The sequence below is a fragment of the Sciurus carolinensis genome, chromosome 13 (genome assembly GCF_902686445.1).
Source record: "Sciurus carolinensis chromosome 13, mSciCar1.2, whole genome shotgun sequence".
NCBI lineage: Eukaryota > Metazoa > Chordata > Mammalia > Rodentia > Sciuridae > Sciurus > Sciurus carolinensis.
In genome coordinates this window covers 63,294,540-63,366,628 of record NC_062225.1, presented here as the reverse complement: position 1 = coordinate 63,366,628, position 72,089 = coordinate 63,294,540, and the positions used below count along the sequence as shown (strand labels likewise).

Genomic DNA, 72,089 nt, shown 5'->3' with positions numbered 1-72,089 from the left:
CAACCCACTTTTAAAATTTTTACTTTGAGTCAGGGTCTCACTAAACTTCCCAGGCTGGCCTTGAACATGCCATCCTTCTGCCTCAGGATCCTAATTAGCTGGGATTACAGGTGACCCCATCATGCTTGACTGGGTTAGGATTCTTCCTAAAATGCCCACTCCTTGGGCCACTTCTCTCTCAGGCATCTACTGGAGTTGTCTATTGCTTACTGGAAAAGAAAGTATCAACTCTCCTATGTACCAGGGAGTGCTGGTACATATTCAAGCTCTATTCAAGACTGTGAGCTAAGTGATGTTATCTCCATTCCTCAAATGCTGATTCTGCAGTTGAGAGAGGTTAAGAAACTTGTTTCAGGTCATACACCTAAGCAGAAGAGTGAGGACAGATCCTAAAGTCCACAGTTTCCTCACACCAAGTGTGTACAGGATGAAATACAGACTGGTAAACCATTCTGGAATTCAAACATTTCCTTATTCATCATCACTTCCCCAACATGCCCTTGCCCTCATACATTTTCCAAAGAAATGCTCTGCCACAGTCAGATCATTCCTGCGAGGTGCTTGCATACCTTTCTCACTCTGGCAATGAAGAAATCCATATTTGCTATCGAGTTCAAAAGGTGCAAATATATAAATGACTGTTTCACGACAACTGGGAAGTAAATGGCAGGTGAGGTCTCCTGCCTTCAAACCCCCTCCACCCAACCACCTCAGTGTCTGCCTCTTGTCAGTACCCTTCAGCCAAAACCCACCAGGAACACACCTGTGGTCCGACAAAGTTTGGTTTATTAATGACCTTTTGTAATGAGGAAGTTGCAGGCACTCAGTAAGAGGGTGATGAAAAGGGCCCTCAACATTTGTTAGCTTACTCTAGGGAAGGTTTAAGGACGTGGGACTTTGCTCTGGATTGAATATTGTCAGGAAGCAGGGATAATTCTGATCGGTACCTTAATTCTTATCTAGAAGGCAGGAGGAAGGAAGCAAGTTCACAGGTATAATTTGGAAACCAGTAGCAGTCACTCCTATTATCCAGGATGTGGAATTTTGGGGGGTCATTTTTGTGGTTAGGACAATTTCTTAGTTTTGGTCATGGTCCTACATGATTATAGAGTGATCTTGTTTCTGTCTTAATCCATCATGTCAGAGTGGTCCTGTCTGGTGTTGATATTCTGTGAAATTATATTTAACAAGAGTATGTAACAAAAACACAACCATACTCTTCCTATTATGGCTCATTTTCATTTAACAATATATCATCTACACTTTTCCAAGTTAATACATATAAATGCATTCTGTTTTATGGCTGCAAAAATTTTCCATAGAATAGATGAACTTTATGAAATCAGTTCATCATTAATCATGAATTATGGTTTTATCTTATCAGCTTTGTTTTGCTAATTGTTTCATCTGGGCCACCCCTGTTTTAGGTGTAATCTCCTAAATAACAAAGACCACATCTTAAACACTAATTTCCTTCCTAAAACCTAACACATCACAGTCTATTCATGTCATGCATTTAACATGACATAAAAATTCTTTTAATTTTGGAAATGCTCATAATGTTTTCTGATTTGCTAAAAGGAAGGCTTATTTTTGGCATACTTACTGAACAGGAGGAGATAATTTTAAAATTTCCTAATCCCATGTAGTCCAATTTTTCTCCATATACTCAATCTCCCTCCCAATCCATGCATCATATTATCCTACAATACCCTTATAGCACTACAAAAATCATTTAAATTCTATCTCTGTAACAAGAATTATTTTCAAATTAATTTCACAGTAAGGCTGCCTAATCCAACACCCTCATTTTATAGATGAACAAAGTGAAGTCTGGAGGGATTAATAACGTGGCCAAAGTCACACAGCTACTGAACAGAGGAGCTGGAGCTAGGAACAGTCCAGGGCTACTACCTGACATATCCCCTCCGGGGACTGGGATTGACTGGGGCACAGCACCTTGGCAATGGTGTTTTTATTTAAGAAGGATTTAAATTTTTTCAGACTTTTATGGGTAACTTATTAGTGCCACTTGCTACTCACCACGCTAAAGAAGGAACCCTCTGCCAGACCCCAAGTCTATGACCTGCTTTCCTCCCGAGGTGTGCTCTTGCCCCAGCATGCCATTTACTCTGCATCTGGAGCTAATTGAGTCGTGAACACTCCTCTTTCCTTGCACTCCCACTCCATTCTTGGCATTCCAGTGTGCCCTGGCTTGAAGTTGAGGCTGCTGGTTGTATAAAGGTGAAATCCATTAGTCTCTGCCAGAGAGGAAGTCCTTGTCAGGAATTGGCCCAGATTTGTAGGGCATAAAACCTATAAATTTTTTGAGACCATTTTAAATGGAAAATAATACAAAAATATCTTCTTTTTTTCCATTTATACAAAAGTATACAAACATATTACATGGTTCCCCTCCCTGGATCTTAAAAAGGGCCAGGCCCTGAAAAGGTCTAAAGCTTAATTTTCTTTAGAGTAAAATTGCCCCTGGAACTTGGGTAGACACACTTGGCTCACCCTTTCTGAATCCTTACATGTAGATGAACAAAGCTGGTCAGACCCCTCCATGAGGTCTACAGCAATTAGAAGTTCCAGAACAATCAGGACAGATCCTATTTGGATATATTATATCATGTATTAAATGATGCATCTTTTTAAAAAAAATTTTTTAGTTGTTGATGGACCTTTTTTTTTTTTTCAATGAGGTGCTGAGAATCGAACCCAGTGCCTCACACATGCTAGGTGACTGTTCCACCACTAAGCCACAACCCCAGCCCCTAAATGATGCATCTTTTTAAAAAATATCATATTATATATATAAATATTATATAATATATATAAATAAGTTGTAGATGGATACAATACCTCTGTTTTATTTATTTATTTTTATGTGGTGCTGAGGATTGAACCCAGTGCTTCACACATGCTAGGTGAGCACTCTACTGCTGAGCCACAACCCCAGCCCTGATGCATATTGACTATTCAAAAAATTAGGTAATTATGTTAAAAGACTGGAAATACAAAAAGTGGTGGCGGGGGGGCGGGGACAAAGGAAACCAAATAAATAAATAAATAAATACCAACCCCCAATATAAGCATAAATAACAATAGAGCTACCAATTTTTCCTTCTGTCCCTCTGGATGTTTTGTTTTCTATCTCAGAATGGAAAGAGCAAACCCAGGAAGGATGATAAGAGCAACCAGCAGCTGCAAAGCACAGAAGTTTTCACCTGCTAAGAAAACAATAGGAATCTTTAGAAGGAAGTTATTTTCCCTTATTGGGTAGCAATAATTATGCTGCCAAGCAAATCTTATCTTCTAAGACTTACGTTAGATAAGAAATAAAATTTAACTGGTAATTCTGTCACAATTTAAAATGTGAATACTTTATGACTGAGAAATTCCAGTTCAGGGAGTATTATGAACATATAATGGATGTTTGAGAAATTATATGCAAAAACCCACAACCTGGGATTAATTAAATAAGCTACCATTCCTTCTCACAATGGGATGTTGTACTATAATGAAAAACAATAGAAAAAAAGAGATTTTTTTTCCTTTTCGAGTGCATCTTTTATAATAAGCATGTTTTTTATAATCAGAAAAATTAAGGAAGCCATTTTCATTTTACTCATTAAATGCAATTTGGAATAGCAGTAAACAATATGACCTTGGGAACCCAATTGGCTGAGTTCAAGTCCCAGCACCATCCCCTTGTTCAACCTCCAGCAAGTTGCTTGATGCCTCTGTGCCTCTCATTTTCATTTTACTCATTAAATGCAATTTGGAATAGCAGTAAACAATATGACCTTGGGAACCCAATTGGCTGAGTTCAAGTCCCAGCACCATCCCCTTGTTCAACCTCCAGCAAGTTGCTTGATGCCTCTGTGCCTCAGGTTCTTCATCATTAAAAGGAATTCAATAACAATATCTATCACATAAGATTGCTGTAAGGATTAAATAAATCAATATATGTAAAATGCTTAGCTGAGCATGGTGGCATATGTTTAAGGAAGGCTCATGTAGGAGGATCACAAGTTCAAGATCAGCAATTTAGCAAGGCTCTCAGCAACTTACAGAGACCCTGTCTCAAAATAAAAATAAGAAAGTGCTGGGGATGTAGCTCAGTACCCTTAGTTTCAATTTCCAGTACCTTAATAAATAAATAATGCTTAGACTCTACCTCACACACAACAGTTAATTGATATGTATTAGATATTATTTCATTTTGGAAACACAAAGATTATTTAGTGATTTGTATTCAGACTGTCAAAATGTCAAAACAACTGATTAAAATGTCAATAGTCAAAGGAAAAAGACAAAAACAAAGTGGCAGTTTTAAATACTGTGAAGGAAGAGATAACATAGAATTATTTGCAGATGATAGAATTGCATACCTAAGAAACTTCAAGAGTTTCTGAAAAATTATCAGGACTTTGGCCAGGCATGGTGGAGTACACCTGTAATTCCAGTGACTTGGGAGACTGAGGCAGGAGGATTGTAAGTTATATTGCAAGGCTCTGACTCAAAAAATAAAAAGAACTGGGAATGTAACTCAGTGGTAAAGTGTTCCTGGGTTCAATCCCCAGTATGAAATTAAATATATATATATATATATATATTATAAAAATATACCAGGACTAATAAGAATACACACACACACACACACACACACACACACACACCAGGACTAATAGGAAAATTTAGTGGAATAGAGGAATAAAAAAAATTCTGAATTCAATAGTCATATACAATACTAGCAATAACTAGCTAAGAAAATATAATAAAAAATGAAGTTACAAATATATATAATGTATGCATATATTATATAGATATGTAATCCAAGAATAATAAATTTCACAAGAAACAAATTCTACATAAATAAAACCACAAAACTATGCTGAAAGACTTAAAAGACTTGAATCTCCTGGATAGAATAATTAAAACTATAAAAAGATAAATTTACCTCATATTAATCTATTAACCTAATGTATTTGTCAGAAAGTTCTAAAAGGGCTTCTTTTTTCATATACTTGTCAAGTTGATACTTAAATTATCTAAAAGAATAAGTACTTAAGGATAGACAAACTAGGCACGGTGGTGCATGCCTATAATCCCAGTGACTCTGGAGGCTGAGGCGGGAGGATCAAGTTCAAAGCCAGCCTTAGCAATTTAACGAGGTCCTAAGCAACTCAGTGAGACCTTGTCTCTAATAAAATTTAAAAAGGCGGTAGAGGGCTGGGGATGTAGCTCAGTGGTTAAGTGCCCCTGGGTTCAATTTGGATAGCAAAAAAAAAAAAAAAAAAAAGTGAAAAAAAAAAAAAAAAGATGAATGAGAGTATCTTATGCTGCCAGATATCAAATTAAAAGATAACTGCAGGGGCTGGGGCGATAGCTCAGTTGGTAGAGTTCTTGCCTTGTAAGTACAAGGCCCTGGGTTCGATCCCCAGCACTCAAAAAAGAAAAAAAAAAGATAACTACAGAGATAACCAATAAAACATATGAGAATACAATGTAGATCCAAGCATTATGGGCAGGGTTATTCAGGAAACTGTTAAGACAATTAGTTATACACACATAAAAATTTTAACTTAGATTTCAATGTTACACAGTACATAAAAATAAATATCAAAGTTGATCAAAATATCTGATATCTCAAAAAAGAAATTATTAAGCATAGGAAAATATTCATAGAAACTTGGAATAAGTTTTGCCTTTCTAGTCAAGAGTTATAATTTGTAAGCCTTATGATCTGTTTTTTTTAAATAAAGTTTTTTAATACCTTTATTTTATTCTTTTTTTTTTTTTTGCAGTGCTGGGGATCGAACCCAGGGCCCTGTGCTTATAAGGCAAGCTCTTCACCAACCGAGCTATATCCCCAGCCCTTTATTCATTTCTTATGTGGTACTGAGGATTGAACCCAGTGCCTCATACGTGCTCGACCACTGAGCCACAATCCCAGCCCTATGATCTGTTTTTAAAACACTCATACACACATATAGATAGGCATATGGGAGTTGGGGTTATAGTGAACTTTAATCATCTGTTTGGATTTTGGAGATTTAAGAATTTTGTATGATTACCTTTGAAATAAAAAACAAGCAAACAAAAGCTAGTGCTATAGTTTGGATCTGTAATGACTGCAAAAGTCCTGTGTGTTAAAGGCGTGGTCCCCAGAGTGGTGAAATTGGGAGGTGGAGGAAACTTTAACAGGTAGGTGTAGTGGGGAGTCTTCAGGTCATTGTGGGGCACGCCCCTTCTTCCTCTCTTTCTCTTCAGGCCCATGAGATGAGCAGCTTTGCTCTGCCACACACTCCCCACCAGTTCATACCGCCTTGCCACAGACCCAAAAGTAATAAGCCATGGACTGAATTGCCAAAACTGTAGGACAAAACAAACCTTTTCTCTTTATAAGTTGATCATCTTAGCTATTTCTGTTAGTGATGGGAAGTTGACTAATACAAAAGGCAAACAAAAAAGTCTATATCATGTAGCCTGGTGAAATACATCAAAATATTCTCAGAAGATACTGAAACAGGCAAAGGTAGGTATATAAAATGCACAAAGTGGATTTTACTCAACCTTAAAGAAGAATGAAATTATGGCATTTGCAGGTAAATGGATGGAACTAGAGAATATCATGCTAAGTGAAATAAGCCAGTTCCAAAAAACCAAAGCGGAATGTTTTCTCTGATAAGCAGATGCTGATCCATAGTGGGGGGTGAATAGGGAAGAATGAAGGAACTTTGGATTATGCAGAGGGGAGTGAAGGAAGGTGTGGGGTGGTGGAGATGGGAAGGACAGTAGAATCAGACAATACCCTTTATACATGTATGAAAAAAAAATTTTTAAAGCTATTGCATGTTAGATCCAAGATGGTGGACTAGAGAGAGGTTACATTCCTTGTTGCTCTGAAACTTGGGTTTGAAGCAAAGGAAATCTGTTTCTCTGAGGCAGTCTTTGCTGCTTATTGATCCCCTGCTATTTACCCCTTTGTCCACCTTGATCACCTGCAGTCTGCCAGCATATCAATTTTTTTTTTTTTTTTTTTTTTTCTGTACTGGGGATCGAACTCAGGGCCTTGTGCTTGCGAGGCAAGCACTCTACCAGCTGAGCTATCTCCCCAGCCCTCGATTACTCTTTGAGTGCAGATTGCTCACTGACTGCCACCTATCATCCACCATTTGGCCATTTGCCTGCCTCTTGCCTGCCCATCACCTGCCTTTCACCTACCCATCACCCACCACACAAGGTCCACCTGCCAATCATCTGCCAGTAACATGCAGACCGCCTGGCAGACCACCAGGGGATTGCCAGCTGCCTGATGTTGCCTGGATGTCCACTGTCACAGTACCTGTGGGTTTGGTTACACGTGGCTGCTGTCATTTTGAGACAACAGCCAGGACCTGCAGGACCCCCAGCCCTACTGACTGTGCCTCACTCCAGGACTCCTCAACCAGACTGACCACATGCCACCTCCAGGACCCCCGGCCCAACCATGCCCATGCCCATGCAGCTCCCCATTTGCCAACATTTGGAAGCCAGTGCAGCCATCTTGGATTATCCTGGAAGTAGAAGCACCCATCTTTAGGTGCTTTAGGCATCTCAGGATGGGCAAATCCCATCCTGAGATCCTGAGACACCTGCTGGAGACTGGAAGCTCATTGTCAGGTGCACTCTCATGCATCAGGCTACTGAAGACTGGTAAGTTTGAATAGTATATGACTGTTATAGTATAAATTTTTTTTTCTCCTTTTTGAAAATTTTTAACTTTTTATTTCTTTATTTTTCTTCTCTCTCTATTTTCCTTCTGTTTACTGGTTTCCTCAGAGTCTCTTTCTCCCTTTTCACATGCTAACAACAAACTTCTTTTGATTATACTTTCACTCTTTCTATGATCTAGAACTTCTATATACTCTTTTCTTATTCCATTAACAGTTACATCCTACATCCCTCCCCATCCTCTTTGTCCTCCATTAGAAACTGCAGATCTTATTGCAAACCTATTTGTTATACTGTAGGTAATAACTGAACTCATCCTCTCTGTTTATTATGACAATATTGTTAACATCTTCATAGGGGCCATTTGGGTTAGGGCTGCATATTATCTGTACTGGGTGCTGCTAATATTGACCTGCCCCCTTAAAGAAGAGGTTTTGGAAACCTGTAGGGTCACTATAAGCCTGTAGCGGGGAAATTGCAATACCCCAGATTGGCACTGCTAGAGGGGAAGATACATGAACAACATGAAAAAACAAGGGAAGAAAATGTTCCAAACAAACCTAGATTCTATATTAATAGAATCCAGTGACAGCATGGTAGAAGAAATGTCACAAAAGGAATTCAGAATATACATAATTAAAATGATTCATGAAGCAAAGGATGAGATAAGAGAGCAAATGCAGGCAATAAATGATCACTCCAACAAGCACTTGAAAGAGCAACTGCAGGAAGCAAAAAATCATTTCAACAAAGATATAGAGATTCTCAAAAAAACAAAACAAAACAAAACAAAACAAAAATAAAAACAAATGGAAATCCTTGAAATGAAGGAAACAATAAATCAAATAAAAAATTCAATGGAAAACATCACCAACAGACTAGATCACTTGGAAGACAACCTCAAACACTGAAGACAAAATATTTAATCTTGAAAATAAAGTTTAAAAAATGAAAAAAAAGAAAAAAGAAAGTTGACAAACAGAGAAGATGGTAAGAAATCATGAATGAAACCTCAGAGAACTATGGGACATCATGAAAAGACCAAATTTAAGAATTATCAGGGGCTGAGGATATGGCTCAGTTGGTAGAGTGCTTGCCTTGCAAGCATCAAGGCCCTGGGTTCAAACCCCAGCACTGCCAAAAAAAAAAAAAAAAAGAATTATCAGGATTGAGGAAGGCACAGATGCAAACCAAAGGAATGAACAACTTAGTCAATGAAATAATATCAGAAAATTTCCAAAACCTGAAGAATGAAATGGAAAATCAAATACAAGAGGCTTACAGAACACCAAATGCACAAAATCACAACAGATACACACCAAGGCACATTATAATGAAAATGCCTAACATACAAAATAAAGATAGGATTTTGAAGGCTGCGAGAGAAAAGCATCAGATTACATATAGGGGAAACCAATATGGATAGCAGCAGATTTCTCAGCCCAGACTCTAAAAGCTAGAAGGGCCTGGAACAACATATTTCAAGCTCTGAAAGAACATGGTTGCCAACCAAGAATCCTATACCCAGCAAAACTAACCTTCAGATTTGAAGATGAAATAAAATCCTTCCATGATAAACAAAAGTTAAAAGAATTTACAAATAGAAAGCCTGTGCTACAGAATATTCTCAACAAAATATTCCATGAGGAGGAAATGAAAAATAACAATGTAGGTCAGCAAAGGAAGGAACTAATTTAAAGGAAAATCCATTCAAAGGAGAAACCAAGTCAAGTTAAAAAAACAAAAATAAGCCCAAATGACTGGGAATACAAATCATATCTCAATAATAACCCCGAGTGTTAATGGCCTAAACTCATCAATCAAAAGACATAGACTGGCAGACTGGATTAAAAACAAAGACCCCATTGGGCTGGGGATATAGCTCAGTTGGTAGAGTGCTTGCCTTGTAAGCACAAAGCCCTGGGTTCAATCCCCAGAACTGCAAAAAAAGGGAAAAAAAAAAAAAGAAAAAAAAAGAAAGACCCAACAATATGCTGCCTTCAAGAAACTCATCTTATAGAAAAGGACATCCACAGACTAAAAGTGAAAGGATGGGGAAAAAAATCTACCATGCACATGGACTCAGTAAAAAAGCAGGGATTTCCATCCTTATAGCAGATAAAGTGGACTTCAAACCAAAGGTAGTCAGAAGGGATAAAGGAGGACATTTCATACTGTTTAAGGGAACCATAAATCAGGAAGACATAACGATTGTAAATATTTTGTGCCCCAAACAACATACATCAAACAAATACTTCTCAATTCCAGGAATCAAAGAGACTACAACACAATAATTCTGGGTGACTTTAATACACTGCTGTCACCACTGGATAGATCTTCCAAACAAAAACTAAACAAAGAAATTATAGAACTCAATAACACAATCAATAACTTAGACTTAACAGACATATGTAGAACATTCTATACATCAACAAGCAAATACACTTTCTTCTCAGCAGCACATGGATCTGTCTCTAAAATAGACCGTATGTTATGCCACAAAACAGCCCTTAGGAAATGCAAAAAAATAGAGGTAGTACCTTGTGTTCTATCAGATAATAATGGAATGAAATTGAAATCAATGACAAAATAAAAAAGAGAAACTAAGTACTCCAACACCTGGAGACTAAATAATTTGCTATTGAATGAAACATGGATAACAGAAAACATCAGGGAGGAGATAAAAAAATTCTTAGAGATAAATGAGAATGACAATACAACATATAAAAATCTCTGGGACACTATGAAAGCAGTTCTAAGAGGAAAATTCATTACATGGAGCATATTCAAGAAAAGAATAGAAAGTCAACAACTAAATGACCTAACATTACAGCTCAAAGCCCTAGAAAAAGAACAGAACACACCAAAAGTAGTAGAAGACAGGAAATAATTAAAATCAGAGCCAAAATCAATGAAATTGAAACAAAAGAAACAATTCAAAAAACTGACAAAACAAAAAGTTGGTTCTTTGAAAAAAGTAAACAAAATAGATAAACCCTTAGCCACACTAACAAAGAGGAGAGAGAAAACTCAAATTACTAAAATTCATGATGAAAAAGGAAATATCACAACAGACACCACTGAAATATATAACATAATTAGAAGCTACTTTGAGAATCTATACTCCAACAAAATAGAAAATCTCAAAGACATTGACAAATTTCTAGAGACATATGATCTTCCCAAACTGAACCAGGAGGACATACACAATTTAAACAGATCAATTTCAAGCAATGAAATAGAAGAGGACATTAAAAGCCTACCAATCAAGAAAAATCTGGGACCAGACGGATTGTCAGACGAGTTCTACAAGACCTTCAAAGAAGAACTTATACCAGTAGAAAAGGAGGGAACCCTTCCAAATTCATTCTATGAAGCTAGTATCACTCTGATACCAAAACCAGACAAAGACACAGCAAAGAAAGAAAACTTTAGACCAATATCTCTAATGAATATAGACACAAAAATACTTAACAAAATTCTGGCAAGTCATATCAAAAACATATTAAGAAGATAGTGCACCATGATCAAGTGGGTTTCAGCCCTGGGATGCAAGGTTGATTCAACATTCAGAAGTCAATTAAATGTAATTCATCACATCAATAGACTTAAGTTTAAGAATATTATTATTTCAATAGATGCAGAGAAGGCATTTCACAAAATACAACACCACTTCATGCTCAAAACACTAGAAAAAATAGGGATAGTAGAAACATACCTCAATATTGTAAAGGTTATTTATGCTAAGCCCAAGGCCAACATCATTTGTGTGTGTGTGTGTGTGTGTGTGTGTGTGTGTGTGTGGTGCTGGGGATTTGAACTCAGGGTCTTGTGCTTGTGAGGCAAGCACTCTACCAACCAAGCTATATCCCCAGCCCCCAACATCATTCTTAATGGAGAAAAACTGAAAGCATTCCCTTTAAAAGCTGGAACAAGACAGGAATGCCCTCTTTCACCACTTCTATTCAACATTGTGCTTGAAATACTAGCCAGAGCAATTAGACAGACCAAAGAAATTAAAGGAATACAAATAGAAAAAGAACTCAAATTGTCACTATTTGCTGATGACATGATTCTATATTCAGAGGATCCGAAAAACTCCACAGAAAATTTCTAGACCTCATAAATGAATTCAGAAAAATAGCAGGATATAAAATCAACACACAAAAATCTAAGGCATTTTTTATTCATAAGCAATGAATCATCTGAAAGGGAAATGAGGAAAACAACTCCATTCACAATAGCCTCAAAAATTAAAATTAAATACTTGGGAATCAATCTAACCAAAGAGGTGAACAATCTCTACAATGAAAACTACAGAACATTAAAGAAAGAAATTTAAGAAGACCTTAGAAGATGGAAAGATCTCCTGTATTCTTAGACAGGCAGAATTAATATTATCAAAATGGCCATACTTCCAAAGGTACTATAAAGATTTAACACAATTCCACTTAAAATTCCAATGACATTCCTCATAGAAATAGAGAAAGCAATCATGAAATTCCTCTGGAAGAACAAAAGACCCAGAATAGCCAAAGCAGTCCTGGGCAGGAAGAGTGATGCAGGAGGTATCACAATACCAGAACTTAAACTCTACCATAGAGCAATAGTAACAAAAACAGCATGGTACTGGCACCAAAATAGACAGGTAGACCAACGGTACAGGATAGAAGGCACAGAGACATACCCACATAAGTACAGTTATCTCATACTAGATGAAGGTGCCAAAAACATATAATGGAGAAAAGATAGCCTCTTCAACAAATGGTGCTGGGAAAACTGGAAATCCATATGCAGTAAAATGAAACTAAACCCCTATCTCTCACCCTGCACAAAACTCAACTCAAAATGGATCAAGGATCTAGGAATTAGACCTGAGACCCTACACCAAATAGAAGAAAAAGTAGGCCCGAATCTTCATCATGTCAGTTTAGGATCAGACTTCCTTAACAAGACCCCAATAATGCAAGAAATAGAAGCAAGAATCAATAAATGGGATAGATTCAAACTAAAAAGCTTTTTCTCAGCACAGGAAATAATCAATAATGTGAAAAGAGGGCTGGGGATATAGCTCAGTTGGTAGAGTGCTTGCCTCATAAGCACAAGGCCCTGGGTTCAAATCTCCAGCACCACAAAAAAAAAAAATAATAATAATAATGTGAAAAGAGAGCCTACAGAGTGGGAGAAAATCTTTTTCACACACACTTCAGACAGAGCACTCATCTCCAAAGTTTATCAAGAACTTAAAAAACTTTACACCCAAAATACAAAGAACCCATTCAATAAATGGGCTAAGGAACTGGGCAGACACTTCACAGAGATATACAAGTAATCAACAAATATATGAAAAAGTGATCATCATTTCTAGTAATTAGAGATATGCAAATTAAAACCACCCTAAGATTTCATCTAACTCCAATTAGAATGTCTATTATCAAGAACACAAGCAATAATATGTGTTGGCGTGAACATGGAGAAAAATGCACAATCATACATTGCTGGTGGGGTTACACATTGGTACAGCCACTCTGGAAAGCAGTATGGAGATTCCTCAAAAAACTTAAAATGGACCCACCATTTGACCCAGCTATCCCACTCCTCGGTTTACACCCAAAGGACTTAATATCAGCATACTACAGTGACGCAGCATTATCAATGTTCATAGCTGCTCAATTCACAATTGCTAGATTGTGAAACCAACCTACATGCCCTTCAATTGATGAATGGATAAAAAAAAAGCTGTGGTATATATACATAATGGAATATTACTCAGCCATAGAGAATAAAATTAAGGCATTTACTGGTAAATTGAAGTTGGAGAATATCGTGCTAAGTGAAATAGGTCAAGTCCAAAAAAACCAATGGCCAAATGTTTTCTCTGATAAGTGGATGACAATAAATAAAGAGGAGTGCTGCAGGGGAAGAGAAGAATGAAGGAATTTTGGATGGTGTAGAGGAAAATGGGGTGGGAGTGGGTGGGGGAAGGAAAGATAGTAGAATGAGACCAAAAGTATTACCCTATGTATATGTATGATTACATGAATGGTGTGAATCTACATTGTGTACAACCATAGAAATGAAAAACTGTACCCCATTTGTGTACAATGAATCAAAATAGTCTGTAAAAATAAAAATTTAAATAAAAAAGTTAAGCACTTTATGCAATAAAAGTTATTGCATAAATTGCTAATTAAATAAATGTATTTCCACCTACAAAAATTTCCACCTGCAAAAAAAATCAAAAAAACAGGGAATCTTTTTCACAGTGAAATACTGGGAATTTTTAATCTTGTCCTTAGCTCATAGTATTCTAGTTGCTAATTACTAAATAGGTTATAATCGCAGATTTGATTTTCTCAATGACACAAGAATTGTTCATAATTATTTTCTAATTTCTGTAGATATTACATTTTAATCAGAAACATTGGTTACATATTTGCTTATATGAACAGTTCTTTTTATCTTTATTCAATTGGTAAAATTCTATGGACATGGTCAAAGGTAGTATATACACATTGTTGAATTTTTTAAAATGTATTACTCAGATTCATTCTTTCTTTCCCTGAAGAATGTGCATATGCACCTATGTGTGCATCATGTTTGTTCACTGGATCTGTTCTCCTATTACATGAAATTTTATCAGGAAGACCTGGCAGGATGCCTTACTGATAACTCAGTGGTCTCTAACCATACTATTCCACTCAAGCTGCTTTACTTTTCCTTAGCATTCATCTCAAATGATATTAAAATACTTAATATTAATACTTATATTCTATGTTTTGTTCTAAGAATGAACATAGGAGCTTGATTTTCTTCTTTGTTTCCATAACTGCTAGTAGCATTTAGTAGGTCTCAAATGTATTCATTTTGTTCTGTTTTATTGTTTTTTGTATTGTTCATTGTTAAATGAGAGAATGTGAGCCACTCAATATTCAACCCATAAATTTTGGTTGTTTATATAAGAGAATTCAGGTAATAGTCATATAAATTCTTCTTGTAAGAGGAATTGTTTAGCCTAAATCTTCTATTAAACATTCTCATGTGTTTGACTTGAAGAAACAAAACAAAAAACAAAAAAACAGGGACTCTAGAGGGAAAAAATGTTATTTCAGTAGAAAACTACATGCAACTCTTTGCTGAAAATAAACTCTAAATACCTGTTAGTTTTTTTTTGTTGTTGTTGTTGTTTTTTGGTTTTTTTTTGGCAGTGCTAGGGATTGAACCCAGGGCCTTGTGCTTGACAGGCAAGCACTCTACCAACTGAGCTCTATCCCTAGCCCCTGTTAGATTTTTTTTTTTAAATGAATCAAAATTTCTGGCGTATCAAAATTTTGTCAGTCTTAAAGTTGTCACTACATGGATCTAATTCTTGATGCACTTTAGATTGTGGGTGGGTTCTCTAAAAATGGCATTCAGAATTGGTCCAACATTCCAGAAACAAATTGGACCAAACTACAGAACAGTGAGATATGATCTGAAAACTAGGGTTTCCCAATCCTTAATTTTTTTAGTACCATGACAATGTGGTTTCATATTTAAATTGTGGTCAATTAAAGCCCTCAGTTGTCCAATGAGACTTCTGCTGGAAACTGAAGCAACGGTATTACTTTTCTATTCTTGCCACAACAAATTACCAGAAACACAATGGCTTAACACAAATCATTGCCCTGTAGTTAAGAGATCAGAAGTCTGATCTCGTATCACTTGGCTAAAATCAAGGTGTTTACTCCTTCCTGAAGGTTGTAGAGAAGAGTCTATTTCTTTGCTCATTCTGTTTGTTGGCAGAATTCAGTTCCTTGAAGTTGTAGGACTGAGATTCCCATTTCCTTGTTAGCTCTCAGCTTGGGTGATGCTGCTTTCTAGAAGATACTCTCTTTTATGGTTTACAGTCCCCTTCCTCCATCTTCAAAGCCAACAGCTCCAGGTCAAGTTCTCCTCACACGTCAAAAGTTTTCTTCTTTTGTCTGCTCTCTTCTCTCACCAAAGATTGGAAAGGTTCTCACTTTTAAGGACCATACAATTAGATTGGATCCAATCTGGATAACCCAAGACACTCTCCCCATCTAACAGTCTGCAACCCTACTCACATCTACAAAGTCCCTTTTGCCATGAAAGGTAATATAATTACAGGTTCTAAGCATTAGCATGTGAATATATGTGGTTGGAGGGGACAATATTCTAGTATTGTCCATAGTAGAGTATGTGCTTTGGAACCAAACCTCAGAATTTAGAATTCTGGTTTTACCACTTAATGACTGATCAATCTTTATAATAATGACCTTGACCTCATCTGTGTTAGCTTCCCATTGCTATGACAAAATACCTGAGATAATCATCTCATAAGGAAGAAAGGCTTATTTTTTGGCTCATGGTTTCAGAGGTTTCAGTCCATGGTCAGTTGCCTCTGCTGCCTTTGGACCTGTGGTGAAGCAGAGCATCATAGCAGGAAGTGTGTGGTAGAACAAAGCCACTTTCATCACAGCAGCCAGGAAGGAAAGAGAAAAACCAGGAGGGAGCCAAGGTCCCAATATCCCTACCTCCTAAAAGTTCCATGACCTCCCAATAGCACCACAGACTAGGGATTAACCCTTCAATGTCCTTCAATCCTTTGGAGGACATTCAAGATCCAAACTAGGGTTGGGGATGCAACTCAGTGGTACAGTGCTTGCCTAGCATGTGCAAGGCCTTGGGTTCAATCCCCAGCACCCCAACTCCAACACACAATTCAAACTATAGCATCATCCAACTGTCTTAAGAATTATACAACAAGAATATTTAGCAGGCTGCCTAACATGTAATTGCTCAATGAATTAACTATCATTAATATTAAACTTAAATGAGGAAACTTTCCTTATCTCAGTTAGGTTTCATCTTACTATTTGCAACCCAGGGCTGCTCTCTATTAAGATAGTGTTTAATCTTGATTCTGTGGTCTTCAGTATGATAACTTCCTTTAGATTTGTGTTATCTTCCTCTTGATAAACATGCTTGTTCTTTCATCTTAGTCATAAAGTTAAGCAAAGTCAAGCTGTGGTTTCAATATCAGTGGAGACAGCTTCCATCTGTGAAACCAACTTCATGGAGGAGACCCTGACTTACATGGATGAGGTGCTGAGAAAAAGGGGGAAAGAAATATGAAGTTTCTTGCTTCTGTGGAGTTTGTAGTCTAACAGCCATTTCACAAATGAGAAAAAAAAATAAGTTCACTGTGATGATCCCTAAGCCTACTCTAGGTCACTCATTGTTTTAAATGGATAAACAAGATAAATAAGGGAAATATTAACAACCCTATTTTATAAATGAACAAACAACTGATGTTCAGACCTTTTTAAAGGACTTACTCAGGTTCATATTGCTAACAAAGCAGAGCAAGGACACAAATCTAGGGTTTCTGAGTCCAAGTCCAATGCTCCTTCCTCTTCAGTACTCTTTCTTCTGAGGATATGAAAACCAATATGGAAAATACCTTCCTATGCATATCTAAAACTGGAGTGGGGTCTGCAATTGCAAACAGTTCTGTTCGCCACATCTCAGACCCTGAAAAGCACCAGAGGGTAGGTGATTAAATGATGTAAGAGGATCTACTTAATTATAATAAATAAGAAGAGGTGGAGGAGGAAGGGGAGAAGGAAGAATGAAGGAGGTAGGCAGGCGGGCGGGGGAGGAGGAAGAGATGGAAGGGAGGAAAGGAAAGGGAATTGAGACTCTTCAGCCCAGAAATGTTACAGTTGAGGGAGGGGGAAAAAATCTAACAAATCCAGATTGACAGAACTGATTAACAGGGACTATAAGCTTTCAAATTTCTGTTAAAGAACTTCTTCACAGAACAAAAAACACACTGGCCAGAAATATCCAGGTAGGCAGTGAATTCCTAGGAGGAAAAAATAATAAATTGAATCTTTAGGAATTAAATTTGTTTTTCCACGTGAACAGTAGTCTGAGAAAGGGTTATGACCAAGGGAATATCATGTCAAACAAGCCACAGATGTGGCCTACATAATGTTAAAATCTAACATCATGACTGGAAAACTCTATATTCATTAAAAATAAAAGAATCTCTCAATATAATCTGGTCATGTAAGGAATCAACATTTACTACTGCCTTGACCTACATGGTGGTTAATTCAGGAAAATGGAGGAAAGATGATGGGGGGATTAGAAAAAACAGACAGACACACACTCAGAGAAAAAGATGGGGCTTTTGCACTCTGTTCCAGTGCAATGACCAGCTCAGAAGGTTTGTTATGTAAGTTTTATCATTAAAAGGATTATTGTTTTTTTTTGTTTTTTTGGGTGCTGGGGATCGAACCCAGGGCCTTGTGCTTGCAAGGCAAGCACTCTACCATCTGAGCTATCTCCCCAGCCCCTAAAAGGATTATTGTGAGAAAATTTATTCAAAGCAAGCAACATCAAGGTCGTAAGTATAAGCAGTCCAATTATGATTATCAGTTTGCACCCATAACTTTCTATAACCACCCCCGACCCCAGCAGCTGTTGTCTGAACCTCAAGGTCAAGAACTGAATAGCTGTGTGGCTGGCACAAAACCTCCTATTGAACGGGACTGTCTCCACCAGTGGGTAGCACAGAGAGTTCCCAGGAAAGGCATTGCCTGTCACAGGACAGTTCAAGAATCGTAATTTAGTCCCCACTCCCGACATACTACAAGCTATGTATATGTAATTTTAATAAAAGTTCTATCATAAATTTCCCTTAAACCTACTAGTTAAAATGAATATTACTTTTGCCTGCCTTTAAAATTTAAGAGGAAAGAAAGAAAAAAAGAAAGGGGAGAGGGAGAAATAAAGAAGAAAAATAATTTAGGTACTTTTAGTGATTATATGAATGAGGCTTTAAAGAAAAACTGCAGGTAAATTGTAATAATTGGAATCTTGTTATTTTTTAGTCCCTAAGCTATGCTAGTTTTTATCTGTAAAATATATTTGTATTGCTGAAAAAAATCTCAGCTGACCATGAGTTTCCAATGGCAATGAATTGGTTGAAGCAGCTGACATTCTTTCCAAATATCAATCCCAGGGTTATTATGCTCTCTGGAATGGAAGCTCACTTAACCCTTCTGGAATCTGTATTGAGTATCATCTAACGTACTTTTCTACATAATTTCACTGTGAGATACCTAAGTAAGGTATTATTATAGTTCTTATTTCACACAAAAGTAATGTAAGGCTTCGAAGTTACCTTAACTTTTAAGTTAAGGTGGATGAGGACAGGATGTAGATTGGGTTGCTGCAAAGGGGTAGGCAATCATAGTGCTGAAACTCTAGTGCTAACAGTTTCTTCATGGCAGAGTTTTAAACCAGGTCATATATAAGTCCTAATTACACAACGCTCTACTATCTAAGTTATTGGGAATTAATTTTTATTCATTCCAAACATACAGAATATAATGAGTTGTTTCTGTCCCTTCTGATCTCTAGCTTATTATCTTGGGATACATGTAAACTGTGCTTTAACCTATTAAGTCCCAAGTTTTCAATTCTGTATTTGAATGAAAACTGGCACAGGTACATTAAAATAGGCTAGAAATTATAATCTAGAGTTTATATATATTATAAACTCTAATATATATTAATATATTCCTATATTAAATAAATTAATACACTATTATTTAATAATATATATTTAAGTTTTTATACATTGGGGCAAAAATATGGGACACTGGAACAAAAATGTGTCAACTGAAGACCATTCTGCAGTATATCCAGTCACCTGTCTACCAACACAGAACTATTTCTTCCACAAATCTTCCAGAGCTGGCAAGACATATACATGACCAAAATAGGAATTTCAGTTGCTATAGTATTATTACAGTACAGAGAGCATACTGCACCTAGGAAGTTCTCTATTTAAGGGAGTCTTTTAATACCTACAATCACTCCTTGTCATCACCTAATGACCAATGTCAATGAGATTTTCCTGTGACCACTAATTCTCAATTGAGATTTTTCTCAAAGCCACATAACTGGGGGTGGGGGATAGAATCAAGTTCTAACCACTGTGGTTCTTTTCCCAAGACTGAGTTAGCATCTGGAATACCTTAGACATTTCTTCGAGCTCTGAAAGGCTCATCCTTAAAAAAATCAGTTTTTTAAGAAATCCAAATTCAACACCCTAGAGTTCAAGCACTAAGGTTTCCCCCTTCGCAGGAACCCAACCTACATTCTGTCCCCATCTACCTTACCCAAATCCTGAATATGAAGGGTGGTGTCATTTAGGACACGGGAAAAAACACTGCTGCTTAACAAACATCAGCATGCTTCTCACATGCTGGGATAAAGTTCCCCTCTGGATCTATCCCAGCTTTAAGGATCCTCACATGAGCAGTTTTCATGATGCAAGGAACTGGCAGCCTTATCTTTTATTTACTATTACTATGAAAGGAAATTAGTTGCAAAAACAATAATTAAATTAACTTGATCAACTTAAGAAAACTATCTAGATAATTCAGGAAGAATAAAAAGTTTACTCAGGTGTTTTACCTATTTTATCTAAATACTTTCAATAGCCCCTTTCCACATAACTGTTGAACCAGAAAATATCATCATCAAACAGAATCGAATTCTAGAACCAATCGTGCTATTTAACCTAAACCCTACATCATACAGACGGGGAACTAGACCTAGGAACTGAGTTGCCTGTGGTCCAATGGAGTTAGTGACTGAGATGACTATAATCATAGTCTCACAAACTCTGCCCTTTCCCCTAGTCACACCTTCAGGGAAGCATTGTGACCCCTCACAACCTCTGGGTTACAGCTCCATCCAATGTGTCAAAACCGTTGACAAGTAGGTTGAAGACTGAACTCCAAGGTATTTTCCCTATGCATTTTCAGTGTCTTGCTCCACAATTTATAAACCACGTGGTCTTCAGTCACACGTAGTGGCAGTAATTCTCCAAAGCAGACCTAACTTCCTCAGAAATAAACAAAAATAACAGATTTTATTCATCCTGAGACTAGCATTTGGAGGAAACACTATAGAGGACCAAAAGTTATTACACAGGAGGTACAATTAGTATGGAACTACTTTAGTTTTTTTGGTCAACTGGTAGAAGTTTTGGCCCAAATCAATGATCACATTAGGCTTTGGAGAACAAGCTTGGATGTTTTGATGAAAGTTCTGTAAACATTACTTATTCTTATAATAGTCCAGCAAAAAAGTTCTGCTAAGATTGAGGCCACTGATAATTCATATAAATTCTCTCAAATATCTTCTATTAGAAAAAAAAAAAAAAAACTCAGGCTTTAGCAAATATTATACAGGCACATAGAACAAATACACTAGCCATCTCACTTTAGATTTTAAAAGTACTCCTAAAGGCTTCTGAAGGATTTGTAAATGCATTACACACATAAACATGTTTTTATGCAGTTGTGCACATAAACCAGGCTCTCTTACTGAATCCCTCTTTAAGATTTTAAAGCACTATGTATATTGGAATATGAGTCAAAGTCTACATGAAACTGAGTAGTTTGGATAAAATAGTCCCTGTATTTTTCAAGAAACATTGAATTCATGATTCAATGATTATGATGATGGCGTTCATGATTATGGCCTCCCACAGCCTGAGGCCCAATGCTGACAGTAGCTCAGAAGTTATCAGAGTCCCAGCAGAACCTAAACTGAGCAGCCAAAGCATTGCTGTGGTCTGGGAATGCTGAGAACTATAGTTTCTGCTCATGAATCATTCCCTCACCCTCAAATTTTCTCTCCTAACTGCTCATTGTACACAAGACCCTATCTTCCCTAGCTCCAATTCTTTTGTTCCTCAACCTAGGGTGACAGGAGTAGTCAACCATCACCGTAATACAACCATAAAATGGACTTAGAATCACATCTGTAGGTATGGAAGTGAACTAACAGATTCACCCTATACATCTTCCTCAATGTTTCTCATCAACTACATTAAAGCCCTGAAGCACTGTATGGCCCATTTTAAATTGATGGATTGCTGAGTTAGACTGTTATTTTAAAAATTATTATTGTAGGAAAACATACAAAATTACCATTTTAAAGCATACAATTCAACAGCATTTAGTACATTCGCAGTGTGTACTAAACAAGTACAAAAACACAAAGATGTCTCAGGTTTAAAATAGGATCCTGTCAATTCTCACTTCTTTCTTGCATTAGTGTTGTTTATAGAATTAGCTGCTAGTTAAAGGTGGTATTTAGGCAACTGGTATTAAAATATACTCACAATCAAACTAGCTTATGCTCAAAGTGGTTTCCACATGCTGAAGTCTCATTCTCTTTAGTTCTACTCTGTGTATGTTCTTCTCCACTGCAATTGTGATTCCTCAAGATAGCAAAATGGCTATAGCAATCTCAGACCTCCTCACCTTACCGATCTCTCCCTTAGGGAAAGCATCTCCTCATCCAGGATTATCATTTTGTTCGTGTGTGGGGCAGATCAAACCCAGGGCAACCTGCATTTGTCAAGGACTTTATCACTGAACTACACCCCAAACCCCACCCCATCCACTCTTCGACAAACCCAAGGTGACCAGTTCAACACACAGTCAGATTACACTGTTTAAGGCAATGGTTCCCAGCCCAATCTGATATTTGTTTTATGCTCAAATAAAATTCCTAGAGAATTTAACTACAGACACAGAGGGAATTTGAAAAAAAATCTTAGTTGATATTAGGGAGAAATAAACTTTACTATAAAAATATAAGCTGTGATATGTGGGCATGGCTACAATAGAAGACACAGATGTGATAACTACAAATGAAAATTGACCCTGTTTATTTTAATAGCAACTCTAAACCACTTCAATATTTTCCAAAATGGTGAACCTTGAAACGTTCCAAACAAAACAATCCTTTTTACTTGATTTCAATGTACTACATGTTAAAATCATACAAAAAGCCTGGGAGTACAGCTGTGGTACAGCATATGTCTAGCATGCATGAGGCGCTGGATTCTACCTTTAACACCACAAGCAACAAAAAATTCAAAAACATTTTGTTTGTATATACAAAACAGGTTCTAGGATCAGATCATTAATAAATAGGTTCTTTACTTATATGAATGTCTGATGGGATACTTCTTCCTGGTCTTTGCCCACCAAATGTTGAGTGCCTTTTCAATATTGAAAAGAAAAAAAAATCCCTACAAACTATCAAAATGAATTCCTCCACCCCCAGGGGGAGCACCTCCCTTTGGAGGTACTTGGCGGGTTGGGATTGTGGTTCAGTGGTAGAGCGCTTATCTGGCAAGTGTGAGGCACTGGGTTCAATCCTCAGCATCACATAAAAATAAATAAAGGTATTGTGTCCATCTACAACTAAAAAAAAAAAAAAAAAAAAAAAAAAAAGTACTTGTCCAGAGGCAACAGGACCAAATCAATCAGGCTCTCAAATCTTGATTTCTGCTACAGAATGGGAGAAGAGAATTAGAGATGAAGTGCTAACAATATCTACCACTACCAACTTCCTCATTTTTAAATTAAAATTAAGAATTTCAAGTGTTCCTTCATACTAGGGGCTTTATGTTGAAGCCCTTTTGCTGTGAGGTACATTATATTGTTCAAAACTTGTTTAATTTAATGTAATTTACATTTTTAAGAAGGTCACTTATAAAATATACTGGTTTGTTTTTTGTACTGAGGATTTAACACAGGGGTGCTTTACCACTGAGCTACATCTCCAGCCCCGCTTTTTTTTTTTTTTTTTTTTGAGACAGGTTCTTGCTAAGTTGCTGAGGCTGGCCTCAAACTTGAGATCCTCTGGCCTCAGTCTCCCTGATGGCTGGGATTATAGGTTAAGTGCCACCTTGCCTGGCAAATACATTGTTTTAATCAATATTTGAATCTGGTTGGTTAAGGTTTCAGAAAGAAACAAGGATATCATGGATTCAGTATCTACTAGAATTAAAATTCCAAATAACTTCTTTGTACAAACAGGAATCATGTTTGTACAATTCACTTACTTACATTTTGGCTAACACCAGAAAAGAGAATAAAAACAAACACAAAAACACATGAATCAAATTTTTTGTTTAACCTAACAACTTGCTTTAAGGCTTTGCTCTATGAATAGATAGATTTACAGTACTATTAGTAAAGACTACTCTTCATGTGAACCCTCAGTAGACTAAAAGTCACCTGAGTCAGTCATATGACAAAACTCAAATGTCATTCCCTGTGCCCCCCCATCTCAGTTCTAGAAAAAAAAACAGATAACCTAATCATACTAGGATGCTGCAAAGTCTCATGTCAGCTGCAGTAGCAAATATTTCATTTTGTGGGGTAACATCCTCATCAGCAGAGGCTTTTAAAAGGCAGCTCAGGGCTGGGGATATAGCTCAGTTGGTAGAGTGCTTGCCTTGCGTGCACAAGGCCCTGGGTTCAATCCCCAGCACCGCAAAAAAAAAAAAAAAAAAAAAAAAAAAAAAAGGCAGCTCATATTCCTAACTCAGTCTGGCAGAATTATCATCAAATATGTAATAAGATTTGGATACTAAGATAGGATTTCAATATTTAAAAAATAAATTCCAAGCCAGTGCTTTTTTCAAACAGCTCTAAAATATGCTTTCACTTTCTTCTAAAAGCAAAAAGATAACACAAGAAGGAACGCTGTTATCAAGGGCAAGGACAAAGCGAATGTTCACAAAGCAAACTCCATTCACAGCAGAGATGCCCAAGTAAACCATCAAAAGACATTATTGACAGTAACAGTACAGGGCTTACACACCAGCACATATATCAGAGCAAGGTCCAACCTACAAACTATTTATTCCTAAGGAATTTACTTGCCATTTTGGTGGGGAAAACCCTTTAAAGATAGAGAGCATATCTAAAAGCCATTGCCACTTAACGCAAATCTAACTTAAATAAGCCCTGCCAATATCCATAGGTTTATTCCTAGAATCCTAGGCACAAAAAACTCTAACACTTACAACCCATATTAGATTTCAGAAGAGGGAATGAGGAGCCAACTATCACACAGATCTCTACAAAATACCTTTTAAAATTAAGATATTTCAATTTTGCAACAAAGGCAAAAAAAAAAAAAAAAAAAAGCATTTGTTACTGTAGTGTTAAATAAACTTAGGTATTAAATTGGCAATGAATGAGAAACACACATAACCCAGTATCATACACATACAGTTCACACACAAGTTACAACTTTGGTCTAACTTACTGGTTCCACGACAAAGGTAAAAAAAAAATTTCTACATTGAATTTAATTTTTTCCAGATCTTTAAAGGGTTAAAGGGACACTGATCCAATTGTGACCAAAATCTAAGCAGGAAACAAATGATAATGTGTATTTAGTTTCCTAAACTTTCTATTTATCAACTCTTAAATTGTTTTAAACTCTCACCTCATTTTAAAGATGATTTAGGATTTTTTATGTTAAAACTATAAACAAAATTTTATATAAAGACCCAAATGGAACTTCCATTTTCAAATATGTCTCAAGATCACAAAACTGCTATTTCCAACTATGGACTTCACAGTTGTTATAGGTAAATGAAACATATTCTCCCTTCTTTTAAACATGAAAACTAAACACAATTACTTTTCTATTATTAAAAAGCTATGAACTCAATAACAAGTGTGATATAGTCTCAATACGAAGTTTAGTCCTTAAATCTTACTTGCCTATATATGAGATTTGAAAAAAGAGAAAGAAACAGATCCAGTGGGAGAATGTTTAATAAATGGTGTTGAGACAAATAGCTATCTGTTTCAATTAAAAATAAAATTAGATCCTTAAATCTTGCACCATATATAAAAATACATATATTATGATGGATTGAAGAGTAAAAAATAAAATGCAAATACCAAAAATTCTACACACAATTTTAGGGGGGCTATAGTCTAATGCCCATCCATGGATCCCAGACTTATATAGAAGAGGAATTATTAATTAACTTCTATTAAAATCTCAATCCAAACATTAAATGCATTTTCAAGATTAAATCACATGCAACAAATGAAGATAACACATTAAGTCATTGTTATAACTTTATAAAATCTCTCCAAACTAGAACTAGAAACAGAAGCATGTCAATACAAATGGACAATGACTAAAAAAAAATAAAAATAAAAAAAAAAAACAATTTAAATAAGTTTGAGTGCAGACTGTACAAGTGTACCCATGTCTGTTAGCCTTTCAGAAATATAAAATCAGCTAAATCTGTAGTACTTAAAGGTCAACATGTGCAATGGTATTCTCAAACTTGATTAAAATAATAAATACAAGTCATGTGTAATATGAGTAACTGCAACATACTTAAACATCTATTAACATATCATAGGAATTCTATAATATTAAAATGCAATACTTTAACCTGCATTAGTCTCATACACAATGTAAAAATACTTGCAAATAATTAGCATTAAGAATGCAAATATATTTTTACTGTGGAAGAAAAATTATAGTAATATGGTTAGAAATCATATATTTGCATAATCTACAATGAAGCTGTAGACAGTCTACATTATGATATTCTATCCTGAAATGAAAACAATATTTCAGTTTACAACAAATTTACTGGAGGCAAAATATTTTTATTACAGAACAAGATCTTAAAGTAAGCAAGGCAACATTAGATCAACCATTGTAGTTTTTTTTTTTAATGAAGTGTAGCTTTAAAACTGTAATAAAGATGAACATAAATTCTAACATGCTCTTCTCTTCTTATAAATGGGATGATGTAGAAAAACAAAGCTTCAAAGTATATGGATTGGATCCATCTGTAAAAATTAAAAAACAAAAGTTAATTCAAGATCACACCTTGAATTAGCAGAGCAAATTATTGCCCCTTTTTATAGTATCAGAAGCAGGAGTATAAGGAAGGAAAATTTGTAACTAAGATATGGAAGATTACTTTGCTCTTACTTACTAAAAGGTGAGCTCCATGAAGGCACGCACTTTGTTCATTGCCACATTCTTACTGTTCTAAGCACTAAGAAGGCACTGAATTCTTTTTCAGTGAATTAATAACTAATTAGTCATAAAATATACAGAGGATAAAAAGATAAATAACTGTTACTATCTCCAAGGAGTTTACAATCCATACAATATCTTGAATATATCTCATATAACTTTAAAACATTACTAAAACTTTCTAGGGGGTTGGGGTTGTGAGTCAGTGGTAGAGCACTTGCCTAGCATGTGTGAGGCACTGGGTTCAATCCTCAACACCACATTAAAAAAATAAAGTTTAAAAAGTACCTAAAAAAAAAACTTTATATCAAAAATTAAACTTGACTCACTACTTAAAATTTACTTTTGTCACTAAATAAAAAATGATAGGAGGTATTTCTTTTAACTTTTTATTAAGAAAATTTTCAAATATACATAAAAATATAGATTAGTTCATAATTTTACCACCTAGTTTCAATAACTGTAAACATTTGGCAGTATTATTTCATCTACCCCTCACATGCATTTTGGGGGCTAGACTTTTTTTTTTTTTTAAAGTGGTGCTGAGAATTGAACCCAGGACCAACTATTTCCCCAGTCCATTAGACTATTTTTAAATACTAAAATATATGTGTATATAAAATATACACATATATTTTAGTAATTAAACATATATGTATATATATATTTTGGTTATTCATGGACTTTTATTTATTTATATATGGTACTGTGAATCATGCCTCACACATGCTAGACAAGTGCTCTACCATTCAGCTATAACCCTAGACCTGTAAAAAAATATATATTTTTTTTTTGCGGTGCCTCGTGCTTGCAAGGCAAGCGCTCTACCAACTGAGCTATATCCCCAGTCCTTAAAAAATATTTTAATACACATTATTTGACCCATAAACCCTTCAGTTTGTATTGTTTTTCATGTGTCTATTTTGTTTTGTGATGGGATCTCACGATATAATTATTGCCTAGGCTGGTCTCTAACTCATAAGTTCAAGTGATGCTCGCTCCCACTTCACCCTCACAATGGAATTACATGTGTGTGCCACCTTGCCCAGAGATGTATAATCTTTTTCCTTAACTACCATTCATTACCACACCTGGTAATATTAACTTTCCCTATTATTTTTAAAAAGTGAAATTTTAATACCCTTTAGATCCAGGATCAAAGTAAATTATACAGCACAGTTTCAAAGTTCAACTTGAATGTTCTTTACATGGTACCATTATGTTGACAATACAGAAAATGACAAGTTTCACATGATACAAATTAAAACAATGGAATACCCTTTTTTTCATCTATCATACTGATAAAAACTGATGGTCTGACAGCGTTGGTAAGAGTGATGGGCAATGGGCATTTTCACAGGCCACAGGTGGTAATGTATATTGGTATGACCTTTCTAAAAGGCAATTCAAGCAACATTTTACCAAAAACATAAGCCTTAGGGGCTAGGGATGTAGTTCAGTGGTAAGAGTGCTTTCCTAGCATGAGAAAAGTCCTAGTTTCCATCCCCAGTGCTGCCAAAATAACAATATTCTAAACCACCATTCATGTTTATGTTTCACTGTCATTCATATGTTTATGATTCTATGAGGATTATCAAAATATAAACTTTAATTTAATTGTTCTATAAATACACATTAAAAAGTGCCAACTATAAGCATTTTTATTACAGTAGAAGTAACGGAAACAACCAGAATTTTCGTCAGTGGAGAGATAAGCAAAATAAACTGTGGTATACATCTCTATGAATAGCTATCCTGAAAATGCTTTTAAAATTTTAAAAAGCAGCATTGCATGTGCCAGTAAAGAAGTAGCTCCAAGATAAGTGAAAACAGCAAAGCATAGAAAAGTTATGTATAGAACTATATGTAAGTTTTTAAAAAGTGAGATGTTATATGCTGGAAAGGTAGAAGGAGGAGACAAAAGAGGATGGAGGCTAAAGAAAGCTTAACTTTTATTTTGTACCTTTATGTACTGACTTTTCTAACGATATATATGGAATGTACTTACTTGGGACTCTTATCTGGTAGTGATTAAGTGCAGTAAGGGCTTCTACTGCATCAGTCTTGCATTCCCATTCCAACAGACCAGAAAGTGTTTTGGCAGAAGCTTAAAAAAAAAAAAAAAAAAAAAAAAAAAAAAATCCTGTTATTTTCTTGTCGTCAATTTATCCAGAAAACCTCAAAAGAGGGAATGTTCACTTACGTTTCGCATCAAACACTTTATATTTGATGAATGTAAGAACTTCATGGTCATTACACAACTGCCAAAGAAAGGTAAAAATTCATTAAAAATATTGTCAGAATAATATTCACTCCCTTTTTTTTTGAGTTGCCTAATTGCTCTGTTCTTTTCTTTCTTTTTTGCCTCCAAAGTCTTTATACATTAATTTACTGGGCTTTTATAACAATGGAGGTCAAGAGGATAGAAGCTACTCCCCCACTTAACCAATGAAATAACAGTGAAGTCCAATCTTGGGCAGGGGACCTCCCTGCTTTTTAAAAAAAAAAAAAAAAAGAAAAGAAAGTTTATAGCAGTATTTAATATAGCATGAATGAATTCAGTTGAATGTATTTTCAGGTTAATATCAAATTCTATGTGAAAATAATTGAAAAATAATAAAATTCTATAAACTATATAAATGACTTCATTCTATACACTAAAACCACAGATTTGTTAATTGAAATATATATTCTCTGAGTTGACTAGGATTTATCTAGTATCTAGGATAGGAAGTAGAGTTATAGAAAATGTTTCCAAAGTATTTCTACGGTAGGGAAGAAGGTAAGAATATATAAAATGTTGTTATGGATGAGAATTAAGGTCATGATAAAAGAACTTTCTGGATTCAGAAGTAAGGGTATCCCATCTTAATTCTAACTTTCAAAAAGACTGAATCACAAATCAACAAAAGACCAATTCAAAATGGATCCCAGAAGAGTATAAAGGTCAAAGAATGAACTATATGCCAAAAAAAGAACAAAATATTAATACCTCCCAAAAAGAAGAGACTTTAAAATGAGGTGAAAATATGATATAAATTTTATTACAGGAAACATACTACACACATTTATATTTCAGTGCCTACCTTTGTGAAGGTCTCTTCTGTGACACACAACGGAACATTATAATAATGCAGTACACATGAGGGTGGCTGGATAATATTCTTAGATGCTTGGCCAGCACTTGTAAAGCGATTATTTTTGCTCATTGCAAAATCTTTGTAGCTACTTGTACCATCCTCCAGCTCAAATATCTGACTTGGAACAACTGAATGTTGTTTAGATACACTGAAGATTGGAAAGGAAAAAGATACATAATATAACTCATTAGATAAAAAGCAAATAGTCTCAAAATGCTTGTATGTATAGCTATTTAATTACAATACAGTCATCCTTTGGTAACCACAGGAAATTGGTTCCAGAACCCCTCAAGGGTAACAAAAACTAAGCATGCTCAAGTCTCTTAGAAAAGATGGTGTAGTATTTGCATATAACCTGTGAACATCTTCCCATGTACTTTAAATCATCTCTAGATTACTAACAGCATAAATAGTTGTTACACTGTATTGAGAATAATAAGAAAAAAATTTGTGTACTTCAGTGTAGACACAATTTTTTCCCCAGATATTTCCAATCTGTGATTGGCTAAAACAGTAGATACAAAATCTGCAGAAGATCATAATCTCTTTTAGAGTTTAGGCACACCAATTTGGAAAGAATATCTATTGAACATACTTTCATATTAGGTAACTAACAAAAACTTGCCTATTTTAACATGCTCTTTCATGATCACAAAACTAAAAACTACGTATAATAAACAGAATCTGAATTATATAACCCTAAAACTTATCTAAAAGGATACTAACGCCATTGCTGCTAGTTTGAAATGTGCTCTGAAATATTATAAAGTTGAAATTAATGTCTCTAATAAAAAGACAAGGATTCTAAAATATTTTTTATCACTTAAGATAATTACCAAACATTAAGTCTTTTCCCAAATAATTTGACATTATTAAGGTGTGTGACAGCTCTTTCTACAGCATACTCATCACCCATTTCTACGAGTGCTGTGCCAGGAATAGTCTTCATAAATTTTACCTGTAAATACAAAATCCAAAAAAGTGATCAATTAATTCCTTTTACAGTAACAGAATTTTAAAAAGATAGTATGATTTAACTGGTTAAACATTCAGCCTTCATAAATTTTACCTGTAAATACAAAATCCAAAAAAGGACCATTTAATTCCCCTTTACAGTAACAGAATTTTTAAAAGACAATATGATTTAACTGGTTAACCATTCAGCCTTAACTTTTCTCAAAATCCAATAAAGCTGAAGACTAATACTACTGTATAGCACAGTGAAGAGCACAGGCTTATTTATTAATTCTGTGATTTGGGAACAATTCACTTAACTTCTCTGAGCCACAGACTATCCCATAAAATTAACATAATAACATCATCTAGGATTCATTCTACACTCATCAATATTTACTCTTTCAACAAATATTTAAGTATCAACATGTTTTGGTAAGTATAGTGCTAGATACTGGGATTTAATGGTGAACACAATCTTCTTGAACCTAATGGTCTAATAGGTAGATCAGAAGAAATCTGTACATCTGTACTTGAACAAAACTTAGCAGCAGGATTTTCAGCTTATTTGAAATTCTGTGGACAAGTCTCCCTTAATTTAATACAATTACATACAAAAAATTAAATAGTGACTAAATATATATACTGCTTATACTGGTAAATCTCCCCCAAAAAAGTCAGGAAAAATTAACTATATCTAGGTCTTTAATGGATTATGATGGGTTGAGTTTAATGTGTCATAATAAATCATTTAAATTTTTTTAAATGTTTGAGGAGATGTAGAGTGAAAGATACTAAAATTGTCAAATAACATGCAGAAAACAGTTTTATTCAAAAAAGCAATTTGGATTTCTCAATCATAAAATTATTTCACAACACAAAAGACAAAAACCAATTAAAGATGCAGATTAAACTACCTGAGTCTGATTGTCTACATATGTGAAAAGCACAAAGAAAAATTGTACTATATAATGAAAGATAAAATACACATTAAAGCCCATTTATTATCAAACATGAAGTTCCTAAACTTTAAAACACCCTGGTCTAAGATAATAGTCTGTGAAAAAAATCTAATCTACTTTCCCCAATGTTGTTGAATCTATCCCAGTTACATAAGCAGTTACATAAGTAGAAATGACCCATGTGCTGTCTCTCGGGCCAAATGTGGAATTTTCTTTCTCTTCTATTTTTTAATATGATTAAATAATGAAGAAAACTCGTTTCAGTATTCAGAAGAGTTGCTTCCAGATCAAGGAGATTTTAGAATTAATGAACTAAAAATAAAAACTAAGAGTAGCAACTTTTCAAGTCATGCTCCCCTCCCACAAACTTGTGACTCACATGCTTGTATTCTCTTTTCATTGTGAAAAGAACATTAAAAAGAAGAACAGAAGAAAATAGCATTACTACAGTACTGAAACATCCTATCACAGTAGGTCAGTTTCAAATACTGATCCCAGCACAACATTTCTAGGAAGATACTCATGCCATGTGTTTATGAAACAAGTACATAAACCTTAGAATTCTCCCAAAATGCAAGACTTCTGCACAAGCTCTTGAGACATTTATATATACATTTCAAATTCTACAATTCAATATAACTGCTAAAATTTCTTTGAAGTGATCAAATATACAGATATAACACAACTAACAATAGACCCACTATGAAGCTAAAAATACTGTAAGTTAAAAATGCATTTAATATACCTAACCTACCTAATATCACAGCTTATCAACACAGCAGATGAGAAAATTAGTTATCTACCCACATCACACAACTGACCCAGAGCTATAGTTTGCTACCACTTCATAGCATTACAGAAAAAATATTTTACTATATATCACTACCATGGGAAAAGATCAGAATTCAAAATTTGAAGTACTATTTCTATTGAAAGCATATCACTTCCACACCATGGTAAAACTGAAAAGTCCTAAGTCAGGCACTGTAAGTTGAGGACTACCCCATAAAAGCTTTATGCCTACAATACTCTAGTAGTTCGATAAACATCTTTGGACGTTTCTATTAGTCATTAAAAATTTTTTTTTAGTACCAACAACTTATATTGAAATAATTTCTGGAATCATACATAATGGATTTTTAGCTTGTGTGGGTCACTCCTTATAAAGACTTGGATGTTCCTGATACAAGGTGAAGCATATATTGGCTGCCTCTTCAGAATGACTACTAAATATTCTAATAAAGAAACTAACATAAAATGAAACTCACCTTTTCAATATTTCCATATAAGCAGAATAGGTTGAAGACTCTTGAACAATTCATTTTTAGTTGATGTAATCCACTAACCATTACAACTGAACCAGAGGGATTTCCTCCATGCATGTAAGAAGAAGAAGCCTGGGGTAATGGATATGCAACAAGCTCAGGTGTATCTCGAGAGCCCATTCTGTAACGACTTGGTAAAGGCAACAGTGGACCATGGGATCCTACAAAAATGACCAAAACAAACAAATAAAACACATACACGTAGTTCCATTTGTAAATACTTCAGTAGATGAACTTCACATAAAATAGAAGCTCTTCTGCTTTTTTGTAGTGCTGTAGATTGAACCTAGGCCTCAGACATGCTAGGCAAGTGTTCTACCACTGAACTATATTCCTAATGCCCAAAATATAAACTCTTAATATTACCTAGTTTGATATACATCCAAAAACATCTGGTATATGAGTAGTTAGACATAAACTGTGGGAAATTAATAAAATCTCCATTTGTATCAGATTCAATATACACTGATCTGTATCTATATACACCAGGCTATAAGTTTATATTTTTAAAAAATGGTAGCCTAACAAAAAATTATATGGGATTAGGCTATGGGGTTGGGGGGAGCCAATGTAAAACTTGGGCCACTGTATGTAAATTATGCCTCAAATTTTAAAAACTGCCAATGTTTCTTGGAGGAGTACTATTATAAAATATACAGTAAAACCTAGGAAGTTAACACTACACAGATATAACAAAAAGAGTATCTTTAGTTCCATAAAAAGTTGTCTCCTTGAATATGTTGGTACTATAATGTACTTTCAGGTTAGTATTTTATTCTAATTCTATTTTAGGAAACTAATACCTATTTGGCATCTAACAGGTGTCTTTTCATTCTGCAACCTCCATTTTTTTAAAACACCATCAAGAACCCAGCAGGAATTAATGTCTGAGTATCTAGAACTGACATCGCAGAAACAGAAACACACACACAAATCTACATCTAAAACTGAGAATTCCCAATAACTTGCTAACTTTTGTTTTAAACAATTATATCTTACTTTCCCATCTACAAACTTTTTTTTCTTAATTTTCTTATTACTTGAAGTAAAAGAAAAATAAAACTAGAGTGTAGAACAGAATGGAATGAGAGTATGTGGAGAAATAGTGATACTAAAAGTTGCACAGAGCACACTTACAGTAACAAGAGGCAGAAGAACTCAGAAATACCAAGATAGAAACATGTAAGCCCTACATATCTTAGGTGCTTAGAAATGATTATAGAAGCATAGTCTGGGATGTATGAAAAGATCCTCCTTACGTATAAAAAAACTAATCCAAAAACTCAGATCCTATCCTTGTTTTTCAAGAAAAGAATATAATACCACTGACTTTCATTTTTATACAGAACCAAGGGGCACCTATAGTCTACTAAGTGAGTTTCTAAGATCTACTAAATTTGATATTCATAAAATGCTATTTAGAGATTATGATAAAGTTCAATTTTCAGTTATCCTAAATACAACTGCTATTTATAGCAACACAGCAACACCACTGAACATACGAATACAATGTAAATTTCTGCAACTTTGGAGAATACTTATCAATGTATCATCATCAGTGTTACCTTAAATTGTTCACTTTTTAAAACTGCTCTTCTTACAACTGATAGTTTATCAAAACAATATAGCTCATGGTGTATGAACTGCAAGCAATTATACCTATTTTGGCCTCTAACTTAGACTGTTATACCAAGGTTCAAATATCAATCATTCTTCTCCCTTTTGCAAAAGTATATATTACTATTCTACTGCCTTCCCACCACTACCATTTGCTTAATACTTCACTATAATCACTAATTTTCACTTTCATATGAAGTAGAAAGACCTGCAGTAGATGGGCAGTAGAAACACTCTGCTTAAGTTGGCTAAAAAGTCTAAATACTTTGAGATCTACTGTTTTAGTAACAACCAAAGGAGTGCAAGAGAATAAATGACGCTTGTTAATTATGATCTTGAGCCATCAGAATTATGTTTCTTATCTACACTATTAAAACTGTTAGATTGTTTAAGCAAAATTAGAAGTATTTAAAAAGCTTTCTGTACTAAATTTTTGATGAGAAAGGAATTGGTCTTAAAGAACTAATGGTTTGGTATTCAAAAATTCACTTATTTGGGGAAATGCTACATAAATAGCATTATTGACATTCTGAAGGCATTTCCCATTTTTCAAAACTTCGAAATCTTCAGTCCAGGAACAACATCCAAAGATGCTAACAATTAACATACAAACTTTTCTTGGACTCATAGTAAGTAAGTCTATATTCACTTTTGCCAGTGTTCAAGTATGAGCTTTTAACCTGTTCATCTCAGGGCTGGTCTTCTTAAATTAAAAGATTTAAAGAACTGTGACAACATGGATTTCATACTGCTATAATAAATCAATGAATATGCTTGATCTAATGGAATCTAGGGTCTTGAATCATTTTTTCCATCTCGTTTCTTTTAGACCATCAGAGGAAAAGCCACTCATGGTGTCCCCAAAATGCAAACAAAAGCTCTTTTGCTTAATGACTTTTCTAAAGGGATACAGTTAAGATCCACAAAATTTATAAAACTTTTATCACTAGCACTCATCCATTTCTTCCTATTTCCTCATCTTCCTTCTTCTCTACCACTTTTTTATTCAGACTCTGTCTCCTTTTTTATACCCCATTCTGCTTACCTCCCTAGTAGAGTAGAACAAATTAACTTCAGAGTTTAGTGCCTTAATGGACATAGATTGGAATGGATGCCCTGACACAACCATTCCTCCTCAGGACTCTCCAGAATATTTATTTAACAAGTGTCACTGCACAGTATTTTGTACTTTTACATAAGCCTACATTTTAAAATTTACTCCCACATACAATAAATTAGGAAATGAAATTATCAAAGAATATCACAACAGATTTGTGAAGGTTCTGAGAGGGCATGTAATACATTGTTTATATAATTTTTTCAGTAAAACATTTTATAAAGAAACACAAACTTGAAAACCTATACTAAGAAAATAATCAGTTTTAACACTACACACTACAACAGTAGAGTCCCTTTTCCTTCATTTATTCTTTCAGTTTTTCTAGTCCCCGTTGGCAAAACATTTAGCCAGTTTTTAGCTTTCAGCTGACTGCCATTGACATATTTAACGCTACAACTACCCTGGAAACTAGTAATTAGCAATTTTTGTAACCTTCCATTACGCAAAGCACAATAGGCTCCCAGCCAAGTGTTTCTTTACTACAGGATCAGAACTACCCAGACAACCATATTTAATATTTATTCTGTTAGAGAACAACCAATAAACATTATTAAGGAACACACTCACTAAAACTTGCAGTAAGACTTCCATTCTGTGACACACTTACTGTTTTGACATATAACAGATCATTTCAACCTCCTTTGCCATACAGACTACTAGGGAACCTTGAACAAAAATATATCAAACACACAAGAAATAAATTTCTGGAATTCAAAAAAAGAAACATAACACTAGGGAATAATAAAACTCACAGCTAAGAACTGTCATTAAATCAAATACATGAGCAATTTGAAAACATTCAGAACAATAAGAACCAGGGGTTTTTAATGAAAATCCCAAGAGTACATACAATATAGCAATTTCTATTTTCTCACACTTTGTCTTGTACTTCAACTGTAAGCACCGAATAGGTAGGGGCAATATAACTACCACTAAAAACTAAAAAAATACTTAAAAACTATTTATAGCCAGCAATTTTATCAATAGCAATTTGCAACATCTACATGCAAGAAGAATAGTCTGAAGCTTAACTTTTTCCAAAGAAAGATTATTATTCTAGGTTTCATAATCTTAATTTATCAACACAGCAAACAACAAGAGCTGAGAAGTTTTAAAGGGGAATTAAAATATAAGCAAATTTAAGCAAATTCAAATACCAACCATAGAACTAAGAGTCTGAAGAACAAAAGCAATCTTCCTTTGACAAATACCCCATTCTTTTGCCTCTATTATTCAAAATTCCTCTTTGCTCCCAACTACTGAAGAAAATAAACTTACTCATCAATAATACTCCTTTTTGGTCCTCTTTCAGGTCAAAGCCCATTACAAATCAAAATCAAACCAAACAAAACATAATGGCAAACAGTTTCAATCCCCAACCAATAGCTCTCAACTTATCTCAATGACTATTTGGTGTATTAATATCCTAAGAAAACATGGGATTTGGGACAACTTCTTGGGAGTACATTTTAAGGAATTGATCCCATATAAATCACATCAGATGAGCAGGAAAAATTCAGAGACAAGAAATGTGCCATTCTTCATCAGAAATGCAAAAATTCATCTGTACTACCCTCCTTCTGCCTTGACAAACTTACCATAGCCATCATGTCTAAACGAAGAAGGGTGTTCTCCCAAAATGGCTTGTCTCTGGCGACCCTTTCCTCTATCTGACACAAAAGTAGAAACATGGTTTTAACAATTTTGATCCAAGTACTTCACAGAGTTCTCACATGGGAAACACCCACTCAAAACATCCATTATACTTCATAAAAGAAATGTGACTCCTGGTTAACTTTAAACATCCATTCATAACCAATTTAAATACAAACACCAAAAGTTTAAGAAAATAATTCTATCTAACAAATTCCACTTAACTTGAAAATATCTTTTTGGCAAATGCCAAATACAATCACACTTCAAATTTAAGGGAAGAATAGATACTTTGCAGAAAATGAATGTACACAATTCTAGAGGTTGACACTGTACAGAAGGTTTTACCAATACATGTCTTTAAAACAAGCTTTAAGTGCAGTACTTTTGAAAGACAGTACCTGAATCATACTATTAGCTTCAACAGCAACACATTTTCAAAGTGGGCTTCTTTCAAGAAGTTTCAGCATAAGCCAACAACAACCTGTATTACATGGTTTCACAATCAGTAAACACAGAGTATTTTATATGTATATACACATATTTACAAACACCTACTGACTTGAGAGCTGAAAATTTGCACGTCACTGGCTCATATGATCTCATAGGCAGGTCATTGTCTATAGACCTTAACACCAGGCAGAACTATGAGCAACCCCCAAAGTTTTAAGTATGCCAAGATAAAGCTAACCAAGGGGGCTACATTATTGGATGAGAATACTACAATACTCTAAAGGATAATTTTTATTCTAGCTACGTTTTCAGGAAAGGCATGCCAATTTTCCCAAATCTGATTTGAGATTACAATAAAAAATTACTTGAGATTTCTAAAAGAGCACTTCCTATGTTAAATAGAGAATTTTTAAAAATCATGTATAATACTTTCAGAAAGTCTGCTGATCATTCTTATCTTTGAAAATTAGAGGGAGGCTTTCCATATATCCTTAGTCACCTAAACAAATCAGGTTTATGGGAGATGAGAAATACTTTTAATATTCACTTCAGTCTAGTGAAGTATAGTTTTAATTACCTATTCTAAGTTATCACAAAACTGAAAGGGACTAACGAGATCATACAGTTCAACATAAAAACATCCCTATTAATTGGGACCATTTAGCCTCTACTTACCAATATCAGTAAACAAGATACTTACTACCCTCCCTTACTTTTACAGATATTCTATATTGTGAGAAAATGAATTTTTATATTGAATAGAAATTAACCCTTACCCCACATTCTAACATGTATGGAACCTCACAGTCTTTGAAAACTCTTCCAAATATTTGAAAAGCTATTGTGACCCTTCCCCCACGGCCCCAAAGTCACTACTTCTCTAATCTAAATATTCAGGTTTTTTTTGTTGTTGTTGTTGTTTTTGTTTTTTAAAATCAAATGGCTTCCACCATCTCTCATCATCTTGAATCAATTCAGTCTGCCTAATACCTTCTGGTACTGTTCACTTACTTAAGCATAGCCATCAAACACTAAATACAATTCCTTATCTGTTCTAGGAATATTAAAACCAAAACCACCATAATGTCTTCATGGCTCAATTTTATTGATACGGTTAACAGTGCTATAAAGGAAAGAGAATTAGGTTGGGAATCAGAAGATTCCAACTTAACCACTAATTTGATGTGTTGCCACAGAAACTCACAATCTTCATAAAATGAAGAATTTAAGAGTAGATGATTTCCAAGGTATCTTTCGGTCATACATTCTTATTAATAATTCTTTATTTGAAGTATCTACTGCCTAATATGAGGTCACATAAAATAAAAGCATAAGAATCAAACACTGAATATATCAGTCTATAATAATTAGGGCTGAATAGGATATTTTTAAATGAAAAAAATTTTTAAAGAGTTCTTTTTTGATAGAAAAAGATTTAATAAAGGTCTTTGGGCATAGCAGATAAACAGGTTCAATGACCTATTAACTTGAGTGCAAGCTAAGATCACTATAGAAACAAAAACAAAAACTACCAGAGGCTTGCCAGAAAATTACCTGTAAGAAATTAGAAGATAAGAGCTTTTCCCTTGAAAGCATAAAGAAAATTGTTTTCATCCTTTAATTGTATTTCACTATTTGCATTATCTACCTTATACATTTCTAAGCAAATTATCTGACTAAAGGTGAAAAACTAAGCTGGTTTTATGTAAACTCCAGACCTTTTAAAGAATACATATAAATGTTGCTAAAATCTAGAAATGTTTTGAGACATTAAGAAAAAAGGAACCAAAAATCACTTCAAATAAGTAAACAAAAATCAAAACTGAGTGTTCAATAACTGACTAAAAGCTGACAGAAGTGAGAGATTTCTCATCAACCACTTGCCTGTTGTTTGAGTACTAAGGCTTTATTTTCCAATATTGGACTCAACTGAACCAAGCCACGGCCAAGCAGATTTCCATTAAGTAGTGAAAATTTGGGGTCTAGCCAAAGCTTCATTAAAAAAAAACAAAACAACCAAAAACAAACAAACAAAAAAAAACCCTATTTACAACTCCATGCAGAAGGCAAGCTGATTTTCTGGAAATTGAGAGTTAAAGAAGCCAATCATCCAAAAGGCCTAAATATTTGAACATGCAAAGGATCATTATATTGTCTTTTATTTTTCTTTTGCTAAACAATACGTGCATTAAAGAGTACCCACTGTCCAAGATATTTTGGATGCCATAAAAATTTTTTTCTAGTTGACTTTTTTAGACATACTCATCTTGAGTTTTTCCAACACATGGTTCAAACACTGATATTGTAGTGGAGATGTAGCCAATACTGCAGCCCCCTTGTTTTTACAAGATCCACATTTTAATTTGTATATTCCAGAATTGCCACACAGTTAGTTGAACAATTTTATCAAATTTATGCTCATGAAATTTAGCATTTATAGGCTATAGATGAATATGCATCTCAAATGAAATGCTCTCATTTTTTCAGATTTATCAAGTTTAAATATATTCTACCTTGAACAGACATGTTACTTTCACCTATATTTGAAATGTCAAAATTTCTAGTTACACAAATTTAACATAAGTGATAACCTTAAATTATTACAAAAACTGACAACTTATGAACATTCACTTTACAAAAATCAAACCACACAGAAAAACATCTTTTACATATAATGCACCTTTTCATTATGTTAGAATTTCTGTTCAATGACCACAATTGAGCAAAAATAAAAACAAACAAAAAAAAGTATTCTTAAGTGCAGCCAGTGTGCACCTCTCTTTTTGTTCTTTTCTGGGTGCTAGGGATCAAACACAGGGCCTCACACATGCTAAGCATGTGCTCTATCATTGAGCTCTACCCCCGGCCAACTGTGCACCTTTCTAATCCACATATCTTTAGTATCTGTGTGGATTGGTTGAGCATCATCAATTCCCAAGATCTGTCAATAAATTGGCCCCACTTATTTGCCAATTAACAATTTGAATCTAAGCTGCAAACAGTTACAGTAATGGGCATCAAAATTTACAACATTGTAGATAAAAGTCTAGTTTCCGTTAGTGAAAAGTCTAAAATTCTACAACTGAAACCTTAAGGGAAATCAGACCAATATATACATACAACTTGAATAAATGGGCACAGTCTATCATGGTGTTCATCCCATGCAAATCTGAAGTACTGTTAAGTGTCCTCCTTTAAAAACTTGGGGTGATGGTGCATGCAGTATGCAGTCAAGGTGAATTGCAAGTCTGAGTTTTTCAGAGGGCTTTTTGCTGATGCCGATGTTGTGCATGATGAAGTGTAGAGTCAGCCTGCTGGAGTCCTCTATCCTTCTTAATGCCTCGTCCAGCTTGGGGGGAAAGTCCTTTCCATAGAGAAGCAGTGTGCAAGTTTGCAGTTTGTAAGGAATATTCTGAATCAGTTTCCTCTCCTCCAAAGAGAGAGAGCTGCTTGGAGAAATGCAAGTCCTTGAACTGCGGGCGTGCCTGTATGTATGGGCTTCTTGTTGAACTAAATATAAATAGCTCAGTACACACCAGTAGGGGGCACTAATGTTCAAGGTTATTTTCCAACATTACATGGCCTCTTGCAACAAAAGCATTCACCAACCAAGTTTTTATTTGAATTAACTAGCTCATCTCAGGAACAAGGAATCTAACTGCATGTAAAATTTGTCAGCAGATGTAAATATATTCTAAAATGCATAGAATACCTACCTCGTCTTCCCAAATATGGTTTAGTGTAGTCCCAACTGTCATTGTCATTCCTAATAACATTTAGACGAGTTGGCTGTCAAGATTGAAAGTAAAGTAAGTTCAAATTGTATTCCCAAAGCATAAATATTTCTTTGGTAAAGTGTTAAAAAAAAAATATTTACCCTTGCATATTCAATTTTTAGTGTGCAACATCCAGCATATATATCTGCTCCATTTAGTGCTGCCTTAGCTTTCTGTGCACAAAGGACTGATTCAAACATAAGCTCTATTAAGGAAATTTGGTTTAAAGTATGCAATATTTAATCATTCTTTACTATCAAAATAATCAGAAATGACTTTTACTTATAGAAATATTTTATCAAATAAAGTTTCTAGACAAATTTTGATATAATTTATTTTTCATATCAAGAGTATCAAAGAAAACAAAACAACTATCCACATTAATCCTGCTAAGTCATTAGATGTACTTTATAAATTGGGAAATGAGCAGAAGAAGATTAAAAATAACCAAAGTAATACAAAATAAATAATTGAATTTTATCCATTTTTGAGAAGGCAAAGTTTTATAATCACTTAATTATTTTAGTTTTATTGGTTTTCAAAAACTATTGATGTTCTAATTTTTTTAAAAAATCAAACCAATAAAGTATATTAAAAAGACTAACAGCAAAAACACTTTGCCAGAAGTAAGCACTGCTAAAGAGTTTGCTGTATATTCCTACATTCCATAGAAAACTATGCATGCCCATACATACACACATAGGTATTTTTTTTTTAATGAGCTTGTATTGTATATACTATTTTGCAACTTGCTCTTTTAATTTAAAGTATAAGAAATTTAACAGAGTAGACCTTCCATAAAATCATGACTTCATAAAAGGTTCAAGGTAAGACCTCCAGTGACTCTACCATTTCACTACTTCCAAACTATTTTAAGGGGCAAGTAAGACAAGTTCATTTGGGATAAACTTCAAAAAGGTTCAAGTAGGGCCAGGAATATAGTTCAGTTGGTAGAGTGCTTGCCTTGCAAGTGCAAGGCCCTGGGTTCAATCCCCATCACTGCAAGAAAAAAAAAGGTTCAAGTGTTCATATTATTAAATAGTGTTATTGTACAATGTAAGATGAAGTATGTAATGTTTTATGGTACCAAGTTATTCTTATCAAAATGGTAAAATTATCTATGGGCATGCAGTTTCATTTTTTAAATCGAAGCCAAGTACACATTTGTGGGAAGAAAAAGTAAACACCACTCGTCTAGAAACACTTAAGTAGAAAACAGTAAATTCTATATGAATTACACAGCTGTTGTATGTATCAATAACAAATTAACAAACAAAGGATATTCAACCATCGCTTGTATTCCATTTCTCTTGAATATAACAATGCGCTGTACTTTGCCAACAGGGTTGCATACCGTATACAAAACATCCTATGAAGGAAAAAAATAAGATTTCTTCACATTTTACTTTCAGAAAAAAAATTTAAACTATACTCCATTTTGTTTTATCTAAAAACCAACGACTGGGTTGGGAATATAGCTCAGTTGGTAGAGTGCTTGTCTCACATGCACAAGGCCCTGGGTTCAATCCTCAGCACCACCAAAAAATAAATAAAAACCAACAACTTTTGAGATGTCCTTCCTATTAAATTTTTTTTTAAATGCATGGTGTTGGAGATGGAGCCCAGGGCCTCCCACTTGCTAAGGCAAGTGCTTTACTACTAAGCTACGTCCCCAGCCCCTAAACTAATTTTTTGAAACTAGTTTAAAAATTTTTAATAAATTTCATTATTTCCTCACCTACATAAATATACCAACATAAGAGGAGTTCCAATGAAACATTTAAGGAGCACTGTAGCTATTTTATCTCCTAAAACGAAAGCTCAATTATTTATTTTTTAACAGTTGACTAAAATAATCTCTGGCAATACATAATTCATAAACCAAAACTGTAACTCATTAATTTGTTATTTTTCCAAATGCAACTCTGGAGTACATATACTATAATTACCTGAATTATAGTAATAAATATTAAGGTAGAGTGAGAACAACTCTGATAATCATTTTTCAAGGGACAACAGCTATAGAGAAAAGACAAAAGGAAAATTATTCATATAGTGTTTTATGTTAGCAACAAGATGGCTGGGTCACTGAGTATTAATTTTTCAATTTTCAAGAAATTTCTTGGGGCTGGAGTTGTGGCTCAGTGGTAGAGCATTTGCCTGGCATGTGTGAGGCCCTGGGTTCGATACTCAGCACCACATAAGTAAATAAAATAAAAAATTCATTGGCAACTAAAAAAAATTAAAAAAAAAAAAAAAATTTCTTGAGCACTTAGAGTTAGTTATACAGCTGTACTTTAAGGCACTAGGGATAATAAAAATCAAAGTAGATTAGTTATATTCTTTTTCTTTAAACACCAAATACTATAAATATATGTTTACTGTTATTATATTAATACTTTTAAAATAAGTATATACACAATATTTAATTAAATGTAAAGTTATCTTATGCTTAGCTTTAAGTTCATGTCCCCTTATCATATGCCCATACTAGAAATCATACCAACTAAAGTTTCCCTTACTGTAATATTCTACTTATTATAAAAATCAAGTGTCACTGTCATTAGTTTGCTATGAAACAAGTATGATTACTAAGTAAAGAATTCAACTGGTTCAGAACATGAATCCTTTTTAAAAAATTCTACTAATATTAACTTTTAAAAATATTACAGGGAGTTTTGAGTAAATCAAAACTTTTAACAGCTATCTCAAAATATCTTACAATGATATGTGCATCTTACTGTATTAGTGTCGTTACCTGGTGGATGCTCTTATACATATTCTAGCATATGAGGAAAAGAGATTTCCTGGACCATTTCCAACAAGTCTATCTATAATCCCTTATTATCATAAACAAAATTGACACTAATGTATAAGTAATAAAAAATTTTAATGTGCCTATTAATTATGACAACTGTGCTTCTTTTTGGCTTCAGTGCTCACTATGTTCATTAAACTCTGTTCATTAAACTTGATAGTTAAAATTAAGATTAATAATTTAAAAAACTATTTTAAAATATCTAGCTGGCTGATAAGAAAAACACAGGTCACTACAAAGGCAATCTGTCATACATACCACTGTAATTGGATAAAGGGGATTCTGAATTGACAGCAAGAGAACTTTGTTGCCTCCTGATGGATCATCAGTATTTCCTGGCCGAGTGATCCTTTTACTTGTAGAATAGTTGAAAAAAGCCTGTTGACCAGCAATGTACACAGGTTCATCCGCAGCAAATGTCACACATTCTTTAGCACTATCTATGTTTTCAAATTCCACTAGAGCCTGCCGTTTAAATGGCATCATCATCACATAGCTAAAAAGGGAAACAAGGAGAGAAAGAAGGGAAAATTCAAATATAAAAAGTTCAATTAATATTACTTATTCTCAAGAGCAGACTTTAACTAAATATGTGGTAAATCATACAGATAAGTATTCTTTACTGTCTACATCCAATATAAGTCAACCCTTAATCATTCAAATAAACTTGTGGTATGCCAGGGAGATGGCATACAGTTGAAACTTGTCTCCCCATGATAAAAGCTTATCCGTCACATGCATTCCTCAAGCACAATTCCCTGTTATCAATTACTAATGACACCACACAGTTTATTCTTCAGGCTGCTACTCCCTAGCAATATTAGAAAATATCAAGATACAATAGAAGGTTGGCAGACAGAACCCCTATTTAAAATGCAGAATTTACCACTCTTGGATTTTCCAAATAAGTGCCCACAATAGTAACTAAGAACTGAGTATATTTTTATCTTATTAAAAACAGAGAATCAAAAGAGAAGCAAACTTAGACTGACCAAAGGTCATAGAAATAATCTCCAGAATACTTTTAAATATCAAAAACTCCATGAAAAGATATGACTAGAATTTAATAATCATGGCTGCCTAAGAGCAGGAGCATGAGGTATTTACTTTCATAATATAGTCTTTGGCGAGAAATATATTTTAACAAATGAAATGAATTATAAAGTGAAGGAAGAAAAAAGAGAAATCACAGCACATGGCTCACAACAGGGCAAACAACATGTTCTCTATACACAGAAACAGGAAACTTAAAAATGTTTTAAAAAATAACCAACATGCTTTTAAAAACAGTACAGGCCACAGAAATCACATCAAGTCACTGATATCACTGTTTCTCAATCACGTATCCAAGACCTACCACTTCATTTCAGAAACAGACCATCTACAACCCAGGAAATTATTCTCATAAATCAGTTTTCTCATTTATAAAATTTGGAGGACAGTTAGAGAGTTACTGCATACAAAATGCTTAGTTGAGTGCCTGTCACACTGTAGGCCCTTGAAAGAAAATTAGTTTTTTGGTTTTTTGGGTACCACGGATTGACCCAGGGGCACTTAACTACTGAGCCACATCCCCAACCCAATTACCATATTTTATACAGACCCTGCCTCATTCATCTTTATATACCAGAGGATAAAAACAGAGCCCAGCAAAGAGTACGTATTCAATCAATATCTATTTGTCTAGGAGGCTTGTTAGCTAAACCCACCCACATTACTCAAAATTAAAGCAGTAAATACTGAAACAATAAGTCCAAGGACTTGAAGATCTATCAACTATAAGTACAAAATATAAATCCCAAGAGAAAAAAACATTCCTTTTAGAAAGACTCCTCAGTGAAATTTAGTTTTGTACATGAAAAACAAAAAACCCTGGAATTAAATCTATGCTAAAGAAATTCTCTCAAGGAGAATATATGTTCTTTTCCAAAACAAACAAACAAAAAAAATCAGTTTAATATATAAATTATATTACCAATAAAATGTTAATAATACCCTTTAAAAACAGAAAAATTATAAAGGCATAAAAAAATTACTTATTGGCCTAATACAGATTTGATCATAAAATTGCTCTCTATAACTAAAATAAGTAAACTAAGCACAAAAAAGTGAAAAAGATTACCCAAAACAATGAGTGGCATTATATGAAGATAGAGAAGGGGAAAATTTCAATGTCACAGACATTTTAGCATGTGCTTAAATTTGCTGGTGCAAAATTTAAAAAAATCTTTAAAAAGCAATATGAGAAAGAATGAATGACCAGAGAAGAGAAACAAAAGAAACGAAAAGGTTAAGGGCATAAAGGGTCAATGCTTTCAACTCCACACGCTGAAAAATGTTCACTAATTTTTAAGTATAAATACAGAAGGCAACATTTTCAGGGCACAAACTAGGTCCCCCAAATTTTGTTTTCAAGCTAGCACAGCTAATCACTGTATGATATCATCTCCTTTTCCACAGGGGAGAAGGGAGGAAAAGAGACAAAAATTTTTAAGTATTCTTTTGATTATAACAAACATACTACAATAGAAAAAAGACAAAGATAAAAACGATTTTATTATCCTGACATAATCAGTCTTAATGTCTTATTATTCTAATGTTGCTATATCTTATTTCCTATACATCTAGTTTTCAGTATAAATTTTATATTGAACTTGGTGATTTACCTAACACGAGCAGTTTCTATCATCTTTATAATTTCACATGTACAAGTAAATAAACCCATAAAACAAATAGAGAAGCATGCCTATAATCTCAGCTACTCTGGAGGCTGAGGCAGGAGGATCCCAAGTTTAAGGACAGCCTCAGCACTAGGGAGTTCCTGACTCAAAAAAAAAAGAGGGGGCGGGGTACTGGTGATGTAGCTCATTGGTACAGGGCCACTGAGTTCAATCCCCAGTACCACACACAAAAAAAGGCTTTATAAATATAGTATTTTTGAAGCAAAACACCTATTCCTGATTGGAGTTGTTCACAGTTCTTTTCAGCTTCAACAGCTGCCACCTTTTATTCAAGATTATTTCAATCAACTGAAACTCCTATTATACTTATTTATGCCGATTAAGGTCATAATTATATACTAATTTGTTCTATTTCATGACTTTTCTATTCACATGATACCAATCCTGAGGGCAGAACAATGTACTATACAAATTAACTGAATGACATGCCTATACCTTAGACTTTACTAAAGATTAAGTATCAAATATTCTAGAGTCTAAAAATGGACCAGTCACCCAGGAATGACTCGAGTTACTCAATGAATTAAATAGTTCTAATTCCTTAATCCCCTAAACTCACATTATGGTTCCAATGGACATCAAAATATGTAAATAGTTGTTTCCCTACAGTTTCCAACAAGTCATCAACCTGCTTTCTGACATCTGCCTGAGTTTTTCCTGGCTTCAAGAAAGCTCCCTACGTTTTTGGTTGTTGCTGCTGTTGTTTTTGGTACTGGGGTCTGAATCTAGGGACCTTTACTGAGTTACATCCTCCCAACACTTTTTATTTTGAGCTAGGGTTTCACTAAGTCACTGAGGTTGAACTTGAACTTGTGATCTTTCTGTCTTGACCTCCTGAGTATTGAGATTTACAGGCATGCACTACCATGCCTAGCTAAGAAAGCCCTAATAAAAAAGTTCCAAATATATAAGGATAGAGGGAAAACAAACCAGAGACATCTACCTCTTTATAACTCCATAGGACAATGCTCCACTTACATAATCATTAGAAAATGCTTAGATATGGGTTAATCTAGTGCCAATAATATAAAACTGAAGGTCTGAGGAATTAGTTTCAATATATGTAACTCTCCAAAGTTAATTTCCAATATCAACTCCAAATGACAGAACTGACATAATCATCTTAGTGATACTTTAACATATGGGCTTAAGCATTCTCACATGGGTTCTCAATTTATACCTCTAATAATAAACAATCTGTACAGTGGTTTTTGAAGTATAAAAATTGCACATAAAGGTGTGCCAAAAAAAAAAAAAAAGAAGGTGTGCCAAGTCAGTTATCACTCAATGAGGTCACCAAAAAAAATCAATAAAATGATGCCTTGATGGAAGGTACCACCTAAAGCTATATATCTCTGATCACCCACTTAATCTATGCACTACCCTTCACTACCCAGTTTTCATAAAATATTTCAGGAAAAAGATTTTATAGCAGGTGCAGTATGCCTGTAATTCTAGCTACTTGGGGAGCTGAGGCAGGAAGATCATTAGTTCAAGGCCAGCCTGGGCAGTCTTGGCCATACCCTGCCTCAATAAAATTTAAAAAGAATTAGGCATGTACTTCAATGGAAGAATGCTTGCCTACCATGAACAAGTTCCTGGGTTCAATTCCCAGAACCAGAAAAAAAAAATTAAATCTTTTTTTTTTTTTTTTTTTTTTTTAAATAAAATTGAAGCAATCAAGCTATCTGAGCAAATACAAAGAAATTTCTCTATTTACACATTTCAACTTGGTCTGTGCCTTGAATGCCTATAACAAAAACCCCAAACACATTCATTAAGGTAAAAATAATAGGCTGGGATATAGCTCAGTGGTCAAGAGCTTACCTGGAGTATACAAGGCCGCAGGTTTGATCCCCAGCACCGCAAGAAAATTTTAAAAATAAATCAACTCTAGATTATCTATACTAAGAAGAGAATAACAGTCAGACATATTCCAAAAATAATTTAGAATTTGAGTGTCTACTTTTGGCAGCAGATTCACTTTTCTAATTATGTTTTCACTTAAAATTTTATATGCAACCTTAGTGGAGATTGAGAAGTGATCATAGATCCACAAAAATATACTTAGTATCATACCAAGAAGGTTTAAAATAACAAGTTTAAGATTGAAGGATGTAGCTAAGTTGTCAATTATTTTCCTAGCATGTAGAGGCCCTGGGTTCATTCCCCAGCACTAGGGGCAGTAGGGATGATCGCAAGCTTAAAAGGCTCCATAGAAATATAGTCATAGGCAAACAAACACAATGCAAAACATAAGCAAGCAAGGCTTATTCTACCATACTGTTTTCAACTTACATGAAGTCCCTATTATCCTTACCATATTGTCCCAAATTTTTCCAGAGCCTCCACAAGGTCTGCTTCCACCACAGATTCACAGAGCCCTCGAACATGGACAACGGGTGAAACAGAAACTTTATGATGACTTCCACCTGTCTCCTAAACAGAGAAAATAGTACCTAGTTAATAACTTTCAAGTCTAAATTGTGTCTTTTATAGTAAACTGCATTAAAAAGTAAATATTAAAAATAAAATTCCCAAACCAAACTGAAATTCACAGGTTGGCAAAAGAACCTGAGAATAAAATCATTACCTGAATATTTGGTTTAAAATTTTAATTTCTAAAAAAAAAGAGCATTTTATCTCAATAAAAGTATAAAAAATATTTAATAACATTTCAAGAAATCGCAGGAAAAAATTTCAGCGCATACACAAGGCAAATTATGATCAGAAATTATTATAATTTTATAGTTTTACCTCCATAAAATCAAAATCTCCCAGTCCAAATGAAGTTACAATTAAAATTTTGTCCTTAATATGGTTATATACTTTATTTTTTCTTGTAATATAGTAAATTTACATAATCTTTTGTTCTAGTTTAACTGGTTACCAAGTTCCACGATATATTAACTTGAAGCTATTCACTTAGCAGTACATATGACAATTCAAATTTATACAAGGTACCATCTGTGCTGATGAACAGGGAGTTATCAAACCCACAAGCCTTCCTGAGCTTTTGAGAGAGTACTGTGTATATCTGAGTATGTCCAGCAGGAATTCCCAAAATATATACAATTTTAAAAGTTTATAATAAAATGCAATATCTACAAAAATTACTTTGAAAATGCAAATAGCTCTCATTCGCTTAATCCAAGTTTTATTAAGACAAAAATCTATATTACAAACGACACCAGGCACTTCTCTTTCATCACCACTTCAGGTACAACTTCCACATACATACAAAGATAATTTATTAACTTTTATTTCTTCTATGAATAGACTAATCTGAAAGCACTGTATAAAGAAAATTAACTCCTTTTAAGGCTATTTTAAAAGACACCAGTTTTACTTTTTTGTTGTACCAGGGATTGTACCCAGGGGGCGCTTAACCACTGAGTCACATCCACAGCCCTTTTTATTTTTTTAGTTTGAGACAGGGTCTCATTAAATTGCTTAGGGCTTCACTAAGCTGCTGAACTTGCAATCCTCCTACCTCAATCTCCCAAACTGCTGGGATTAAAGGCATGTACCACTACACCCAGCTCCAATTTTACTTTCTACGAAGACTGTTAGGAAAATATAAAAATGGCATGCGCTGCCAATAAAAAGTATGTCAGAGGATAAAGAAACTGATTTAAATACATAAATATCCACAGGACTACTCTTATGCCATTGTCAAATTCAACAAATAAATTCAGTCCTTTGCAAAAACTAATTCAGTCTTTGAAATTTCATTTAAATTTCTATGTTCGGTCTTTTCTATGGCTAAACAGATAGTCATTAAATGTCACTAAGTTAGGAATTACTCATTCTGACGGTACCCTATGTACACCAACACCCTCAAGTAACAATAAATAATACTCTACTAGGTAAAACTCAACATCAGATGTACTTTTATCATCATTAAATTCTTAAATATATCCAGGAAGAGAGCACTAATAACATTTTCTTAATTTGGAGCATACCTTTAAACAACAAGTTTAACTCTTAAAATAGATAACTACAACTTATAGCTAAGACAGTCATTTCATGCAAATCTTAGAAATCAGCTGGCAAAGATAAAAGGACAACAGAAAACTATTGGCCTGGACTCTTCAAAAAAGGTAATATCAAAATACAGTGAAAAGAAGATTCTAGATTGAGACTAAGGATACCAATCACCAAATCTTAATAGGTAAGACTTTATTTTATAATAGATAAAAATTGCTATAGAATGTACAACAGGGCCATTTGCCTGCCTCTCACCTGTCCATCGCCTGTCTTACACCTATCCATCACCCACCGCACAAGGAACCTCGCAATCATTCAACAGTCAACAAACTCATCGCCGCCTGCCAGTGGAGCACCAGCTGCCTGCTGTTGCCTGGAAGTTTACTGTTACAGTACCTGCAGGTTTGATTACACGTGGCTGCCGCCATTTTGAGACAACAGCCAGGCCCCATAGGACCCCTGGCCGGCCCGACTGAGCCCCGTTTCCAGGATCCCTCAGCCCAACCAATCACTCACTGCCTCTGGGACCCTCACATCCACTGACTGCTCCCTGCCACCAGGACCCCCAGACCAACTGACTGCGCCCTATCACGGGACCCCAGACCGACTGATTGCACACGGCCTCCAGGATCCCACAATCACACCAGACACACCGGACCTCCAGGACCCCTGCCTGACCAACCGCCTCCTGCCTCCAGGACCTCCAGCTGACCACGTCCACATCCCCAGCTGCAGCTCCCAATTTGCCAATACATTTCAAAGCCAGAGCGGCCATCTTGGATAATCCTGGAAGCCGTAGCTCCAATCTTTAGGTGGGGAAAATCCCATCCTGAGACGCCTGCTGGAGGCTTGAAGCTCATTGTCAGGTACCTCTCATGGATCAGGCTACTGAAGACTGGGAGGTTTCATTACTATATGACTGTTATAATGTAGATTTTCTTTTTTCTCCTTATTGAAAAAATTTAAGTTTTTATTTCTTTACTTTTCTTGCTCTCTTTTCCTTTTGTTTACCTGTTCCCTCAGAGTCTCTTTCTCCCTTTTTTGCATGCCAACATCCAATTTCTTTTGATTACACTCTCACCCTTTCTATTATCTAGAACTTCTGTATATTCTTTTCTTATCCCATTAACAGCCACATTCTACATGCCTCTGCATCCTCTTTGTCCTCCATTAGAAACTGCAGACCTTATTGCATAAATCTGTTTGTTTTACTGAAGATAATATTTGAACTCATTCTGTTTATTATGACAATTTTGTTATTGTCCTCATAGGGGTTATGTGGTCTAGGATTGCATAGTGTCTGAATTGGGCACTGCTAATATTGATCTCCCTTTAAAGAAAGGGTTTTGGAAACCTATAGGGCCAGTATAAGCCTATAGGGGGGAATCTGCAATACCCCAGATACATGAACAACATGAAAAACAAGGGAAGAAAATGATCCAAACAAATCTAGATTCTATATTAATAGAATCCAATGACAGTATGTTAGAAGAAATGTCAGAAAAGGACTTCAGATTATAAATGATTAAGATGATTTGCGAAGCAAAGGATGAGATAAGAGAGCAAATGCAGGCAATGAATGATAATATGATAATACCAATAAGCTGAAAAGAGCAACTGCAGGAAGCAAAAGATCATTTCAACAAAGAGATAGGGGAGGGGGGGAAGGGAAAAAATGGCAGAATGAATCAAACAACATTACCCTATGTAGATTTATGATTACACAAATGGTATGCCTTTACGCCATGTACAGACAGAGAAACAACATGTATCCCATTTGTTTACAATTTTATAATAAAAAATAAAAATAAATAAAAATAAAAAAAAACAAAGAGATAGAGATTCTCCAAAAAAAAAAAAAAAAAAAAAAGGAAATCCTTGAAATAAAGGAAACAATAAACCAAATAAAAAACTCAACGGAAAGCATCACCAAAAGACTAGACCACTTGGAAGACAGAACCTCAGAAATGAAGACAAAATATTTAATCTTGAAAATAAAATTGCCCAAACAGAGAAGATGGTAAGAAATCATGAACAGAATCTCCAAGAACTATGGGACATCGTGAAAAGACCAAATTTAAGAATTATTGGGATTGAGGAAGGCACAGAAATACAAACTAAAGGAATGAACAACCTATTCAATTAAATAATATCAGAAAATTTCCAAAACCTGAAGAATGAAATGGAAAATCAAATACAAGAGGCTTACAGAACTGCACAAAATCACAACAGATCCACACCAAGGTACATTATAATGAAAATGCCTAGCATTCAAAATAAAGATAGGATTTTGAAGGCCGCAAGAGAAAAGCATCAGATTACATACAGGGGGAGATACAATACGGATAGCAGCCGACTTCTCAACCAAGACTCAAAGCTAGAAGGGCCTGGAACAACATATTTCAAGCTCTGCAAGAACATGGTTGCCAACCAAGAATCCTATACCCAGCAAAACTAACCTTCAGATTTGAAGATGAAATAAAATCCTTCCATGATAAACAAAAGTTAAAAGAATTTACAAATAGAAAGCCTGCAATACAGAACATTCTCAACAAATATTCCATGAGGAGGAAATGAAAAACAACAATGTAGGTCAGCAAAGGGAGGAACTACCTTAGAGAAAAACCACTCAAAGGAGAAACCAAGCCAACTTAAAAACCAAAAATAAGCCAAATGACTGAGAATACAAATCATATCTCAATAATAACCCTGAACATTAATGGCCTAAACTCATCAATCAAAAGACATAGATTGGCAGAATGGATTAAAAAGAAAGACCCAACAATATGCTGCCTGCAAGAGATTCATCTTATAGAAAAAGACATTCACAGACTAAAGGTGAAAGGATGGGGAAAAACCTACCACACACATGGACTTAGTAAAAAAAGCGGGGATTTCCATCCTTATATCAGATAAAGTGGACTTCAAGCCAAAGTTAGTGAGAAGGGATAAAGAAGGACATTTCATACTGCTTAAGGGAACCATAAATCAGGAAGACATAACGATCGTAAATATTTATGCCCCAAACAATGGTGCATCCCTGTACATCAAACAAATCCTTCTCAATTTCAGGAATCACATAGACCACAACACAGTAATTCCGGTGACTTTAATGTACCGCTGTCACCACTAGATAGATCTTCCAAACAAAAACCAACCAAAGAAACCATAGAACTCAGTAACACAATCAAAAACCTAGACTTAATAGACATATATAGAATATTCCATCCATCAAAGAGCAGATTCACTTTCTTCTCAGCAGCACATGGAACCTTCTTGAAAATAGACCATATGTTATGCCACAAAGCAGCCCTTAGGAAATGCAAAAAAACAGAGGTACTGCCTTGTGTTCTATCAGATCATAATGGACTGAGAGTAGAAATCAATGACAAAATAAAAAACAGAAATTACCCCAACACCTGGAGACTAAATAATATGCTACTGAATGAAACATGGATAACAGAAAACATCAGGGAGGAGATAAAAAAATTCTTAGAGGTCAATGAGAATGACGATACAACATATCAAAATCTCTGGGACACTATGAAAGTGGTACTAAGAGGAAAATTCATTGCATGGAGTACATTCCAGAAAACAATGAAAAGCCAACAACTAAATGACCTAACATTACAGCTCAAAGCCCTAGAAAAAGAAGAACAGAATAACAGCAAAAGCAGTAGAAGACAGGAAATAATTAAAATCAGAGCTGAAATCAATTAAATTGAAACAAAAGAAACAATTTAAAAAAATGTACAACAGAAGAATTCTGAATGCAGGTAAATATTAGATTTACATAATAGTATTAGTGTCATATATGGAAATGATTATGTGAAAGAATATCCTTATTCTTAGGAATGTTGGGGTATCATGATGTCAGCAATCAATTTCAAATAGTTTAGGGGGGCAGTATAAACACAGCTATGCATATACAGAGATAAAACCCTAAGTAGCAAAGTGTTCTTAAAGACTCTTGAATAAAACTGGGATTATAGCTCAGGGTACAGCGCTTGCCTAGCACATGTGAGACACTGGGTTCAATCCTCAGCACTACATAAAAGTAAATAAATAATAGAAAGGTATTGTATCCATCTACAACTAAAAATATTTTTCTTAAAAAGTGCTGAATAAAAAGATTAAGGGTATATGTAACTGAAGATTTCATATAATAAAAAAGTTGCAAAATTATGTAATACTTAAAACCTACACAGAAGGCATTAAGAACAATATTAAAAATACCCATGAACCCACTACCTACTTTAATAAAACATCACTAATCAAATGATCACATCTCCTCCTCCTCCCTTCCTATTGAGTAATCTCTATCCTGAATAGTGCTACGAAATGTGATTACTTTTCAGAGTGGTCTTTCAAAGAAAACAGATTACAGGATCAATTTTAAAACCCCTCAAAAGAATTCATTTAAATATATCAAGATCATTTCCTAAAAGCTAAAAGACATGGCAATGGTAATAACTCTGATGTAATATACTACATACATGTACCAAATTATCACACTGTGCCCCAAGTTACTACATGACAAAAGTTTTTTAAAAAGAATTTACAAAAGAAAAAAACTGGAAGATGTTAAATGTAATCAACATGGTACTGTTGAGAAGATGTGATTTTTCTCAACCTCAAGGCAGAATACATCCTCATACCTTATATTGTAGTTATTCCCACTCAGCAAATTGCCATTCATGAGTTTATCTACTGATATTTCTCGAACTTGAAATTGTGTCCCCTTTTCTTTAACAAAAGTTTTCTTATCCTTTCTGTAGTTTATTAAAAAAAAAAAATTTAAACCCTAGGGTTGCTTAAAATGTAACAGATATATTTCTACTATGCCCTCCAGAGCTCCCCCTCATACTAACATTCTTTTTAAGTCACTATTTTTTCTTCTTATATTATTTATACACTGGTAACAAGACATCTGAAATCACTGGGAGAGCCTATTTCACCTCCCCTAAAAATTACCTATTTATTTTTTGTGATGTTGGGGAACCTCGGCCATCTCTCACATGCCAGGCAAGCACTTTACCACTGAGCTATATCCCCAGACCTAAAATTACCTCTTTTAAGTATCATGCTATGCCATCTGATTCCTAAACTGGTAGATAAGTCGGCATTTTTTACATCTATCCATATACATAATAGTGATTCAGTCATGTTTTCTTCAGCTTATGGAGTCATTTTTAAATTCTTTTTCATAGGAGTTTTCTTCCACTTCAAATGTTTAGGCATCTAGGCTCTCTCTTGGTCTATTATAAATCTATTATTTACCAGATTAGAAACAGTATTCCAGGTGTATACCCAGAAAATGAAAGCACGCTTGCAATATACATACTTTTTTTCTTCAATTGTATAATCCCTTCTTTAGGTAAACTGGGTCAACTATAATAGAGGCATTATCTGGTCGCCACTTAGGGTATCCACAAAAAATACCCAGCACCTCAAAGGCCATCTCACAGACAAATCAATAATACCAATCCTAAAATCTAATTGTGACTGCTGCAGATGGAAAACCAATCTCCACTGCAGAAAAAAGAAGCTCAAGAGAGTACAAACTAAGTTTCTATTTGAAAGAAATTAGAAGAACCCATTAACACCTCTTTGTAAGTAAGAACTAAATTCTAAACTCACAAAAGCTAGGCATAATGTCTTCAAAGCTTTTTTGTTTTCCCTACGTCTCTGTTGGTAACACATGCTCAAGAACTATTGAACAATTTTTTTTTCTTCCCATAAGATTTAAAAAGACCAACCTCAAATTCAGTACTTCATTCCCTGACATCAAACACCCACAAACCCAATGCCAAATGATAATCTAGCCTCTCTTTCTTTATACACCTACCAATGACAGGAAATGCACTAATTCATAAAACAATCCATCATACTTTTAGAAAATTTAGAAATTTTAGAAAATTTAGAAATGCACTAATTCATAAAACAATCCATCATACTTTTAGAAAATTTAGAAATTTTAGAAAATTTAGAAATGCACTAATTCATAAAACAATCCATCATACTTTTAGAAAATTCTTCATAATCTACAACCCAATCTGTCTTTTGCTGTTTCCCATCCAAAATGGCTTTTGGAGTCAGAAGATCAATATTCAAATCGTTGGACAAATACTGACTCAATGATCTTAGAATAGTTCTATTACCTTTCTGTACCTCAACTGCTCTTCTAAAAACAACAAAAAAAGCACAAATTCTTTAACATGTAAAATTACAATAAATAATTCAAATATATAAAATGCTACTAGATACAGCTATTGAATAAAGGCTCAATAAATGATAGTTGGGACCCCCTGCCTTCATCTACATTTCCATCTTCTACATAATCTTCTAGTTATATGCAATGATTTCTTAAATCATACCCTAATTTATCCTTTAAGCTAAATATTCTCCAGATTCTTCAGTTATTCTTATGAGGTGATTTTAAGTGCCTTCTCCATTCTAGTAATCTTCTCTAGATATATTAGAATTCATCAATATAGAACCAAGAAATGAGTATTTCCACATATAAAAGATTATTACCTCCCTCACTTTGGGCACTCACACAGATCAAGTACAAAGTCTGCAGGGGCAGCTATAAATATTATTTTAACTCATATTACATTTTAAGTTACCGTACATTTTTTGCTTACTAAATTAAATAATTGCATCTCTTTATTTGGTTGTCTTCTCTTTCTAAAAAACAATGTAACATATCCAAAATATGGGAAACTACATTTCCCAGTCAACTTAAGTACAATCACACAACAAAGATTAAAAAAAATAACCATATGATTCAAGTATCTTTAAAAAAAAAAAAACTTTATTATTATTGGTTCAGATAGTAGACATCATTTGGTTTTGCGTACCTACAACTCCTTGCTCCTCCTGGTTAAAAAAAATGGGAGACGGGGGTGAAGGGGGCTGAGGTTATAGTCTAATGATAAGAGATCACCTATCATGAGTGAGGCCCTGAGTTCTGGGTTTGATCCCCAGCAATACAATGTACGCAAAACAACAAAAGCCTCCTCAACTCAATGTTATTCCAGCAATATTTTTAATCACACAACTATGCCTCTCCAACCTCAGAGGAAGCCCAGGATTAAGGGAGGGCATTGAGGAGTGCAGTCAAAAGTGGCTGATAGCTCAATTCACATTAGCTAGATTGTGGAACCAACCTAGATGCCCTTCAACAGATGAATGGATAAACTGTGGTATACACACACAATGGAATATTATGCTGCCATAAAGAATAATATTATGGCATTTGCAAATAAATGGATGGAACTGGAAAATATCATGCTAAGTTCCCAAAAAGGATAAATATGGACACTTAAAGACAGAAAGGGTACTGTTTGCTAGTTTTATGAATCTAAGCCTAGCTTTACCACCACAGAAGAAAAACAGAACTGAATCACAAGAAGAGAATCAAGTCCCTATGACGTCCAACCATGCCTAAAACTAATTAACATCATTTGGCTTTTCCAGTTATGTGGGCCAAGAAATCCCCTAGTCCCTCTTTTTTTGTTTTAAGCTCATCTGAGTTGTTGTTGTGGTTGTAGCTACAAGCCCTGAAAATTGAATTCAATTTCATAGAGGTTAAAAAGGTAACAGAGGCATCAGCATCTCAGATTTCTGGATAATGGTATATTTTTTCACTATTATGTCCCCATCACTGAAATGGCACCTGGCACAGGATAGGAACTCATTACTACTTTTTTTTTTTTTTCAATTACTAGTTTTTAATGGATTAAAAAAAAAATCACAGAGACCACCAAATCTCAGAGAGATTAAGTTAAAAAGCTTGCTGGTAGTGAAGGGAAGACACCCCTACTTGGTTGTACTGCTGACTCTAATAGCAACTTTTCTTTTTTTCCAATGTTGGGGACTGAACCTAAGGCTTTGCACATACTAATCTCACACTCTAATTCTGAGTACACTCCTATCCCCAGCTCTTTTCACCAGACATAACTAACATGAAGAGAGAGTCATTCGTTAAAACCAAAAAGACAGTATAACCTACTTTTCAATTCTTTCCCAAAACTAGCCCTAAAAACCCTCACTCTACTACAGCAGCTTAACTAGAGGAAATAAAAGACACTACTGCTATACACACCTTAAAGTTATAGCATTTACCTTCAAGGGTACACATTCTTAAAGTCTCCCCTCCCCGGAGAAAAGAACATACTTGCCATGTTCACTACCCCCTAAACTTTTATGGAAGTTATGCCAACAAAGTGATCTTACCCTGTCTTCCATTCCATATTTGACAATTAGCCATCATAACAGTCCTATCATTTCTATAACTTACATTATATAAGTATTATAGTATATTTTGATTTCAAACTGGATTCTTAATGTACTGTATAATCCTTTATTTAGAAACCATAGGAGCTACAATTTTATCTTGGCATTTTACTTTCTTGCAAGTCTATTTATTAAAAGTTCAGAAACTTAAATTTTTACCTCAACAAAAACTCACTCAATTTTTGACTTGCCTGTTAATTAACAGAACAACTGAAACAGTCTCCATCCCAATTATTTCTCAACAGTGTTTCCAAGGGAAACCATAACATCTGGAGATCAAGACACTTTTATAAAATTAAGATACCAAAACATACTATTATTGTAAAGTTCATGTCTGCTAAATTTAAGAATACTATTTATTCCACAAGAATAAAATACTGCAATCAATAGCAGGAACCTCTGTAATCAAGCTTTGTGAATCTAAAACCCTGGCAGTTTTTGCTGTATAAAAAGTACCAGGGCTGGGGTTGTAGCTCAGTAGTGGAGGGATAGCCTGGCATGTGTGAGGCACTGGGTTCGATTCTCAGCAACTTATGTAAAAAAAAAAAAAAAAAAAAAGTCCATCAACAACTAAAAAAAAAAAAAAAATACCAGAAGATACAAATTTTAAAGGTGTCTTGTTTCTTGCACCTAAAATACTTACTCTTGCCCAGGTTCAATTCCCAGTAGGAATTGAAGGGAAAAAAAAACAAAAAAACAAAATTTACTCTTTGTAAACCTTTCAACAGCAATGTATTATCTATTAAAAAAAAAATTTAAGACTCTACAGTCCCCCCCCTCCCCTACTGGCATTGACTCCAGGGCCTCTCGCATGTGGGGCAAGTGCTCTACCACTGAGCTGCATTCCCAGTTTTCTTCTCTATCATCTTAAAAATAAATAAATAAATACTCTTTATTTCTCTACATACCTACAAACATCAACTTACAAGGATCAATTCATCTTTATGTCTTTCTTAAATGCTCTCCTCTTTAAATTTTGCTAACATACAATTAAAACACTCACAGAAACTTAATTACAAACAGCCAAACAATGTAAATCTTTTAAGTTTTACTTTGTACTTTACAAACTTCCAACTAGAGCTGAGAAGATTGCCCACCATTATACCTAATCTACATTTACTTTAAGAGTTTGACAAAGGTATTTCTTCTCTGGGCTGAAGGACCACCAACGTTGGGCCAAACTCTTTTCGGTTAGATGAATTACCATATTTCTGCAAGGTGAAGCATTAGCTAGTAAACTTCTATCCAAGGAATACCTACTCCATAATAGAATTTTATTATATACAATTTTCCATAGCTTGAACCATTTCAAAATGGTCCAAAATTCACAAGGAGAAAAAAACGTTTAAAAACAGTACAGTATTAGTTCTACAGTAAAATGAAAGCAACTCAACCTTTCCTAAGAAATATAACAGTAGTACAATTAACGAAACCTAGAATTTATAATTCAATCTGCACATATTAGTTTCTGCTTGGGTAATTTAAAAGGTGCACTAAGTTCATTACTTTACCAAGGCTTCAGGTAAGGAAGACATGTAGTTCAACTTTCCTTAGTTTCAGACTAAGAGAACTGAGAGCAGTAATTAACTTCCTCAAGGTCACATAAATTGTATGCTTAGTCTCCTGACCCTCCTCAAGTACTTGCTTAGTGCTATTTCCACTACTCCACACAATTCACTTTGATGTTATGTATCACTTTCTCCTGAACAGCCCAAATAATACTATTTGTTTAATGTTCTACGTTTTCAAAAACAAATTTTTATGAACTGATCTTCCAAGTATCTTCCAAGACACGTAAGACATTTCAGGGCACTGCACAAAAACCCAATCAAGACTTTTGGCAAAAGAAGTACACTGATTAAATATACTTAAATATCAGTTACAACATTCTTATTTCCAACCATCACAAGAGTTGATTTTGAACTGAAACTTCGTAAGAAGAAAAGCATCTCCTTTATTCACACTACCAAGTTACAGTCTGAATATTTCAAATAGGTGCAAAATCAAAAGACGTAGCTAAGAAAACGTTTTCACTTGGAGGAAGAAGTTCCTTTTTAAAATGTGGTCCAATCATATCCATCACATTTTCTTATTTGAGAACAATGGGGACTAGTGACCAGAATTTTTTTGCACAAGCTCCAAAGAAAAAAAAAGCTTTAAAAGGTTTTTCCAATTTGCTTCTTATAAAGAGTAAGGAGAAAAGACACTGTAATCTAATAGAATATAGATGTGGACAACTTCGGAAGTTCCAGTTAAAAGTTTGATGAATTAAGTCACAATTCAAACATATTAAATGTTCGAAGAACATCTAAGTCATTAACAGTATAGTGCACCAAAAAAGGGCAGAAACGTTTGCTTCGCTTTGTTTCCTTAAAGTCTCCATCTAAGTGGAGCTGAGTACTTGCTGCGGATAAAAAATGTTCTTCACATTCCTTCTGCCTCTAGCTAACATTTCCGACCAAAGACACGACTCTAGGAAATGTGTTTGATACAGTCCGGAGTTCAGTTCCTCCTTTTGCGGGACAAATTTGGAGTAAACTGTCAATGAAGAACTTAAATAATTTTAACAAGATTTGCTTTACTTGAAAGTAAGGGTGTACAAACACCTGCCAACACATTTTTGTAACCGAACTGTACTGAGCCACCATCACAAAACTGGGTAGCCAAGTATGTACGCCAAGCCTGCAAAGGTAAAATAATGTTTTAATTAAACCTTCAGGGGAAGTAGGGTGTGCACGCCAGGGCCTAATTTGTCATTTAGTAGCTCTCTCCTCAGGACCGAGGTGACGAAAGCCCTCCAGCGATGGTGCCCGGCTCGGGGATGCTGCAGCCAGAGGCGCCCCAGGGAGCGGAGGTCCCAAAGCCGGCCCACGCCAGAGTTTTTACCAACAAAGAGCAAGTCGTGCTCCAAAGCCCCCCGCAGCGGAAGCGACGCCCCCCACCCCGCCACCTCCCGGAGTTCAGGGCCGGGCAGCCGACTCCCGGCCGGGGCCGAGCTCGTGATGCGGGAAACAGGTAGAGGCGAGAACACGAGCCCCAAGAGGGCCCGGCGCCGGACCGTCGCGTCAGCGCAGCAGAAAAGGAAAACGCCGCGCGAGCGAGGCCCGGCCGAAGCCCCGCCGCCTGGCCCTGCTTCCCCGGGAGCCGCCGGGCACGCAGGACGCGGCGCCGCGCTTTGTTACCGGCTGCGAGAAGCTCCGGCCGCCGCCGCCGCCGCCGCCATCGCCCCCGCCCCCGCCCCGGGGCGTCGCTTCGCGGCGGTTCTCTCCTTCCTCGGCCGAGTAGTCGATCTCCCCCTCCTCGGTCTTGAGACGCTTGGCCTGGCTCTCGTACTCCCGGTCCTCCTCGTACGTCTCCCTGGGGGAGGAGGAGGAGGAGGACATGGCGGCGGCCGGAGGGACCAGCGGGAAGGCGGTGGGGGTGGCGCTGAGGTGCGGGCCTCGGATGCCGCCGGCCAGTCCCCGCCGCGGGCAGCGCCTCTTCAGCTGCCGGGCCGTCCGCGGGGGGCGCGCGCCCTGAAGCCCGGTGGATGAGAGCGCGGGCGGGCGGGCTGAGGGGGGCGCCCCGGGAGGAGGCTCCGGAGCGGCCGCTCCCCTTTATTACCGAGCCAACATTCAGCCTCTCCCTCCTCCCCGGTCTCTGCTCCCAGCCCCGGGGAGTGAATCTAAGGCAGGGGACGCGACCGTGGCTTCCGGTCTTCCCTCCTCCCCTAATCCGCTCCCAGCCGTACAAGCCGAGCCTCCGCCCCTCCCTCACTGCCGCCGCGCAGGATCGAATCCAGCCGCAACCCGCGGGAAGCGCCCCCCAGCCAGGTCCTGCTCCCTATTGGCAGGGGAGAAAGCCGACCGGGCTTCCAATTGGCTGGAAGGTCTGTTTGTCAAAAGCCGCCCACGGCCCGGCCTCGCCTGGCTCCCAGCTCCTGAATTCTCCGCCAGCCTGCGAGTCCCAGCAGTACAACGCTCGCCGCGCGCCGCTCTGCAGCCGTTGCGGCCCTGTGGCCGTTGGCGCTGTTAGTCTCTTGCTCCAGGCGAGGCGACCAGTGAATCCCGAGGGGCGACGAGGCGTGCGGTGGGCCCAAGGCTGCGGTTGTTAACCGCCCTCCCGCTAATTTAAATGCTTTTATTCTCTTTTTTCAAAGGAGAATGAAGAAAACCTCTAACATCCCTGAAAACATACCCTGCACAGTCATAAAACTTAAAGGAGTGAGGGGAGAAGAGGGTTTAGAAGCATGAGTCTAGCCTTACCCCAGGTTGTGTGCAAAATCTGCTGAAAGTGGGTGGGCTCCCCGTACGGTTAACAGATTATTCGAGAAGAGCTGTCGACATGGACTGAACGCCAGCGAGATGCGAGTCTGTGGGAGACGCTCCGCACAGGCGCCTGTCAATCGGATCGATTATTTGTAATCTGAACCCTTTAATGACAAACCAACTTGTCTGAGTCCCCGCTACTTCCCATCCAAAGTGCCATGCTTCATCCTGATTCTTTTCTGGATGATCTATTTCACTTTATGGTTTATTTTCGAAAGCTAACGAAACCCTATCGAATTTTTTCTGTTGGGCCACAGTTCTCTTCCTGTATGGAACCTGGAACCTCTAAGGACTGTCTAAGCAAGTTGCTGCTTTTTTTTTTTTTTTTTCTTCTATAAACAACAGGGCCCTTTATATCTGTCTCTTAAGATGTTCTGTTTTGAAAACTAGGCGCGTTTAAGGACAGGAATTATGCTCTTTTCTCTGTAAACCCAATCCCTGTACAGTCTCCAGCACAATTTAGGTTCTCAACAATGCTTAAAAAGTGGTCGTTCGTAAATGAAGGCCCAGTATACCGTTCAGGAGAGAAACTGGCAAATCTAAAGCAACCTAGTTGTCCTTATGTTCTATTGTCCTTATCCCTCATTCCTAAATTCGGCCTTCTTTACCTATCAGTGTGATTGTTTCCTCCTTCAGCCTAATTCTTTCCAAAGATATTTTCTCAAAAAAAAAAATTATTGCCGAGAGTGCTTTAACATAAGTGTTTTCGTATTTTATAATTTACATTGTTGATCGTTTTAGAATCCAATTCCAAGCTTTTCCACAGCACCATGCAGTTATAATCAAATTTGTGTGAGGCTACTGGTATATATTGACGAAATAAAACTAAAAAGCAATTACAAATTTATTAAGATAAAGAAGTATTAAAGAAGGAGCCTCAGAGCTGGACCCCAGATATGGAAATGTCATGGGCAAAAGTGCTGCAATGGTTTGAGAACGTAAAAACAAGGGATACAGTTCTGTTTAAAATCTGTTTGTCAGGGATGGTGGGACACATCTATAATCCTAGCAACTCGGGAAGCTGAAGCAGGATGATCCCAAGTTCGAAGCCAGCCTCAGCAGTTTAGCAAGACCCTAAGCAACTTGGTGAGACTTCTCAAAAAAATAAAAAGGGCTAGTAATGTGGCTCAGTGGTTAAGGGCCCTGGGTTGAATCTCAAAAAATTGTTTGATTTCAATGTCTCCTGACAATTTGGACTGCAAAGACATTGCCCAGCCAGGAAAACTGAAGACAAGAGTCCAAAATTGAGATCTAAATAACCTGGATTATGTGTTTAGTACCCTTTGTCTTTCTTGTGGTGGTCTCAGCCTAAAAGATCAGGAAAGAAGAATAACTGCTTACCACAAGGAAATTCCTTTGATGGAGTGAGGTGGCTGTTCTGAATATATTTTTGTTTTGCTCAAAAAAGAGAAGACTAGGGTTGTAACTTAGTGGTAGAAGGTGTGCTTAGCATAGTTGAGGCCCTGAATTCAATCCCCAGCACCAAATAAATTAAAAATATAGAAAAGAGGGTTGGGGTTGTAGCTCAGTGGTAGAGCACTTGCCTAGCATGTGGTGAGGCACTGGGTTTGATTCTCAGCACCGCTTATAAATAAATAAAGGTCTATGGACAACTAAAAAAATATTTTAAAAATATAGAAAAGAATTGGTGCTTTGTTGGGAACAGGGTGACATCTGTAAAACCCCCCACAGGAAAGGGCACGCAAACACTAAGGAATGAGAAAACTATCTTAATCACCAGGATGCAGGCGGTTGCGGTTGCGACAGCGCCCTCAAGAGCCAATACAGGACAAATACGATGTGCTGGGCCCCCAGCCTTATCAAGGCTATTAAGAGATACCTGTCCGAGGAACGTGCAGCTGCCCAGGAACCTTATCTATCAAGGACGGGGGACCTAGCCCCGACTCATCTCCTGCGTAGTTCACCCCTTTCCTCCTCCCTTCTTCCTCCAGGACCGTTCAGCTCTGGTGGGAACCAATGAGAATCAAATAGATTGGCGGGACCCAACCAAAGAGGGCAAATGTTTAGCTGTTCAAATGTTAACCAATAATATACAGGTCTTTGTGTGTGAATGCTTGAAAATCTCTTAAATAGAGTGCTTTCTCACCCCTCGGGGCCGCTCCCCACTCAGCCATTGTAGTGGTCTGAGAGGCTGGTTGCGGTCCAAGCTCAAGCTTGCAATAAAACCTCGTTGTGTGTCTTGCATTATCGTGTGTGCACTTTGACTCTCTGGGGATCGGTCGATATTGAATCCCAACAGCTTAAAACTGGATTTTTTTTTAGAAGAAACGGTAAAACATTTTGTGAAATACTTGGGAATGACAGCACATAATTTCTTTTTGTTAATAAGTATGAGCAACTACTTGTTAATTTTACTTATATTTTCATATGCAAGGTGAATTTAGTTTGAGAAGTCCTGTTCACTCACAACTATGGATTTATAAAGACTTATACAAACTTTCCAAGTGTTTCTTACGATGGCGAATATATTTTAAATTCTCAATGTCCTATGGATTATACCAAGTTAAAATGTAACTCTGGGGCTTGGGACACAAGATGGTGGCAGTGGCGCTGGGAAGGGCAAGGCGGAGGTGCAAAACAGGAGGTGGAGCAGATCGTGTAGTCGCATCTTCTTGAGTCTGCTCTGGGCAGTTACTGATACAAGGAGTAACTTGAGCCCCTGTCCATTCCACTGCTGAGCAGTCCACCCACCTATGCTGACCCTTCCTGTGCTGCAGGCCTCCCCCAACTTCTGTGGGACCCTGTGACTCTGGGGTCAGTCCAACTGCAGAAGAAAACCCTCTCATGCTAGCGTTGCAGACCCCAGAGGGTGAGAGAAAGGGGGTCCTCATTCAACCTTGAAATCTGTGGGCTCAGCCCCCAAGGAACAGTTCCAAACCTTTTGATTATCAAGGCACTCTGCTGTTGTATGTATATATGTATATATATATATATATATATATATATATATATATATATCCTGTTGCCCCTGCATTTTATCGGCCAGATTGTACTGATGAAGTCATCATTTACTTTTCCCTTTCCAAATCAACAAAGATGCTATGACTAAGTGTACAATAAAATCGATGTCCCAGTTTTTTAAAAAAATGCAACTTAATGCTAATTGGTAAGGAAACTCAGTCTTACCAAACATATGCTGCTGTATTCAGCATTTACTTCACCAAAAGTAAGTAGGAGTCAATATGTACCAGTATTAATATTCATTTTTTTAGTAACTATTGAGTAAAAAATACATAAAATTTTGAAAGCATGTTTTATAGGTCATCAGTCAGTTCATTGACCCATGGGTAACATTTCAAGTTATTGCACATAAGTTGTTCAGACACTAACAGTAGGTTCTTTGATAAGGAACAGTTAACTAGCTCAAAACTATAACCTGAAAAGAGCTCAGGAGGAAGGTCGTTATATTCCACATGATTTGACTTAGATGAGATAAAGAAATTACACACTGCCCAATAGCCATAAATGTCTAAGAAAATCAGAAGCAACCTCCTAAATGCATTACCATCTGGAACCTCTTGTGAATTACAGCCTTGTACCTCTGACCAATTTTCTGAGTGCTTGATTAGATTGGATCCTCTCGAGGAAGGTAGGCAGCAACCAAGAACTCTCACTGTTAGGACTCAGAAGTTACAGTAGACTGAACAACAGTCCTAATTCAGGCCTAGAGAAACTGTCAAGGTCCTTCATATCTAACCTCAAATTGTGCTTGTAATTTAAAATCGCACTGCTGACCTATGTAAACTATATGACATTGTAATTGGTGATGAGGGGACTAGAAACTACACACACAGGTCCCTGCCTTCTCAAATCTGCAATCAAGTTAAAGAAACAAGGAACACATCCAAGAGATACTGCAAGACACATATCTGTAATAATACACATGCAATAATAGCAGCAATCACTTAAAATGGGCTAACTACTGACATGGTCATATCAATAAATTATGATACGAACCTTCTACCAGAAGCACTATTGTTACTCTGTCCATTATACAATTAAACAGCCCACGAAAAGTTAAGAAACCTGCCCTAGAGCTGTAACTAGTAAACTGGAGAACCAGGATTGAAACCCATGCGATCTGATTGCAGAGCCAGTACTTTTCATCAAAAGAATGATAATTGAATTATTGCACTTATTACTACCATGGGCATATGGACCTAATTCATAGTCACTTGTCCTGATACTAATTCATTCACTAATTTCTACGGACAGTAGAAATTCTGAGAAGTGGTGACCAGTTTATAGTTTTCACCATTTTTATTTGTATAAGGAATTCAATTCACTTCTATGTGATATTAAAACTTATAATACACTGTTTTATTATTTTAAATATAACTTCTGTAGAAAAGGCCCAGAAAAGTGTCACCATTTTTCTGATGGATATATTATTGGACTAGAGATGAAAATTGGAAGTTTTCATACCCAAACTCAATTTCTAATATTGCTACTATTTCACTGAATATACAACACTTGTGTTTCCTGCCTTAATTCTTGTAAAAGTCCAATAAAACCTTTTCACCTTTCCGTGAGCCACATTTTTAAAGGATTGGAGCAATAGAGGTGCGTTATGATTAAGGTCACATTTAACATAAAATCCAGCTACTCGGAGACCAACCAATTGTTTCTATGAAATTTTGTGAAATCCAAAGCTAGTTATGTCTGATGATACCCCTTTCATTGTTTAACAGAAATCACCAAGAAAGAACACAGTGGTCCCATTGCTGAAAGAGCACTGTGGCTCTGTTGCCCCTTCTATTCAACCCGCCTTTGGTTAGTTATGGTGAAAAACCACAGTTCCGGAAGGATGCACCCTGCAGGAAGTGCCTTGAGCACTATTAACTCCCAGTGTAGTCAAGTGTAACCACAGCTGTATACCCTTTCAAGAACTGCATATACATCTTATTTTGGGGACTCCAGCTTCCACAATATTTGGCCTTTTTTAAAAAAAGTTGTGAAATATCTGAAAAAATATAACGGATTGTTCTTAGAAGTGCTGATACACCAGATGACAGGTACAATTCAAATTCTTGTTATGTTACCCTTAGTCTTAGAAGTGATAAAATTATTTTCACTTCTCTCTCTGACTCATGTGAATTGATAGTACTTTCAATTTAAAAAAATAAATTGATTAAAACTTATTCCTCTTTTCTGGTCTTTGATACAGAGACTACTATTAAAAAAAAAGACAAAATATACTAAATATAACATATAACCTAGGTTATATAGATCTCAGCTTTGGACTCTTTCTGTCTTCAGCTTTCCTAGCTGGGCATTCTGAATGTCAGGGGACGTTTAAATCAAACAGAACAGATTTCACAGAATTGCATAATTGTTTCCCTTGTTCCTATTTACTTTCCCAAACCAGTGCAAAACTTTCCTCATTCTTACCCCTACAACTAGAAAATTAATAGGCCGTTTTTACTTAAACACAGAAAAAAATCTACATTACTTGTGTAACCTCTCTTTAGTAGACACAAGTCAGCTATTGGGTTTGACCTTGACCTATGCTGTACAATATGGTGATCACTGGTCTTATGTGGCTATTTAAAGCAATGAAATTTAAATAAAATTTACAATTCAGTGTCCTGATCACAATAGTGATGAAGAACCACATATACAAGGGACATTGGACAGGGTTAGACTGGACTGTAGCACAGGGAATGGTGTATGTCATTCATCCTCCCGTCTTCAGCATCTTGAACATTGCTTGGTACACACTAGGCACTGACCAGATGTTTGTTGATCTGGCTCAAAAAGAAACAAGAAAAAAAAGGATGTAAACTTAGCAAATTATGTCTATGCAGGTGTTTCAAAGACTGGTATATAATTTGATTTACTCTTCAAATGAGATCATTTTAAAAATACAATTCTACTTTTCAAATAACCTGTTGTGTACTGGATATATCAAAATGTTTCATTTAAATTTGTAAGTTAACCAATTATAATAAATTAGAGAAGGATTTTAACAAAAGATGTTCCTACTGTGAATATTATCAAAATTCCTTTACAAAGCAAGCAATTTACTCTTTAACTTTAAGCACACCATTATAGGAAATTCAATATTTACACCAAACTAGGGAATTAGGCAAACAAAAATTGTTTTCTTGAAAGATGCTACCACAAAATAATATGTAAATTTAAAAATAAAGATAGCTACCATAACCACTTGGTATCAAAAACTTTGTGGGATAAAGTTACTATTATTACTAACTATAAATAAATAAGCAGAACTATGTAACCCATATTTGTACTTTTATTGTATAGCATTTATTGTATTTTTTATTGTTCTATTTAGTTACACATGACAGCAGAATGCATTTTGATTCATTGCACACAAATGGAGTACAACTTTTTATTTCTCTGGTTGTGCACGATGTGGAGTCACACCATTTGTATAATCATACATTTATTATAGGGTAATGATGTTTGTCTCATTCCACCATCTTTCCTTCCCCCTTCTCTTCTCCTCCTCTCATTTCCCTCTGTGGGTAGCCCTTTTCTATGTACAAAACAGTGTTACATGGACTACCTTGCTTGCTCATCACAGATACCTTATAGGGTAGACAGTAGGTAGGGCAGGATCTTACTGTCTCCATTTGGCAGATGAAACTTAGAGGGACTAATCTTTTGTCTCAAAATTCTCATCTACTTTTCACTATACTGGTAAAGACATATAAAGTATCTATGATGACGTTATTGGAATTGGAACTCTTAGTTTTTCTGCCCTATTTGCATGGATCTATTTTTAAACAACCTACAATTTGTGGGAGCTAGAATTATTGTTTTATGCCTCTGGAAAAAATGTACCTCATCACCTGTTAATAGAAGGCCCTTAATAAACATTTGCTAAAATATCAATGAGTACATGAGTGGTTCCAAAAACAAATAGACAATATCAGTAGAAGTTTAGTCACAGAAAAGAGAATTCACCCCCGTTAGTTTAGAAAAGCATTAAAGCACTTAATGAAGGGTAGAAAATGTTGGAGTTACTCTCAAAACCATGCCTTAGAACTAGAACCAAAAGAACTGAGGTCTTCCTCATTGAGGAAGCCAACAGCTTCTTCCACAGTCAGCTCCAGAATCGCACTGTACCAACTGCACAGGCACCATGGATGCACCATCTATGCTTCCTGGTATTCTCAAAGCTGGTAAGAACACTGGGATCTCTGTTACCAGTGTTACAGAACAAAAACACCCTTTCACAACCATGCCTATCAGAAGAAATAGCTTTCCAGACCATATATACCAGACCATATAAAGACTTTAATGGTTGGAACCTAAGTATTTACAAAATGAGAGCTGCAAGAGCCTGGAGGGTATAATTTTGGCTTATCAGTCTCTATGGTGCAGGAAAGTACTTGAAGAAGAATGAAATGGCTATTGAGTGAATCCTCCTTATCCTCTGAGTTCACCTGAAGAAACTGAATGTTTGGTTTAAGTAGATCACACATTCTGTTGTAACTTGTTTTGTTAGGTGTTTAAGACCAAGCTAGTCAAATTGACCTTGTTCCTATCATTAAGAGTCAGCTGAGTGAGGCATAGTCTCCTGGGTAGGCCAGGTGGGACAGGCATGGGGTCCTCCCAGTCATCGTACTTGGTATGCAGAAGGGCATTGGCTCCCCTTCCCCAGGGCATAGCTTCTGAGCCACAGTGCTTTGGTATGGGGCACTTGGCATCAGGGCTCCATCACCATAAAGCACCAAAGTCCTGGCACCCCACCCAACCGACTCCATTCTTCCAGGGACCCCAAGTGGGCACTGCTGTGGCAGTGAGTCTGGCCCAGACAGATACTGCCGTCCTCCCCTCCCTACAGTGGGCACCAGCTCTACCTCCCCCAGCAGGGCAAGGCCCTGGCTTCTCAGCCTAGCACCATCGTTCCTATAGACTTCTCCGGCCAGCCCAGTCTGGGCCACCCTCTCCCTCGTCCTCAGCTCCTGTGCAGGTGACAGGCCCAGGCAGATAGCTCCTCTGGGAAAGGTTGGATGCTGCCTTATCCCCCTTCCAGCCCCTCCTGTGTGCACACACTGGTACCACCCACACCCAGGCCAGCTTGTTTCTCACATGCAGGGAGAGGGGGAGACCAATCCCTTCCTGTCTCTTGAAATACGAAGAAAAATGTGTGTTCAGGAGCATGGCTCCTACACTGGGTTTTTGGACCCAGTTTAGTCTGTCTCATTTCAAATCTAGACATTCTTGCTTCAATTTTATTTTTTTTAAGAAAAAAAAAATCTGCACTAATTTACCTGGTTTCGTAGGAAAACT

General features: G+C 35.9%; 1 protein-coding gene across 2 annotated transcripts; it reads right to left on the bottom strand.

The window, feature by feature from the left end:
- Positions 1–25,391: 25,391 nt before the first annotated feature.
- Positions 25,392–63,237, bottom strand: Hnrnpll (heterogeneous nuclear ribonucleoprotein L like). 2 transcript variants are annotated; one of them, XM_047523073.1, is made up of 13 exons: positions 62,679–63,237; positions 49,526–49,644; positions 44,723–44,960; positions 42,930–43,015; positions 41,748–41,844; positions 41,587–41,659; positions 37,363–37,434; positions 32,971–33,188; positions 30,623–30,744; positions 29,733–29,934; positions 28,850–28,907; positions 28,655–28,753; positions 25,392–26,453 (listed from the first exon to the last, which is right to left on the bottom strand). In XM_047523073.1, exons 1-13 carry the CDS (start codon positions 62,877–62,879, stop codon positions 26,398–26,400), a joined length of 1,641 nt encoding a protein of 546 aa, XP_047379029.1. In that variant the 5' UTR covers positions 62,880–63,237; the 3' UTR covers positions 25,392–26,397. The 2 variants fall into 2 exon arrangements, with proteins under 2 accessions (XP_047379029.1, XP_047379030.1); XM_047523074.1 differs by lacking the exon at positions 37,363–37,434.
- Between the last annotated feature and the right edge of the window lie 8,852 nt (positions 63,238–72,089).

Coding starts and splice junctions, on each gene's coding strand:
- Hnrnpll (XM_047523073.1), bottom strand. CDS start 62,879: ATGTCCTCCTCCTCCTCCTCCCCCAGGGAGACGTACGAGGAGGACCGG. Junction 44,961..49,525: donor GAAAAATTTGGGACAATATG/GTAAGGATAATA, acceptor TTCCCTTTTTAG/CTATGTGATGATGATGCCAT. Junction 41,845..42,929: donor GGAATACAAGCGATGGTTGA/ATATCCTTTGTT, acceptor AATAGAGCTTAT/GTTTGAATCAGTCCTTTGTG.